General features: G+C 48.9%; 6 protein-coding genes and 1 pseudogene across 12 annotated transcripts; 4 read left to right on the top strand and 3 right to left on the bottom strand.

Annotated features, from left to right (window-relative positions):
- The first annotated feature begins 4,154 nt into the window (after positions 1-4,154).
- Positions 4,155-6,910, top strand: COPS6 (COP9 signalosome subunit 6). Its single transcript, XM_014835884.3, has 10 exons — positions 4,155-4,391; positions 4,612-4,737; positions 4,955-5,086; positions 5,359-5,447; positions 5,549-5,611; positions 5,938-5,985; positions 6,062-6,176; positions 6,270-6,362; positions 6,460-6,560; positions 6,647-6,910. Exons 1-10 carry the CDS (start codon positions 4,325-4,327, stop codon positions 6,785-6,787), a joined length of 975 nt encoding a protein of 324 aa, XP_014691370.1. The 5' UTR covers positions 4,155-4,324; the 3' UTR covers positions 6,788-6,910.
- Positions 6,911-7,846: 936 nt separating this feature from the next.
- On the bottom strand, positions 7,847-15,505 carry MCM7 (minichromosome maintenance complex component 7). Of its 3 annotated transcripts, none has more exons than XM_014835556.3 (15): positions 15,373-15,505; positions 14,087-14,166; positions 13,573-13,737; positions 13,284-13,408; positions 13,029-13,209; positions 12,615-12,752; positions 12,158-12,307; positions 11,823-11,937; positions 11,598-11,729; positions 11,267-11,350; positions 10,576-10,969; positions 10,195-10,278; positions 9,319-9,487; positions 8,431-8,540; positions 7,847-8,234 (listed from the first exon to the last, which is right to left on the bottom strand). In XM_014835556.3, the coding sequence occupies exons 1-15, from the start codon at positions 15,401-15,403 to the stop codon at positions 8,033-8,035; spliced, it is 2,160 nt and encodes a 719-aa protein (XP_014691042.1). In that variant the 5' UTR covers positions 15,404-15,505; the 3' UTR covers positions 7,847-8,032. The 3 variants fall into 3 exon arrangements, with proteins under 3 accessions (XP_014691042.1, XP_014691203.1, XP_014691110.1); XM_014835717.3 differs by lacking the exon at positions 15,373-15,505 and adding an exon at positions 14,816-14,915; XM_014835624.3 differs by lacking the exon at positions 15,373-15,505 and adding an exon at positions 14,501-14,866.
- A 234-nt stretch (positions 15,506-15,739) lies between these two features.
- AP4M1 (adaptor related protein complex 4 subunit mu 1) lies at positions 15,740-19,675 on the top strand. The gene is made up of 15 exons (XM_014835837.3): positions 15,740-15,874; positions 15,985-16,073; positions 16,459-16,565; positions 16,644-16,740; positions 16,881-16,991; positions 17,081-17,161; positions 17,362-17,424; positions 17,524-17,590; positions 17,696-17,749; positions 17,888-17,994; positions 18,096-18,190; positions 18,476-18,520; positions 18,754-18,804; positions 18,956-19,067; positions 19,255-19,675. The coding sequence occupies exons 1-15, from the start codon at positions 15,817-15,819 to the stop codon at positions 19,477-19,479; spliced, it is 1,362 nt and encodes a 453-aa protein (XP_014691323.1). The 5' UTR covers positions 15,740-15,816; the 3' UTR covers positions 19,480-19,675.
- TAF6 (TATA-box binding protein associated factor 6) lies at positions 19,675-33,355 on the bottom strand. 4 transcript variants are annotated; one of them, XM_070484321.1, is made up of 15 exons: positions 33,069-33,355; positions 24,325-24,540; positions 24,136-24,222; positions 23,852-24,005; positions 23,578-23,634; positions 23,359-23,478; positions 22,991-23,136; positions 22,812-22,889; positions 22,585-22,686; positions 22,297-22,479; positions 21,961-22,035; positions 21,719-21,844; positions 20,986-21,159; positions 20,522-20,719; positions 19,675-20,202 (listed from the first exon to the last, which is right to left on the bottom strand). In XM_070484321.1, the coding sequence occupies exons 2-15, from the start codon at positions 24,478-24,480 to the stop codon at positions 19,822-19,824; spliced, it is 2,037 nt and encodes a 678-aa protein (XP_070340422.1). In that variant the 5' UTR covers positions 24,481-24,540; positions 33,069-33,355; the 3' UTR covers positions 19,675-19,821. The 4 variants fall into 4 exon arrangements, with proteins under 4 accessions (XP_070340422.1, XP_014691397.3, XP_070340420.1 ...); XM_014835911.3 differs by lacking the exon at positions 33,069-33,355 and adding an exon at positions 28,466-28,763; XM_070484319.1 differs by lacking the exon at positions 33,069-33,355 and adding an exon at positions 28,487-28,732.
- Positions 28,768-33,189, top strand: CNPY4 (canopy FGF signaling regulator 4). The gene is made up of 6 exons (XM_014835901.3): positions 28,768-29,021; positions 30,960-31,086; positions 31,186-31,282; positions 31,523-31,645; positions 32,161-32,278; positions 32,371-33,189. Exons 1-6 carry the CDS (start codon positions 28,907-28,909, stop codon positions 32,523-32,525), a joined length of 735 nt encoding a protein of 244 aa, XP_014691387.1. The 5' UTR covers positions 28,768-28,906; the 3' UTR covers positions 32,526-33,189.
- A 37-nt stretch (positions 33,356-33,392) lies between the features above and the next one.
- MBLAC1 (metallo-beta-lactamase domain containing 1) lies at positions 33,393-35,222 on the top strand. 2 transcript variants are annotated; one of them, XM_014835890.3, is made up of 2 exons: positions 33,393-33,519; positions 33,834-35,222. In XM_014835890.3, the coding sequence occupies exon 2, from the start codon at positions 33,851-33,853 to the stop codon at positions 34,661-34,663; it is 813 nt and encodes a 270-aa protein (XP_014691376.1). In that variant the 5' UTR covers positions 33,393-33,519; positions 33,834-33,850; the 3' UTR covers positions 34,664-35,222. The 2 variants fall into 2 exon arrangements, with proteins under 2 accessions (XP_014691376.1, XP_044602237.1); XM_044746302.2 differs by having other exon boundaries at positions 33,454-33,660.
- A 532-nt stretch (positions 35,223-35,754) lies between these two features.
- LOC139040247 (NXPE family member 3-like) lies at positions 35,755-38,517 on the bottom strand (annotated as a pseudogene).
- Between the last annotated feature and the right edge of the window lie 15,232 nt (positions 38,518-53,749).

Consider the following 53,749-nt stretch of genomic DNA (forward strand, 5'->3'; position numbering starts at 1 on the left):
CAGTGTTGCATAAACCAGTGGCCTGCATGTCCTCTGGGCTGCACTCACAACCCAGCCGCAAAACCTGATTCTTGCCACGGCTGTCAGTAAGGACAGGGTGCTGGGCACAGGGGTGGCCAAGGTGCCAAGGACTACAGGGTAAAATGAAGCAACATGCATGGGTGCAGAAAGAAAGGGTGTCCGGGGCTGGGGCATTTACAGGAGGCCAGGAGGTACCACCCCTCCCCGCGAGGGAGGAGGCAGTACTGAATTGTGGGTGCTGACTGTGGAGTGCAAGGCCAGAGAAGGGAAAAGGCTGACAGTTAAGTTTCCCCTCTGCTGCCTCCGCCATGCCCTGCAGGCTGGCTTCCCCCTCTGCCCTGCACCCTCAGCCAGGGGGATTAGAGCGGGGTCCTGAGGGTTGTTGTTGTAGCCCTTGACAAACATGAGTTAGATTTCTTGGTCCTTGTTCCTGTAGGGGAGGAGGTGCCTGAATTCAGCTGATGGGGTTGGACAAGGTTTGCAGTGGAGAAATGAAGCTAAAGGGATCTTGTGAGGAGCCCGATGTCTTTGCTGCTTCTACACCTGAATACATCACAGGAACTGATGGATTATACGCTTGCACTTTTCCAGTCCCTTAAGGGTTAGAGGGGGTTTTTCCATTCAGGGACTGCTGTATGTAGAGGGTGACAGTGGGACATGCAGATCACTCCCCAACCCACCTCTCTTTCCCCTCCCGGATGATCCAGCAGAAACAATAAAGAATATAAGGTTAAATCACAGTTTCACTTAAAAACTTGATTGCTGCCAGTGTTTGCAGAGAGGCCATTTCTCAGTGCAATAGCGCCGTCTGTCGGATGCAGACACAGGTACACCTGCTACTGAAGAACACCAGACCCAGGAGGCTTGTAACTCTCCAGCCTGGTACCCCTATTTGGGGGTGAATCAAGTCGGACCTGATGACCAACAAGATGAGAAGAGCCTAAAAGGCCTCGTTAGTCAAGTAGAAATGGTATACTAAAGAGGACGGTCAGCCTGGCCCCAGAAGGGTTTTTCATGAAAAAATGGCAGTATACTGCTTGGGGAGAAATCACCTAAAGCAAAGATGTGGATCAATGGGTCCCTCAAATCTCAGAGGTTCCCCTAAATGCCTTGGCTTTGTCTACTGATGTCTTAACTAAGTTGAAAACTTCTGTGGGCCATTGGGTGGCTGCTGCTTCCAGGCTCAGGGCCAGCTATGTAAAACTGAAAGCAGACATCACCACTGTGCTCAGGGGGCAGAGCTAAAGGCCATTCTCAACATAAGTCTGGCCAGCACTCCCCCTGATGGACCTTGTTACATTTTACTGACTTGGGCTGTTAGCCAATGGCCTGGCTGTTTGGTTTGCCGCTTGGAAGATGACAGATATGGAAAATTAAAGACACCCTTTAGGGCAGCGAACTATGCAAACACCCCTTGTCTCTATCTGACAATTGGGTCATTCATGTGGATGCTTATGGTGGGGACCTGGTCTCTGATAAGACTGACTGGCACCAAGCTGTTGATCAAACCTGCACCTTCCAGAAGCTCCGTCTCCCTTCTGGTAAACGGACACCATCGAACCTTTGACACTCTCTAGGGGCTTTCCTGGTGCCGGTGACCCTGTTCCAGTCTGATCTGCTGACTCAGGCCACATCATTACGGCCCTTGAAACTAAACTATGTCATGTTTTAGGCTTTGAAGACCCTCTACAGTCTGACAATGGTGCGCCTTTTGTCACAAAAGCCACCCAATAGGCCAATAGTCGGAGTGTTGGATGGACAATCCACGCTCCCTACCATCCTCAGCATCTGGTTGCCAAGCACTGGAACAGCCTCCTCCAAGTCATCTCTACCTCCCTGCCCTCCTCCTGGGTCCACACACCTTAGTAAGGCAGCCTGGTCACCGAATGTGACTTTCCCTGAAAAAGTTCGTCTCCTCTTGGTCAGCCATCTCTTGGGCAATGATCACGATGAAAGGAGTGGGGAGCTGTCCAGACTTATTTTGAAAATTAAAGACTCTGCCCTGACCATTCCTTGGGATGACATTTCTTTTTTTTTTCCTATCCCAGGCCAGCCTGGTTGGTAGACCCACTGGGTACAGCCTGCTGAAAAGGGAGCCTAGGGAATTCCAACCTGAATCCAGTGCAGCCACAAGGATTCTCTTGTTGGACTGACATGGTTCTAGATCATGAAGACAATGACCAGTTGATTGAAGACACTGCTCTCCAGCTCCCCTCCAGTGGCCCGCACATGCTGTGGCAGGCCAAACGATGGCCCCCAAAAGATATCCAGGTCCTTATCCTTGGAACTTGTGAATGTTACTTTATAGGGTAAAAGGGATTTTGCAGATATGATTAAGAATCTTCAGATGGGGAGATCATCCTGGATTTACAATTAAGTTAAGGATCTTCAGATGGGGAGATTAGTCTGGATTATCCCAGTGGGCACTAAATGTTATCCCAAGTGTCCTTATAGGAGGGAAATAAAGATTTGACAACAGAATGCAGTGTGACAATGGGAACAGAGGGACTTGAATTTTTTTCTGTAGTTTTAAAATACAATGCACTTTAAGAAATGCTCAATGAATTTACTTCCAAAGCACGTATAAGCAACTGATTCAATCTCAAAGGCATCTTTAAATTTCACAATAACCATTGTTTTATGAGTTGTAAATTATCTCAACAATGTTTCAAAAGCATTTTTTTTTTTTTTTTTGCAGGGGAAGATTCGCCTTAAGCAAACCTCTGTGGGCAATCTTCCTCCTTTTTTGCTTGCCCCCCCCCACTCCCCTCAAAGCCCCAGTGCATAGTTGTGTATAGTTTTAGGTGTTTCTGGTTCTTCTATGTGAGCCACCAGCACAGCATGGCTACTGACAGATGAGTGGTGTGGTTCTGCACCTGGGAACTGAACCCCGGGCTGTCGAAGCGGAAAGCGGGGAACTTTAACTGCTAGGCCATCGGGACTAGCTCTTAAAAGCATTTGAAACAACAAAAAGACAAAGGAGTTCTTTAGCATGTGAAACAGCAATGCAAATTATCAACTTTATTAACACCAGAATAATTCTTGGTTTTATTTTAGCATTCAGTCTAGCTGAAAAGCATTGTACTCCTTAGAAGCTGCCTACCATTGAAAAGAGTTACATTTTTCTGACTTCATTTTTCCTAAGTGAGGCATATATGATTTTCTTCCATAACCATCTCAATTGGCTGAGAGGTTTTCCCCTGGGGATTAGAATGAGACAAACTCTTTCTTAATTTCCCCTTGGCCAGAAGACCCCTCTCCCGCAGGATTTCTCCAGCCCCTTCCTTTGAGGATTGCTGGCCCTTCCACTTCCCTTCATCTGGGCTTCTAAATGGAGAGATTGCTTAATTCACATAAATCACCGTTATCACCAGAAAACATCTCCTGGTATCTGCTAGTTCTAGGTACCAGAATAGGCTCTGCAGGATCAAGACACAGGTCTCTACCTGCTTTCTAGAGCTTACCCTTTGGGTCAGGTACAGACATATACTAAATGAGCCAGCCAGACATGTGGGGGAAGCAGGAGGGGTAAAGGCAGTGTACATAACTCGCTTGCGTGTAGGAGTGCAGAGACGGCTGGAGTGAGTTAGGTTTGCCGAAGGTGAGCTTTGAAAGGCTGATGGCGATGGAAGATAGAGAGGGAGGTTGGGAAGGGTTAGAAAATGCCCGGGATGTTCCTAGTACTGAAGGTAATGTCACTGCTTAGGAGGAGGTAAGACAGGACGTGCAGATGGAGCCACTCAAGACCAGGCTCCACCCCAAACTATTCATTCATTCACTCGCTCAAATATTTAGGTGCCGCAGCGTCAGGTACAGTGTTGGTCACAGGAGATACAACGATGAACGACACAAGACCCTTGAAGGGGTACGTGTGAAAGAAACAGACGTGAGGGCCAGTGTGGCTGCAGGGTCGCCTGCAGGCAGGGCTGGATCATGCAGGGCCTTGCGGGCCGTGGTTGGGAGCTCGGATCTTATTCTGGGGCAATTACATGATATTTCATTCATTTCGCAACAGCCTTAGAAACTAGGCAGTCTTATCCCAATTCTACTGAACTATAAGGATGCGGTGGGGTTAAGTAACTTGTTCAAGGTCAGCCGCAGGAAAGAGGCGGGATCAACCTCCACGACCATCTGTCTGCTCCGGGGTTTTGAAGGCCTGGAGCTTTCCCGGTCGCCGGCCGCCTGCGCCGCCTGCCGCGGACCGGCGCCAGGGCAGCGTGCGCCGCGGGGGCACTGAGCATGCGCCGCCTCCGTACGGAAACCGGGAGGGGGGGCGGGGCCGAGGCTGGCGGGCGCGGGGAAAATGGCGTCGGCGGGGGTTGCGACGAACGGGACCGGAGGGAGCAGCGGGATGGAGGTGGATGCAGCAGGTAACGGGCCCCGCGGGGGCGGCTTCTGGAGACCCCCCTCGCGGGGCGTCAAGGCCTTCCTGGGCTCCGCCGAGAAGTCAGGAGGGCGGGACGGCAGCATCGCTCCTGGGATAACTTGCGGGAGGGATGTATGGCCCCGGCTCTGCTGTGCCCGCTCTCATCTCCCGGGAAGAACGTGAGGCCCGGGATCTCACCTTCCTTCCTTTTCCTCCACTCTTAGTAGTCCCAAGCGTGATGGCCTCCGGGGTGACTGGCAGTGTTTCAGTCGCTCTTCATCCCCTCGTCATTCTCAACATCTCAGACCATTGGATTCGCATGCGCTCCCAGGAGGGGCGGCCCATGCAGGGTGAGTGTTGGGCATAATTCTCCAACGTCCTGTCCTTGGTCACCTCCTTCAAATAGTGGTCTCTTCCCCTTCCTTTCCTGAAGCCAGCTCTCCCTCCCCTAAATCACTGTATCCCCAGTACTTGGTTCGGACCGACCTCACACCCTCAGGCTATAATAATTCGGAAAAAGTTTCGGGGTTTCTTACCTTCGCCGCTGTGTGTTGTTCTCTCCCCCAGTGATTGGGGCTCTGATCGGGAAGCAAGAGGGCCGAAATATCGAGGTGATGAACTCCTTTGAGCTGCTGTCCCACACCGTGGAAGAGAAGATTATCATTGACAAGGAATATTATTACACCAAGGAGGAGCAGTGTGAGAGGGGAATAGAAGTGGGGGAGACGAGTGGGAGTGGAAAAAAGCAGAGTGGGAAGATGGGGAGGGTTGGGAAGAAGCAAACAGAATAGGATGAGAACGGAGAAAAGTGAAGAGAGAGTAGCTGAAGAGATCTCAGAAAAAGAAAACATTCTAAATTGAGCCGGGATTTGAGTGGGGAGGGGAGAAACTGGTGAAAATACACCGGGAGCTTCAAATTAAGGAAGGTTGGTTTAAAGCAATACTGTGTGCTCTGGCCTCTTCCTCTCCAGTTAAACAGGTATTCAAGGAATTGGAGTTTCTGGGTTGGTATACTACAGGGGGGCCGCCTGACCCCTCCGACATCCACGTCCATAAGCAGGTATACATGTTGCCACATGTGCGTGCTGGGGGACAGAGAATAGAGGATGAGGAGAAGAAAGATGGGCATTGACACGTGTGTCCATCCTCCCCCTCTTCCAGGTGTGCGAGATCATCGAGAGCCCCCTCTTTCTTAAGCTGAACCCTATGACCAAGCACACAGATGTGAGTTATACTGACCCCACGCCCAGTTGTCATGCTTTGTCACTGTGCCTTTTATCCTCATCCCCTGCTCTCCTTTACTGTATGACATCTCTATTGAGTTGAATCTCCATTCTGCCACTTACTAGCTGTGTGACTTTGGGTTAGACATGTAACCTCTACACTGCATTTTCCTCAAGTGTAAAATGGGGTAATCCCTATTTCACTGGGTCCTTGGGAAGATTACATGAGAAAATCTAATGGGAAAGGGCCTAGCCCAGTTTTTGGCTCATAGTATAGGCTGAGGTGCATTTGATGTTAGTAAGAGCTGTTCTCCCTCCTCTTTATAGCTTCCCGTCAGCGTTTTTGAGTCTGTCATCGATATAATCAATGGAGAGGTAATGCCCTACCCTTCACTTCTCAGATCCTGCTCCTGGCATTTCTGGCTTTTGACTCTCCTTACGTGCCCTGTAGGCCACAATGCTGTTTGCTGAGCTGACCTACACTCTGGCGACAGAGGAAGCAGAACGCATTGGTGTAGACCACGTGGCCCGAATGACAGCAACAGGCAGTGGAGAGAACTCCACTGGTAATGGAGGCTGGAGGGGCTTCCTTGGAAGTGGGGGTGGGAGGTGTGGCCACACACCTTCTCACCCTTGGTCTGTCCCCCATCCCCCTGCAGTAGCTGAACACCTGATAGCACAGCACAGCGCCATCAAGATGCTGCATAGCCGTGTCAAGCTCATCTTGGAGTACGTCAAGGCCTCTGAAGCGGGTAGGATAGGTGTCTGCCTGGCACTTTATACCACTTTTCCTCTCTCCTGGGGAAGTGACAGCATCTACATTAACACAACCTCTTTTTGTGCCTTTAGGAGAGGTCCCCTTTAATCATGAGATCCTGCGGGAGGCCTATGCGCTGTGTCACTGCCTCCCAGTGCTCAGCACAGACAAGTTCAAGACAGACTTTTACGATGTGAGTGTAAAACCCAGGATGGGAAGGTGGGGCTTATCAGACTGTTGTTCTTCTCCAGGCAGCTGGTTTTTTCTGTTCCCTCTCAGCAATGCAATGACGTGGGGCTCATGGCCTACCTTGGTACCATCACCAAAACGTGCAACACCATGAACCAGTTTGTGAACAAATTTAACGTCCTCTATGATCGACAAGGCATCGGCAGGCGGATGCGGGGACTCTTCTTCTGATGGGGTACTTGAAGGAATGATGCACAGGGGTCAGACAGTAGCTGTCCGGGAGGGGAGGGGTGCTGTACTTCCTTCACAGAAACCTGTCATTAATAAAAGGGGGAGCAGCCCCTCAGCACCCCTTCCAGTGGCTCTGTCCTCTCTGTTAGGCACCACACAGGTTTCTCAAGTTGGATCTTAGAGGCTGTTGGTTCCAGACCTGCTCAGGGGCACGAGCCCCATCTTCAACTCTTCTTGACACCCTCCAGTGATTGGGAGCTCACTGCCACTTGAAGTGGCCCCACGTCCAGTCAGGTGGACTGTCTTTATATTGAGCCAAAGGCTGGCAGCTTCCATCCAAGAGAGCTGTCAGCCTATGACATCAACTTACAAAGACCAACCCTGTAAATAAGACAGATGACTACTTGCCCAAGCTAAATTGTTTTTCACACACAAAAAGGGGAGTGGGAGGAAGCGGGATATTAAGCACATCTGTATAAGGGACTATGGGCACCACGTATTGCCAAGAGGCAGGCGTTTCTCAATTACTGCTAACATTTATTGAGTGTGCCTGACCCATAGGGCCCCTCAACCCTAGCAGGCAGCAGCTTGTACTTCAGAGGTCAGGAGATGGTCTCAATACAGGGAGTGTTACATAGTTACTTATGCCAAGTACCATATTTCCATGTGCCACCCTCCAGGTCCCCAATTTTCATCACCCCCTAAATAAGGCTTCAGAGTGGGAGTTGGGACTAGGGAAGTATGAAAAATGAGATGTCTGATGTCAAGACATAGAAATGAAGGAGAGTTGGCTCGGAGAGGCTCTGGATCCCCAGAACCTGAGGGACACACAGAAGTAGGCCCAGTAAATACTTGAGACGGCAGGAGGGGGGATCAGAGTGGAGCTCCATCACCCACATAATCTGCAAACAGGAGGCTTCTCCTTCCTGTTTGTATCCCTGGGTCCCCATTGGTATCTGGCAGGTAGAACAGGTACTTTATTCAGTAAATTTGCTGAGTGGATGGAATAAGACAAGCATAAGGGGAACAAGGTATGGATCTAGAAAACTCACAATATCATTTTAACAGAAGGCAGCAATCTACAAACACTTTATTAGCAAAAGAAATGAATAAAACAAGTGCAGCTCTGGAAAAACAAGCGCAGCGCCTTTCTGGTTCCATTAGACCTCCAGGGCACCGTTAGACCTTTGAAGAGGGTTAAGCATGGTGTGCAGCGTAGACCCCACTGTCTCAAGCAGGTTGGAGTCAGACGAAAGTGATCCGTGTCCGGGCAGTATTGACCTGCCAGACGTTTAGCTCCTCATACTCATCTAGAGCCGCCTGGAATTGGGCAGGTGTGAAGCCACGAGATATACAGCGCTGCTCCGCCTCAGAAAACCGGACACTCCGGCCCTCTGAGACCAACTCACGGACAGTGGCAAATATCACATCTGCTGGTCTCTGAGTCCTGAAGGAAACAGGCGTGGTGTGAAAGGTCAGGTACAAACAAGAATACCCAACGTGAGCAAAGAACAGTGGTCAGTGTTAGAATTCTGAGGCCAAGATCATACACGTGTGGATACAGAAGCCACAAGGATAAGTGGTCTGTCTGCTCAAGGAAAGTCAAGGTGACTCCTGATTTCATCCTTCATTAAACCACTCACCTAGCTGTTTGCCCCTTGTCACCCAGAAGTGAGTCCTTTGACATCTCCATTAGCCTTATGGCTTCATTTACATCTTCCTTCTCCACTGTGTCCACCATTCGCAGACGCGCCTAAGGGGAAGGTGGGGAGAGATGGGAACGGGAGGAGGGGAGTGGAACAAAGTCAGGGAACCCCCTTGCTCCAGCTTTAAGGTTGGCCAACCCATGTGTTGCCTACTCACAAAACGAGTGGAGGCCCCTCCCGTCCCCCCAAACATCCGCCGTGTGGGGCCGGCACTGTCAGACCGAGACAAGTGCAATGCCCGGGGCAGCGTCCAGCAATTGCCCAAGTCTCCGCCTCTCAACACTGGCCAGTCCCGGTGTTCAGCTGTCCTGTGAGGGAGACCAGACTCTTCTGAACTCCACTGGGCTCCCCACCATGACAGATGGAGGTTGGGGAGCTCAGCCAAGAAGGCGATTGGCAGAGAGGCTGTGTCCCTGGGGCTCGGGAAGTGCTAGCTCAGCAGTAGGTCAGGTAATCACACTACCTGCACGAACAGCACTTTGGAGCCCCCAGGACTAAGGTCCAAGATGTGAGGACAGAAATGAAGGTTTCTAGCACAGGATCTAGGACATAGGGAGTGAAATTAACCCCATCCATCCCCTTGGTGAGGTCTGAGAAGCAGGGAGGCGGCCTTTCCCTCCAGGGACGCTGTGCGTGCCCTACTGGAGCAGCAAGTACCCACAGTGCGGTAGCATGGAGAGGACCACTATCTGCACTGTCAGCACTTTAGCCCCGGCAGGGCCTGAGTGGGAGGGAGGAGGCAATGAGTGAGGACATTATCAAGGCAGGCTGCCCAGAGAGGGTCCAAACAGACCACCCTCCAACAGAACGGGGCCTGGCACTCACCAGAGCAGTGGACAGTCGCAGAATGGCCAGCAGAGTCCGGGCAGAAGTGTAGGTGGCGTCTTTACTAGCCCAAGCCTCTCGCCTCATCTCCACATACGCTGCTGTGATATAGTCAGCCAGAGACTCTGGCACTGTGGGCTGCTTCTCCCGGCACATGGCTATGTACCGTCTGTGGGAGAAAAGGTTTGTGGGAAAGCAGAAAAGGGAGATGGGGAGAGTGTGTGTTTTTCATGCATGAGTTTTCAGTTTGAGGAAACTCTTGGCGGGGGGGGGGGGGGGGGGGGGGGGAGATGGGGGGGCTTTTAAGTAAGAAAAACTAGTGGATGATTATTTGCTTGGCTTGAATATCACTGATGGGTTCTCCACATGGTGCATTTCAAATTATTTCCAACTTTTCAGGAAAATGGCCTTTGCATGAATAAGACAAAGCTGCCTGTCTTAAGAGATGGTCAAGTCCTCTCCCCTGATTCTATGACATGGCTAAAAGGAGCAGAAATATATTTTAAGAGATAGGTAAAAGAAAAACTTGAGAGATGACCGGAAGGCCTCGCACAGACCCCGTGGAGAAAACAGTGATATCAAGTAACCGCGGGACAGGATCCAGCTTTGCCTAAAATCTGAACCTGCCTCAACCCTGAGACAGGCAGGTGGCAGAGGTGGTGTGAAAGCAGGTTCTGATGCCATGTTCTTCTCGTGTGGCTGGGCTGGGGGTGGGCCCAAACTCACTGTTCTCAGATCCAGGACACAGCAGGAGGGGGAGGGGTGAAAAATACACACCCTAAGGCTGAAAGCTTTTCAGGAGATGCACGCATGGCCCAAGACACTGCCACATGTGGTGACTGGTGAAGTATACTGGTCCTTACCCAGCTCTCCTACCTCATAAGCTTCATGTCCAAAGGTTCAAACTGGGCGGGGGGCTGTCGGCTGTGCTGGTGCACATATGTAATGTGCTGCGCCAACCTGGCAGAGTGGAGGTAAGCAGTTAACAGTCGTTCTGGTGCCACACACCCTGTGCCCCAACTCTATATCTTCTTCCCTTAGCTCCACCATCTCCTCACAGCGTGGCAGGGACACTTTTTCCCAAGAAATGCTCAGCGTTTCAGCCCTGACTCCCCTCCTAAGAACTGTGGATGAGCCCCTGCTATAAGAGGAAGGCTCTCGACTCTCGAGTTTCCACAGCAGAGAATTTAAGAGGTTTTCTAATCCCCCCCAAATCATTACTAAAGGATGTCTCCTTGAGTGTTGAGCTTCATTCACCGTAGGTCATTGTCTCGGTCAGGCCGGTCCTGGATCAGCCAGAGGAGGTCAAATCGGGAGAGCAGCGCAGCAGGAAGCTGTATGTTCTGCTCCAGGCTGCGGCGAGGGTTGTAGCGTCCGTAGGCAGGGTTGGCAGCAGCTAAGATGGAGCAGCGGGCGTTGAGTGTTGTGAGAATGCCCGCCTTGGCAATGGAGATGGTTTGCTGCTCCATGACCTCATGGATGGCTGTGCGGTCAGCCTCAGCCATCTTGTCAAACTCATCAATGCAGCACACACCCTGGTCAGCCAGCACGAGGGCCCCGCCCTCTAAGGTCAGTTCTCCACTCACAGAGTCTCTCAGCACAGCGGCTGTAAGCCCCACTCCGGAGGAGCCCCGGCCTGTTGTGTACTGGCCTGAACGGCAGGGTCGGGAAGAGAGAAAATAAGCAGACGTGTTTAGGAAGAGGGAAAGGAACAAGGAAGGGAACAAGCATAGGGCAAAGAACACAAGAAATGGGGACAGTGAGGTGAGGCCTGCACTGAACTGCTCTGCCTACCTGTCCAGGCCTTCTCCAGGCAGGTGAAGATCTGTGGGGTCTTGGCACGGGCAACACCTCCCCTCCCCACCTTCCCAAGCCTCAAGGAAGAGAATAAACATGGTGGCCCTACCCCTGTCTTCTACGCTCACCTCTCCCAGGTCCGATTACTCACTGCGGGGGGCCAGGCGATCGATGTAGGACAAAAGCTGAGACTTGGCCACACCAGGATCCCCCATCAGGCAGATGTTGATGTTGCCTGAGGAAGGGAAGGAAGCCCCTAGGTGACTATTCTTTCAAGGCACGTTGTTCAACAACAGAGAAAAATACCTCTCAGGTCTGCTTCCCCACCATACTCAGCACTATTTCTTCTGATCCCACCCTGTGTCCATGAAGCCAAGATGCTGACTTTTATTTTCTGACCTACAGGACACTAGTCCTTGTTATCCTTTCTTCTACCCAAATGCCTTCACTCACCCAAGCCTCTCCCTTATTTTTCCTCTTACCCCTGATTTTCATGCCTCGAGGAGACTGGTCCACACCCCCCACTAGCAGAAGCAGCAGCGCCTTCTTCACGTCTTCGTGCCCATATATCTCTGGGGCAATGGAAGCTGCCAACTTTTCATAGAAATCCTCCTCTGTGAGAAAGTGAAGATTAATGAGTATTTTTTTGGGCGGGGGGAGAGCTCTAGAAGAAACTCACACGCCCAGTGTTCCCCCTGGCCTCTCACCTGCAATCTGCCTCAGCTCCTCCCTGCTCAGCTCTCCAGCACCAGCCTCATCATCCTCACTCTTATTCATCTTCACAATCCGATGGGCTTCCAGGTATGTTTCTGAGAGCAAACCCTTGGGCAGGAAAATGCCAGGAGACTAATGAAGTCCCTTTAACTTGCCCATCCATTTGAGTCCCTCATCCACCTGAGACCCCCCAGGAGTGCCTGACAGAACCCTTTGTTCTATTTTGTTTGGTGGTTTGCTGTTGATTGTTCTCTGTGGGGCTGCTGAGAGTGTTCGGGTGAAGAGGAAAGGGGAACATCTCCCCCTCATCAGAAACTCCTTTTCTTACCTGTACCACCTGTCGGAACCCAGTGCGCAGGATCGGCAAGAAGATACCAGTGACGCTGACGTGGTCCCCAGGCTGGGCGATCCTTGTGTTCTCTCCTTCTACTAGCACCGTGATACTACGAGGGATGTTTCCCACGGGCACTTGGTCACTCTATGGGGGAGGAGGGTACATGAGGCTAGGAGACAGGAACACGAGGCCTACGAGGGTCTGACCTTCCCTGTCTAGGCCTACCACTCTTCTACTTCTTGGCCTGCCCAGGTGGAGGGAAGCTGAGATCTCCTTGACTTCTTCCCAGCTTAATCAGAAAGTTCCAGTTAAACCTTCCTCCTGCCCTTGGCGATTTCTCTGCCTCAGCTCTTCCCGCTTCTGTTCTCCTTTCTCCCACTCCATGAGTGACTGCAGGATTTCAGTGGACTCCCAAGCTCGACCTTCCCTGGGCCACATACCACAAACTCACATGTTCCTGCATCTTCATTTCCTGGAACTTGATGAATTTGGAGCCACGTGTCTGCAGATATAGCCGCCCTCCTGAGCGGTTGGTCTGGCACTCCTGGCTCGGGCACATGATCAGAGGCATGAAAGTGGGAGACTGAATCTATGATGTAAGAAAGGAAGTAATGAGGAAATCAGAAGGAAATGAGCCCCTTAGGATCAGTCACTCAAACCCCATTTCTTCTTCAATATCAACAGGCACCAAGAACACAGAATGAATGGAAACACCACCACATACCAGAAAAAGAATAAAAAGTGAACACACAGGCATGTTTTATAATGAACAGTGAACATGACAGATAAACACCAGCAGACAAGATTACTTCTTTCAAAATCCACTAAGAGTTAAGCATGTTCCTGTTCCTTGCTCTACACATACCGGCTGGTAGGTCTCTGCCCCACACTGGTCACAAGTGTAAGTGGCCACCACCATTCTGGGTTTGACTTCAGAGACGCGAGTGACAATTCCACGCACTGTTACCAATTTCCCCACAGAGTCAGCCCGTACTTCCCTGATGACACGAGGCTTGTTACTGGTTGGGCCTTGAAAGTACAGCTCACTAAGAGAGAAGATAATAATCAGCAAGGTCCTGGAGGATAAATTCCCATACCCTTGCCCACTGACATCACTTACAATCTGCGCATGAGTTCAGGAGGGTACTGGTTCTGGGGACTTCGGGCTGCCCCAGGGTCCCGGTTCCGCTGTTCCATCATCAGCCGGTGTTCAATGTAAACGTCCAGGACATCTTTATTTACTACCTAAAAGTGGGAGAAAGATAGGAAAAATGAGCGGCAGAATGGGGAAAAGACAGAGCCAGGCAGAAATCATTGCCTCTCTTTCTGCTAACGCAGAAAACACTCTCTGAGGAGCCTCTTGACAGAAACCCAAGTTCCTTGCCCTGTATTTTTCTGCAACCACTCACCTCCCTCTCCTTGTACTGAGGGAGCAGCTCCTGGACAGCATCAGCAAAGAGCCTCACATAGCGCTTGGCGTTCTCACAAATCGAGTCCACCAACTCAGGGTCATCCTCAGCTATATCATCTAGGTCTATGTACATTGCCACTTGTTCCCGGTGAGCCAGTCGAACCTGCAGCGGGGAAGAGACAACAACAGAGCCAAGTTTACTGTGCTCACCAGTATTCACGTGCAAGGACCCACCACTGCAAGCTGAGCACACAGGTTCCAGGCCTCCACAGAGGAGAAAGAGTGATGTGACACAGAGCAATACTCACTTCTCAGCCCCCAAAACACAGCCTCCCAACTCCTAAAAACACCTTAGTTATCACGAACGTAGTGTTCTATTCACTTACCAGGTATCAGGTATGGTGCTAAATGCATGTCACTTACAGACAAACATAACTGCTGAAATAAGCCGGGCCACCTCTTAGAGCTCCTTAATCAACCACCCCCCTCCCTCTACCTAGTCTTAGACTTACCAACTGGTTCCCATACTTGAACTGCTTCTTGGCAAATTCCTCATCCTGGTAAAACTCTTGTAGGAACTTCTTCACCTTTTCTGTAACATATATGTAAAATCATGAGGATCAAGCTTTCCTTCTTTCACATCCCTTACTGTAAACTCCTCTGACAGAAATCTAAGAAACCCCCTTTTATTTAAAACAAGAAATGTGAACTAGTTAATTATGTGAACACTTAAATAAGCCTAGGAAATTCTCCCCCGACTGGGCAGAACTCCTTTTCACAAGTCTGTTTTCACCCGGGGAAGAATCAGGCGCCCCTGGCACTTAAGAGTATTACCCAACGCCCTCCTCCCCGGGGAATTCCAGTCTCTGCCTTAGTTAGAAATCTTTGTAGCCTTTCCCAAGGGTCTCTCCCACCCAGCAACATACTCAGCTCTCAAGGTTCTCAGCTATTTTTCCACGCGTACGACACTCCCTTTTCTTTCGGTCCCCTCAACCTCCGCTCTCATTACGATCGCGGCCACTAGGCCCTTCCTCCACCCGCTCTCCCGCCACTGCTTCCGCTCTTAGTAAACAAAGAAGCACATGGGCCCCGATGCCGCCGCCTCACAGCCCGGGATTCCTCCGCCCAGGGCGGGAGCCCGTCTGGCTACTGGCCGGCTAGTCCAAGGCCACTCTATCCCCCCACTACTATTGCCCTTCTCGGCCTCTCGCTAAACCCCCCAATTCGAGGCACGCCCCCACCCTCGGTAGCTCTCTCCGAGGCCGCCGCGCGGAAGAACACTGTTTACACACGACACTCCCTCCAGCCTCGTCGCGCAACTTCCGCCCGCCTTCACTTCCGCTCGGAGGTTGGCCTAAAATGGCCAATCCTGGCGCGCAGAGGCCCGAGACTGCCCGCCCCCGGGGCTTCGGCGCGTCTCGGGAGGACGCGGGCACTCGGAATGCCTAAGGACGCGGGGGGAAGGGGCCGGGGGCTGCCTGAGTCTCAGCCAACGTCCCCTGATGTCCCGGCCTCTCCTGGGCGCGAATCTCCCCTCTGGAGCCCCAGCCAGGCTGCCTGCCCCCGATCAGGATCCCCCACTGTTTTCCTGGACACGTCTATAGCTCTTCTCGCCCTCGGTGCCCCGCGAGCCTCCCAGGCACCATCTGCCGCAGCCCGCCGCCTCCCGATCCCGCCTCTGGTCTCGCGCGCCCAGAGCCCGCCGGCCCCGGACCCCCAGGACCCCAGGTCGCACCAACAGGTGTTGGCCGGGAGGCTTCCCGCGCAGGACGCCCCTCCCAGGCTTGTACACCCTTACCTTTCTCGAGCGCGTAGTCCTTAAGCGCCATCACTGCTGAGGGCCGTGCCGCAGCAGTTGGCGGGCTCAAGGATCTCACTCCCCGGATAGCAGAGAACGCCCGCGCGGCGGACTGCGGCCGACCAACCGAAATTGGCGCGAAACGTCGCCCCTCACGTGACCGGCGCCACTGCGTGAGGGCCAATCAGAGAAGAGATCTTCCACCCCTCCCATTCGCCTCAGGCCCCGCCTCGGCCAATCACCGGGCGAGTCTGGGCTGAGTGACGGGGAAGCTGCGCGGGTGTCGGGAGGCGAAGACTGGGCGAGGAGGGGCGGGCGCCGGGTTTCCCGCGGTCGGAGGAGAATCGCTCTTAAAGGGCCAGTACGCGCGTCCTTTTGTTCCGGGGCCGCCGGGTGGGGCAGGCCTGCATTTCGCTGTCTCCTTGTCTGCTCTTCCGAAGGGCCATGATTTCCCAGTTCTTCATTCTGTCCTCCAAAGGGGACCCGCTCATCTACAAGGACTGTATCCTTGACCCGCGAGGCGGGGGACGGGGGTTGGAGAGCCTGGGTGGGAGCAGTGCCCCAGAGCTAGCCTGTGTTACCCGCTCCTTAGCTGTCCTGCCACTCGGTCAGTCCGCGGGGACAGTGGCGGCCGGGATGTGGCCGAGCTCTTCTACCGGAAGCTGACGGGACTGCCTGGAGACGAGTCCCCGGTTGTCATGGTAACCACTTGCGGGTCGGGGGAGGGGCACTAGGGGGTGCGCCTGAAGGGTCGGGGTAGGGGGGCCGCCTCCTCCCGGGGCTGTTTCCCTAAGAGCTTCCACCTGGGGTAGTACGTTCCTCCAAATAATATTAACGTAAGTTTATTTAGCGCTGGCAATGTACCAGGCGCAGCTCCTCACGCGTCTTGATCCTCAGCAATTCTGGGGTAGGTACTATCATTAACTCCCTTTACACATTAGGAAGCTGGGCCCTAGGGAAGTTTCCTATCTTGCCCGAAGTCACACGGATAGTCAGTAGGGGAATCAGAAAAGGAGCCCCAGGCTTATGGGCCCTAAAGCACGGCAACTCTCTTTTCCTAACGCTGTTTCCCCGCCTCTGCCTCAGCACCACGATGACCGTCATTTTATTCACATCAGACACAGCGGCCTCTATTTGGTGGCCACGACTTCAGAAAACATCTCTCCCTTCAGCCTCCTAGAGCTGCTCTCCCGGTGAGGAGGGCAGGGCTGGGTACCTGGGCGTGGGGGTCTCAGAGGAGGGGCATATGCACACTGTCCTGTCTCCTTCAGCTTAGCCACTCTCCTGGGCGATTACTGTGGTTCCCTGGGTGAGGGCACCATCTCCCGCAACGTGGCTCTTGTCTATGAACTCCTGGATGAAGTGCTGGTAAGGCCCCAGGATTTCCCTCACTGTCCTATGATCCCTGAAGATATATCGTGTGGTTGCAAGGCTAAGTCCACTCATTTCCACCCCTTCCCTCCACTGACCACCCAAAGACTGTCCTTCCTCCCTTCCTCTGCCCATAGGACTATGGCTATGTACAGACCACATCCACAGAGATGCTGAGGAACTTCATTCAGACAGAGGCCGTGGTCAGCAAGCCCTTCAGCCTCTTTGACCTCAGCAGCGTTGGCTTGGTCAGTAGAAGGAAAGAAGAGGACGAGGAGGGAGGAGGGTTGGCAGGGAGTATCAAACCTGAGGATTGATTGCTTTGGGTGCTTTACAGTTTGGGGCTGAGACACAACAGAGCAAAGTGGCCCCCAGCAGTGCAGCCAGCCGCCCTGTCCTGTCCAGCCGCACTGACCAGGTGAGGGAGGGATTGAGGGGTTCAGACCCTCTTTTTTTTCTGGGACCCCAGAGTCCAGGGTCTCGGTGTATCTTTCCACCTTCCTTACCCCCGTGTCCCCACCCCGGGCCCTGGCCTCCACTGCCCTGTCCTTTCTGCCTGTCCACTTTAGAACACAGGCCATTCAGCCTCCAACCACGTAAATCCCTTTTCTTCCTCAGAGCCAAAAGAATGAAGTGTTTTTGGATGTGGTGGAGAGATTGTCCGTACTCATAGCATCTAACGTAAGTTTAGGTCCCCAGCCCTGGAGCTGAGGACAGATGGTATTTGGGAACCGTGTCGGGGCGGTCACCTCTGGACGTGAACCTCCCTGCCACTCTCAGGGCTCACTGCTGAAGGTGGACGTGCAGGGAGAGATCCGGCTGAAGAGTTTTCTTCCCAGCGGCTCTGGTGAGGAGTTTGCAGGCGGGAGCCAGGGTGGGGTTTGGGACAGGCTCCTTGCTGGTGTGTATGGCAGTATTTGGTGGCTTTCTCTGATGTTCTTTTCTCTGACAGAGATGCGCATTGGCTTGACCGAAGAATTTTGTGTGGGGAAGTCAGAACTGAGAGGTGAGGAGAAAGTGGTCTTTCTCTAAGTGTATATAGGTCAGTGCCAGAGGTTTCATGGAGCGAAGTTAGAGACAGATTATCCCCGACTTCCCGCTCTTCTCCCCCAAGATATGGAGAGGAGTCTCTCTCTCTTTCCAGGTTATGGGCCAGGAATTCGGGTGGATGAAGTCTCATTTCACAGCTCGGTGCATCTGGATGAGTTTGAGTCTCATCGAATCCTCCGCTTGCAGCCACCTCAGGGCGAGGTCAGGATCAGGGTGGCCTAGCATATTACCTCTACCGTGGGGAAGGGAGGCAGTTCAAATGTGAGGAGACCAGACTGACCTCCGTTCCTCTCTGGTCTCAGCTGACTGTGATGCGGTACCAACTCTCAGATGACCTCCCCTCCCCGCTGCCTTTCCGGCTCTTTCCCTCTGTGCAGTGGGACCGAGGCTCAGGCAGGTGAGACCATTTCCCCTGTACCAGAACTTCTCTGGAGCCCAAGCTAATACCTGCATTTTCCCAAGACTTATGGGTGAGTGGTGGTGGTCAAGGTAATAGGGTGCAAATTGGAAAAAGGCACTCTCCTCCAAAGTGGACTCAGCCTTGTGAACGCTAGTGGCTAGTGGAGCCCTTCTCTCGCCTTCTTAGGGCACCAACACAGCCACAGATGAGGGCCCTGGGTGGGGGATGGTAAGATGCCGTGAGGGTATGGCCCGAGTAACCGTATTGTACCCTCTCACCCAGGCTCCAGGTTTATCTGAAGTTACGATGTGACCTGCCCCCAAAGAGGTACAAGTGGGGGTGCCCAAGCCTAGTTCAGCTATGTAGGGTGGGAGACCAGGCCCACTCACTGTTGCTTCCGCCTTCAGATGCATCACCAGCCTCGGAATCCAGTTTAGTTAGACGCTCTAGAGTTTGGGAAGGGGTTGGGGTGGTCCTTGTGCAGATGTCCAGTTGTGACATAAATGAAGAATATGAACAAATCACTACCTTCCTGGGGCTGACTGTTCCTTTCTTTGCAGCCAGGCTCTTAACGTCAGGCTGCATCTTCCCCTACCGCGAGGGGTGGTCAGGTTAGTTGTATGCACCATGGGGGCTTGGGTGGTTTTACCAGCTTCCCGGGACAATAGGATGGCACTGAGGAGGAGTAAGCTTGGGGTGGGACTGGCCTGCTCCCGAGGAAGGCAGGGGCTGAGTCCAGCACCTTTCCTCTCCAAACTCCAGCCTGTCTCAGGAGCTGAGCAGCCCAGAGCAGAAGGCAGAGCTGGGCGAGGGCGCCCTTCGCTGGGACCTTCCTCGGGTGCAAGGAGGCTCTCAGCTCTCAGCCCTTTTCCAGGTACCAGCTACCGATTCTGTAAGGCCCTCTCCTTCCACCTCCATTTCCAGCCCCCCCGGCCCACCCCTCCTAATGCAGTTGCTGCATTGTTCCCGCCAGCGTGGTCAGCTTCCTGGTCCCTTGGCTTCCCTGCCCCCTTTCTTCTCTGTGCCTTCAGCACCGCTCCCCCTGCCTCTGCCCCTCACAGATGGACGTCCCAGGCCTCCCAGGGCCTCCTGGCCAAGGGCCCTCCACCTCGGCCCCTCCTTTGGGGCTGGGCCCCGCGAGCCTCTCCTTTGAACTTCCTCGGCACACGTGCTCTGGCCTCCAGGTTCGCTTCCTCAGGCTGGCGTTCAGACCCTGCGGCAGTGCCAACCCCCACAAGTGGGTGCGACACCTAAGCCACAGTGATGCCTATGTCATTCGGATCTGAGGCTCCCCCCACGAGGACACGAGCAGCAAAGGCAGTGGTCTGTGGATCGGCAGAAGGACAATACGTCTTTTCCAGCCTTCTGGCCTGTGGCTATGGATCTGGCTGGAAGAGTCCTGAGTCCTAGAGACCAGGTGGACTTGTAGAGTTTGACCCTCCTGTGGATCTGACACAGGAAGGACTGAGGTGGATCAGAACTTACAAATCAAACTTTTATTTTGAGGAACTGGCTATACAATATCTAAAAAGAAAGTAATGTGGTGGAAGCAGAGTACTACTTCCTTCCACCCAGCGTGTGTGTGTGTGTGAATCGGGGGAGAGAAGGTCAGCAGATGTGTGACAGCATCAAGGCGCAGGCTGAGGGGAGCCAGATCCGGGGGGCTGTGAGCCATTAGCCTTTGGAGTCCCTGGAGCTGGAGGGGGGCTATCCCCAGCTTCCTGTTTCCCCCCACAGAGAGCGCTGCTCCCAAGTGGGGAAGGGGCTGAGGATGGAGGAGGGGCTGGAGAAGGATGGGAGGTGGGGCCTCCTTTGCCCTCTCCTGTCGGGGGAAGAGAGACCACGATGTACTTCTGGACACTGCCAGGACCAGAGGGAGCAGTGCTGGGTGGGGTGGTGGTGGCGGTGGAGACCAGCTTAACAATGGGCTGCACGCTGGGGACCGTGGTGGTGACGGGAGAGGTAGTGGTGGAGCCTGAGCCAGGGGCTGAGGTGCTGAGGGACAGGACCTGGGGGCAGAAAGGAAAGGTAGTCCGGTTGCCTTGTGCCCTCCCCACTCCCCAGGCGTGGGGGAATACTTGTGCCAACCAAATAATTAGTTCCCACCCTCTGAGCCTGTAGGCTGCTGCCAGCTCGAGAGCCTTGCTCAGGATAAGCAGCTATGGCCTCACAGGCCCCTGGGAAGTGCCCTTTCCAGCTCCTGTCCTTGAGCCCAGTAGTGACTGGGTTCTACTCGGGCCACCCAGGGTTCTCTGAGGTAACCTGGCCCCTTGGGGCAGCATGGTGACACGCTCCCCCTCATCCCTGGTCCCCCACGGCTCCACATACCTGTTGGGTGGATGAGGCACTGGAGGACGATGACATTACAATAAACTTGGTGGGAGGAGGGGAAGGCTGAGGTGGGGCAGCAGCTCGTGCAGACACCAGTGTCTGGACAGGAAGTGCGATGGAGCCAGGGACCTTCAGCAAGCCAGGGGTCCGAGGGCCAGGCTGAGGGGCCTGCGAGAGGGTCAGCGTGGGCCGAGGCTATAGGAAGAAAAGGCAAGAAGAAGATGTCAGTGTCTAAGAAAAGAAGGGCTCCTCTGGCTCCTCCTCAGTGGATCTCCCTGGGGTCGGGGCTTCATTCACTAAGAGGGCCTGGACTCCCGCAAGACTGCTGAGGCAGGGTACTGTGCTTTACAAGTGAGTACGTGTGCATGTTTGTGAGTTCCTGCCCCGAGGGGAACCCCGGCCCTGTCCCAGCCCTGAGTTCTTCATTTCACCTTACCCCTCCTCTCCACTGGGTCACTGACCTGAGTGATGGTTAGAGTGGTCCTGTTGACCTGCTGAGCCTGCAGAGCAGCCTGGGCCCGGGCCTTGACCACGTGGGAGCAGAGGAGGGGTCCGAGGGACCCAAATTCTGCACGATAGGCATCCTGATTGTCAGGCGGTGGGCGCAGCTTTGCCAGAACAGGGGCACAGTGTTTCTGCAGAGAGAAGGCAAAGAAAAGGCAGGTAGAGAGGGCTGGGACTCTCAGTAGTGAGAAGGGGTGAAAAAGATTACTCATTCTTTCAGGTATGTTCCTCTTAGAGGCCAAACTGTGCTGGGACAGCAGTGTGTGTAAGGAATGCTGTTGTTTTTCTTCCTAAGAAGATGCGGGCATCCACTGGTGTGAGTGGAGAACTTGCTGAATACACTGGTGACTCAAGGCTGGTTGGTCCAGAGGGCTGTGCCTTGCACAGAGCGGGCCACAGAGTGATGCAGAAGCCCCGGGGGCAGTGCAGTCTAGAAGTCACAGGCTGAGAGTTAAGACCTCTGACCTCTTACTAACCCCTGGGTGCCTCAGTCTTTCCATCTGCAAAACAGTATCGGACTCCGAGGCACGCTCTGAACATATGAGGCAAAGATGGGATAAGTGAATAAAAGACACCATGTGCTGGCTGAACGTTGTACCCGTGTTGTGTGTGGTCGGGGTGGTGGGGGTGGGGGAGGGGCGTTTGGTGGGAAGAAGTTGGGCAAAGGCAGGAACAGGGGGCTTTGGTCACCAGGAGGAGGCTCTGCACATGGTCAGCTCCGATGCGGTCGATGTTGCTCAGCACGGGGCCATCCAGGACACCGCGGATCCGCTCCCCCTCCTGCTGGAGCCGTGGCAGAATCAGAGTCTTAATCACCTGTTGGAAAGGAAGGGGAGAACCAGCGTCCTGGGGTCAACACAGGGTCTCCTGGGTTGGGGGCTGTTGCCGGCTGTGACCTCATGATGCCTCCCCTTCCCCCCCCGGGGCCTCACATCGTGTCCCAGCTCTGCCAGGCCTGCAATGGAGCCGTAACGTGTTGTCCACGGAGTCTTTTCATCCACCCAGCTCTGTAAGGGGACAGAAAATAGACCCAGATAACGGGGTCTGAAAGGCTAATTGGTAAGGCCCTAAGTCTCTGACAAACACACTTCCCTTGTAGATCATTAAGACACTACAGATGCGGCTCAAGTCTCAGTCCCTCTGCCCTCGGCCCCTTGTTTTCAGTGTCATTTCCCCCAGCCACAGCTGACCCCACTGGTTTGGGTGAAGCTCGCATTGTTCTGGTGACAACCCTGAAACAGCTTACACTCCTCGTTCTCCTGGCTCACCTTGGTGAAGGTCTTGGTGATCCGGGACTGGATGTTGTTAGTGGTTGTGCTGAAATGCTTGCAGATCTGGGCCACCAGGCGGGCAGCAAAGTCTCGGAGCGCCCAGTGATTGTCCACATCTGGCCGCAGACACAGCTGCCTGCTGACGATGCAGGTCATCACAGCCGGAATCAACTCATGCACCTAAGGAGAAGTGGCGAGTCAGCTAATTCTGACACATGGCTTGCTGTTGGTGGCAGCGAGGTCCCCAGCCCCTGGGATGAGAGGTGGGTGTGCAGGACCACTCACGTATTTTTCTAGATACAGTGTAGGGTTATCCATCAGGGCCTTCACCATGCGCATCAGATAGATGAGCAGGGCCAGGTTGTTCTGCACCACATTCACACGGACCTGTGGGAAGGAGAAGTAAGTGACGGGGTGGTGAGACCCCTCAGATGAGCTCCCTCTGCCACGTCCTCACGCCTCCTCACCCCCGGAACCTCATCCCAGCTCCTGGCCTTCCCAAATCCTCTTACCCCCTCTGAGATGAAGGTGCTGAATCGTGGCAGCATCTGGTAGAGCCCTGGGTCTGTTGCAATGCTCTGCAGAGCTTCCTGTGGGAGAAGGGCAGCGAGTGAAATGGGGCCAGATTCTGTGGGGAGGAACTGGAGTAAAAGAGGAGTCTTGGAGTAGAGGCAGGACAGGGGGCCCTCACCGCTCTCTTGGCCTCACACGACCCCACGCAAGCTTCGGTGATCTCTTTGTAGTATAGCTGCTGCTCCACAGACAACTCGTGGATACTCCGGGGCTTTAGTCGCAAAGGGGCCCCCTCCAGCAGGGGTGGTGCCTTCTTCTCTTTCCCTGATGGGTTTGAAAAAGAAAGCTCCAGAAGAGGCATCAGTACCAGACAAACCTTGACCCTCCACTCCCCCACCGAGGGAGTCCCCTTCCCTTATGTTTCTTGATCCTTCCTGGGGACCTCTGGCCTGAGGTCTCGTCCCTGGCCCTGACCTCCCCCACTTCACAAATGACCATCTGGCTTTGGGGCAAGAGCCAGGAGAGGCCTGGCCTAGCAGGACTGACCTTTGCCATCGGCTGGAGTGGCCCCCTGACCTTTGCCCTTCAAGGGTCCGTCTTCCTCCTGGCCTGGCTTTGTTGACTTCAGGGGTTCTGTGGCCTCAGCCTTCTGCTGCTCTTTGGGAGCTGGTGGGAAAGCAGTCACAGCTGGAGTGATGAGAGCAGCAGATGTAAAGGAAGAAGGGAGAGAGGGAGGGGGCGGGCTCTGGGCGCAGAGAGGGTTACCTGGGGGTGGATTCTCCGGTATAGCTGGCTGGCAGCCTTCAATGCTCAACCAGTGAGCTGCAAGGAAGGGAGGTGTCAAGGTGAATTGCTGGACCTGGACACTAGGGAGTCACTCCACACTAAGGAATGTATATTTTCATTTCTGTCCCCATCTCCTGCAACGCACTCACCAGGGATCTCACACTGAGTTGCTTCACTGGTGAGCTTCCTCAGACCCATATGCATGGCTCCTCCTTCCCCTCCTCCCTGCCACCCTGCTCTCCCTTCCGCCAACCTTTGAGGCAGACATCCAGGGGCACCCGGGGCAGAGGGGTATTGATGATGTCGCTCAGATCAACCTCCTTCTCCTCGTAGAAGTAAAGCTCCCGGCCCCCACCAGAGGCGAAACGGAAGGGAATGAACTCCTGAGCGTGGAAGCCATAGAGTGGCTGTATCAGAAGAGAGAGACACTGGGATGAGAAGGTAGCCTGTGGGGGTGTTGCTGAAGGCAGATGCAATGTCTGGGAGGACAGTGTCTCACCACCCTGTCCCCGTCTCAGTCCTGTGCATCCCAATCACCTCGACATTCTTTAGCTTCAGCGCGTAGTCAATGTCACTGGTGGTGAGCTTCTGCCGCTTCCCCATGTGCATGAACTTCAAGGCGTCCTGGGGGTGGGAGAACAGACATTAGCTGGAGACCCTGAGGAAGAAGGTGGCCCAGGCAGCATCCTCCATACAACGCAGGGCTGGGCAGAGGGGCCAGGTTACCTGTGCAATCTCCTTGATGCGGTAGCTGACCTCATCTGTCAGCAGCTGGCAGGTCTCCTCCTGAATCTGAGCGATGCCCATTGACTCAGCCACCACCTTCATCGACTCCGAGGGTAGCACAGTGTTGCTGAGCTTCAGCTTCTTCTCCTCAGCCATTCTGGAGCCCCTCCTCCCCTCCCCGGAAGGATGATGCCCCAGGGTGGAGAGATGGAGTCCCTGGCAGGGGGATAGGGCAGGCAGAAGAGAGAAAACGTGAGACCCCAAGAAGAGGGGCTGTTGGGTCAGGAGAGGAAACAACAGAAGGAGGACAATGAGATGTGAGGGGGGGAAGGGACTCAGGGGTGCCTTCTGTCCATCCCCACGTGAGTCAGCACTGGGTGTAACAGGAGGTAGCAATCCAATCAAATTCAACACCATTTATTGAGCTCTGATTCTCCTGAGCTCAATAGAACATTGAGCTCTGATTCTACTGTAGAATCTCTAGATTCTATCCTAGGCACTGGACAAGGGAGGCACAGCAGAATGATCTCGGCCTTCAGTCTACATCCCAGCCCTAGTACTACCAAGCTGTGTTACCTGGGCAAGTTACTTAAATTCTCCCAGCTCTGGGTTTCTTCTTTGCAAATGTGGAAAATGTCTTTTTTCCTATGATTGTTAATGTGCATACCTTCATCTCTCTTGCCCCTTCTTGCACCATTATTCATGCTTGACGAAAACACAATATTGATTAACTACAACTCTCTCGCTCTACAGACCCGTACAATTGAACATGAGAAAACACACAACCATCTCGACCAATTCCCACTTTAAATTCATGGCCACAAACTTCAAAGGGGCCCTTAATGCTGCCAGACAATCATACTACACCTCAGTGCACTCAGTCTCCCTTTGTTTGTTTTTTTTTTTTTGAGGAAGATTGGCCCTGAGATAACATCTGCTGCCAATCCTCCTCTTTTTGCTGAGGAAGACTGGCCCTGAGCTAACATCCATGCCCATCTTCCTCTACTTTATATGTGGGACGCCTACCACAGCATGGCTTGCCAAGCGGTGCCATGTCTGCACCTGGGATCCAAACGGGTGAACCCCAGGCGGCCGAAGTGGAACGTGTGAACTTAACCACTGTGCCACTGGTCTGGCCCTCTTTTTTTTTAAAAAAAAAAGATTTTATTTCTCCTTTTTCTCCCCAAAGCCCCCTGGTACATAGTTGTATATTTTTAGTTGTGAGTCCTTCTAGTTGTGGCACATGGGATGCCGCCTCAGCATGGCCTGATGAGCAGCGCCATGTCCCTGCCCAGGATTCGAACTGGTGAAACCCTGGACCGCCGAAGTGGAGCGTGCAAACTTAACCACTCAGCCACGGGGCTGGCCCCAGTCTCCCTTTGTCTTATCTGACACCTCTTCTCCCTCATTTTGGCCATCAGAAGAGACCTCCAGACTCCCACCACCACATCTACCCAGTGAGCAGCACCAGTGTCCACACACTCCTCCTTCCCACCCATAACTGCAGAGAAACTGCTCATGCCCCTCACCAACTCAAGCCTTGCTCCAGCCTTTCTCCCATCTCCTTGTATCATTATCAGTTTCTCAACCTGCCGGATCATTCCCATCAGCCTACAAAATGCAGTTATTTTTCCCATGTAAAACAACAAAACAGTGGCCTATCCAGACAATGGGACATTATTCAGCCTTAAAAAGGAAGGCGATTCTGAAACACGCTCCAACATGGATGAACCTTAGAAACATTATGCTGAGTGAAATAAGCCAGTCACAAAAAGACAAATACCATATGATTCCACTTATATGAGGTTCTTAGAGTAGACAAATGCAGAGTCAGAAAGCAGAAAGGGTGGTTACCAAAGACTAGGAAAAGGGGAGAAGGGGATGTTAACTGTTTGACAGATACAGAGTTTCAGTTTCACAATGTGAAAAAGTTCTGGAGATGGATGGTGGTGTTGGTTGCACAACAATATGAATGTTCTTAAACACTTCTGAACTGTACACTTAAAAATGGTTAAGATGGTAAGTTTTATGTTACGTGTATTTCACTAAAATTAAAAACTGAAAAAAAAATCTTTTCTTTATTCCACTTTCTCTAAAAGCTATACCGTTTTTCGGCTCCTCCTTGCAACCAAACTCCCTGAAAGAGTTGTCTTAACTGTTTCTGATTCCTGTCCTCTCCTTCTCTCTTGAACCTACTCCAATCAGGCTTCTGACTCCACTTGGTGCCTGAAACTGCTCATCAAGGTCACCGATGACTCCACATTGCCAAAGCCAAGGGCCATTCTCCTTCCTCATCTTACTTGACTTCTCAGCAGCATATAGCATAGCTGACTAGTCCTTTCTGAGAACACTTTCTTTACTCCACTGCCACACCACCTTCTCTTGGTTTTCCTCCTAGAGGCCTCACTGACCACTCCCTCTGTTTCCTTTACCGGTTCATCATCTTCTCATCTGCGTAATGCTGGCGTGTCCTAGGCTCAGTCCTCGGTCTTCTTCTGTAGTGACATTTACTCCCTTGGTGACCTGAACCACTCTCACAGCTTTCAATATAGCTTATAGGCCGATGATGGCCAAATTTATATCCCTAGCCCAGGGTGTTCTTCCTAACTCTAGACTCATAGAGCAAACTGTCTACATAAAATCTCTTCTGAACCTGAACTCCTGATCCCCCACTCCCCACCTGCTCCAGCCTCGGCTTTCCTCATCTTCACAATAAGGGGCTCATTTTTTATGTGAGTCCTCACATCAAACCCACAGGTAATCCAACCTGATTCTCTTACTCTCATTCTCTATCATCTGGGTACCTTCTGACAAGGTCTGTCTGCTCCACCCCTGCCCCCTACATCTATTCCCAAAACAGCAGCCAGAGTGAGTCTGTCAAAATGTCGATCAGATTGGGTCACTTCTCTGCTCCCCAGCTGCCATAGAGTAAAACCCCAAATCCTTACTATGGTCTACAAGGCCCTTCGTGATTTGCCCTCTCCCCATTACATCCTCGACCCCCTTTCCTTCCTTATTACACCTTGATCCAGCCCCACTGTCCTCCTCGCTGTCCCAACCTGACAGGCAGACTCTTGCTTTATGGCTTCTGCTCTGTTCCTTCTGCTTGGAATGCTCTTTCCCAGATGTCAGCTTGGCTGCCCACTCCTACCACCCTATTTAATACCGCACCCCACCCTCACTCTGCCCTCTTATTCCCCACAGCATTTAACATCTGCTAATGTATACTGTATCATTTCTTGCTGTTTATCACCACCACAGCTCCCCTTCCCACACTCTGTGGACAGAGATCTTTGTTATGTGGACTGATGTATTCCAAGACCCCAGACTGGTGCCTGAGACACTGGAGATACTCAATATTTGTTGAGTAAATGAATGAATTGTAAGGCCTACAGACGGAGATACTCAATAAATACTAGGTACCACTATTATCAAAATGAACAAGATAAAGGCCAAGCTTGGAATCTACTTTGCCGCCAAAAGGAAAGTGGTCTGCCTGAGGACGGCATTACTAAGACTAATGTCAAAGTGTTTAGGACTGACTGCGGGTGTAGGTGGGGGACAGGTGGGGCGTGCTGGAGGGGTGGGAAGATGGAAGCGAAAGAGAATCTGGTTTTCTCATACCATCCCAGGTCTCCTCCCCCACGTTTATAAGTCTTATCTGCAGGGAACACATTTATTCAACACATACTCTGTGCCTGAAGCCGGGTATACAAGAAGCAGTCGTGTCGCAGTTCCCTGGCGAACTCCTACTAATCCTTCAATATCCTGCGGTACCCTCTGCCAGCAAACGCTCATAAAACACTCTACCACCTCAGGGACCCCTCAGGCCAGTGGAGTGGGCAGGAAGGCTTCACAGAGGAGGGGGAACTTGAACTACATCTGTATAGGAGCCTCCTCAGCAGGGATGCGGGTCGGAGGTCCCCAGGCAATGGGTCCAGCGCGAAAGGAGGCGCAGAGCCCAGCTCATCCCCCCAGCATCCCTCCTATGCAAACACACACACGGAGTCCCCACGCGCACGGACACACAACCAACCGTCCTCCTCCTGGTGCCCACACGGGCCCTTCAAAGGGTCTAGCCCCGGGTACCACTCAGACCCGCCCCGCCAGCCCAGCGTCCCGGGCAGGAAAAGTCTCTCACCGCCGCCAAAGCGCCGCTCACCCGGCGCTCGGCGCCATGTTGGCCCCGCCCCCTCCCGGGAGCAGGTCCTGGCAGGGAAGGAGAGCAAGTCAGTGTCCCTTCCTCGAGCCGGAGTAAGTCCTCGAGGCCCACGGCTTGAAATGCTATAAAAGACTCTGTTTCTGTGTCCACGTGTAAGGAGCACACCCTCCTTCTGCAATTACTTCAGTTTATTCCTTTACCACCCAGCGGCCAGGACCTTCCGGAGGCGCCACCAAACCCGGGCGGGGAAGCCTGGAGCGCAGTGAGACTCCACCCCCTTTCGGGCCGGCACTGCGCGTGCGCCGCCCCTGCCAAGCTGGATTTAAGTTGCCGCCGAACGCCTCGGGATTTAAAGGGCCCGCTGCCTTTCCGAAGTTGGTCTGAAGACAAGGGGTGGTTGGTTGTGGACAGCACTTTGTCATGGGACCTGTGCGGCTGGGAATATTGCTTTTCATTTTGGCTGTGTACGGTGCTTGGGCTGGGACGCCGAAGGAGGAGGACGATGACACAGAACGCTTGCCCAGCAAATGCGAAGGTATCTAAAGGGAGTAGCCTCTATTCGCCTCCCTCTGTCCCACCTCCTTCGTCTAGGCCGAGCCAGATGGACTGTGATGGCTGGGTTATTCGATCTCCTTGAAGGCCTGAGAGACATTCTGGTGGAGCTTGGTGGAATCCCTATGGGGTCAAGGGAAGGAATGCATAGCCCTACCCGAAAACTATGGCACTACAATTCCCATGAGACATCCAGAGGGAGCCCGCTTTTTCTTGTTGGCTTGGGCCCCAACAGTTTGTGGGAATTGTAGTTAAGGGACTATCTGCTCAGGACCGCCCACTCTACACAGCATCTTTAGTGCCTCTGTGTGTTCGTATTTCCCCCATGCCGCTAGACCTAAATCTGGAGAGCCTGCTGGAACAGCCTGTAAGGCTCGTACCTTGTAAATACCCTCTGCTCCACCCTGGCAGAGACGCTCCCAAATTACAGGCCCCACGCCCTCCAGAGGGGGTTTGGAGTGAGTAAATCAGCCCTTGACGCTCATAAATGAAAGAAGAGGCCACACAACTGGGAGAGGTTCCCCATACGTGTGAGGCTTTGCAAAGGGTGGGTACTGTATGGATTTTACAGCGAGCAGCATCTTCTGGGCTGCATCAGTGTTGGGCCCAGCTGGGAGAACGCACTTCAGAGCTGGGCCATTCAGTGTCCTGGCTCCCCAGTTTATTGCCTTCCTGACTTTAATTTCTTCCCTGGATTCTTTTTCCCTTCACCTCAGTCCACAGTGCATTTCACTATCAGTATCCTCCATGACTTGGTCCTAATCTCTCCTCTCCTTTCACTTGTGTCCCCACTCTTCTCCCCCTACCTCTGCCAGTGTTTCTAAAGGGACCCAGTTGAGTCCTAACACCTCTGCAGGCCTCCTGCTGTGATCAGCATACAGCCAACATTTTTGGCATAGTGTCAGTCTCTTTGTTGTATGGCCCCCATCTTTCTTACATTTGCATATCCCACCTCCCATCTCCAAAAAGCCCAGGCCTCAGCCACACTGAACTTCTCAGAGTCACCGAGCCTGACCTACCCCCTCATACGTCTCTGCCTTTACAGGTTGCTCTTCTCTTTGCCTGGAATGACCATCTCCCTTCTGTATTTGGTTCTTTAAGAGATAGTTTAAATGTCACCTCCTTTGGAAGCCTTCTTCCTTTTCTGTCACCTCCCACTATACTGTAAGGTCTTGGAGGGAAGGAAAGTACCTGTGTCTCCCAGGTCCTAGCCTAGTGCCTGGCATGTTTTAGACACTTTTGTTACCTGCCCCTGTGTTTAGTTTGTTTGGCTCTTCTGTATAGGCCACTCCTTGTCTTGGGACCCACTATGTGCCAGGACATGTGCTGGGGGTGCTGGAAAGACAGTGGTGGAACAGATGCACTGCTCACCCTTAAGGAAATCGCAGGCTAGTAGGAAGTCAATAAATGACCACTGAATGAATTTTGTGTTTCCTAGTGAGACTAAGTCTCTTGTTCTTAACCCCTAGCGTAGGGTCCCTCATACCATATTGTCATCATCTTTTTAGCTGTCCCCAACTACATGGCAGTGTCCTGTGGATAAGGATCATGGGTCTTACTGCTCTCTGTATTGTTACTGTGCATCCAGAAGGAGCTCAATAAATAGCTGCAGAACAGCAGCACACACTTGTACACTGCTCACTAGGTGCCAGGTACTATGATAGGAGTTTTATATAGATTGACTGATTTAATTCTCACCACACCCCTGAGAAGGAGGTACTATTATTATCTCCATTTTAGAGGTGAAGAAACCAAAGCCCAGCAGGATTGTCAGCTACTAAGTGGCTGACTCAGGATTCCAACCCAGTCATGCTGGCTGCAGAGTCTGCACTTATGACCATCATGCTCTGCTGCCTTTGCTCATCTGCAGAATGAGTTGTTGGTATGTTTGTTTGTCTTTCACATCCTCTTGGACATCTAGTGTGTAAGCTGCTGAGCCTGGAGCTACAGGAAGAGCTGAGTCGCACTGGCCGATCTCGCGAGGTGCTGGAGCTGGGGCAGGTGCTGGACACAGGCAAGAGGAAGAGACACGTCCCCTACAGCGTTTCGTGAGTCCTTCTTGGTGCTTCTCCACCTTCCAACCCCTGAAGGAGCCCTGGGAGCTCCCACAGCATCCAAAGGTGTCTTTGTTTCCCCTCTTCCTACAGAGAGACAAGGCTAGAAGAGGCCTTGGAGAATTTATGTGAGCGGATCCTGGATTACAGTGTTCATGCTGAGCGCAAGGGCTCACTGAGATATGCTAAGGTCAGACTCTTCCCCACGGCAGGATCCCACTTCTCAGAAACAACAACCTCTATCCCCTCACGCCTATTCCCCCCGACCCCGGCCCCAGCTCTGGAGTATCCTCTCCCTATTGTAGACTCCCTCATGTCACCTTCATGCAACTCGCCTGAGTCTCCAGTAGTTGACAAAACTGATCTGGCAGAATGGGGAAGGAGGAGGTGGGGCAGTGGGCTGGGCTGATCCCAAATTCCCATCTCTCAGGGGCAGAGTCAGACCATGGCAACGCTGAAGGGCCTGGTGCAGAAGGGGGTGAAGGTGGATCTGGGGATCCCTCTGGAGCTGTGGGACGAACCCAGCGTGGAGGTCACGTTCCTTAAGAAGCAGGTAGGAAGGATACTGCACTGCTTAGGGAGGAGAGAAGGGAACCTGAGCAGGGAGCTAGATCCTAGGGAGGTCCACCTCTGAGCAGGGAGAGGGGGCAGAGTGAAGACTGCCATCGATTAAAGTGAGCCCAGGAGCCTATTAAGAACTAATTACAGAGGCTAATAATATGGACTGTCACTTACTGAACAGCTACTATGTGCTAGATTTAGGGCCACATACTTTCCAGCTGCTGCCTCATTTTACCCTCACAACAACCTGACGTGGTAGGTACTATTACCATTTTTCATTTTACAGGCAAGGAGCTGAGACTCAGAGTTTAATAACCTACTTGGCACAGTAGGTGCTAGTAAATGTTTGTTGAATGAATGAGGATCACACATCTAGTAAGCCAAGTTTAACCTCCTGGTTTACCTGCCTCTTCAGGGTGGGGTGGGGAGACAGGGAGTGAAGAGCAGAGAGGAGGGTTTCCAAAACCCAGCAAAGCAGATACCCTTCTGACCCTTCCACTTGACCAGTGTGAGACGATGCTGGAGGAGTTTGAAGATGTCGTGGGAGACTGGTATTTCCACCATCAGGAGAAGCCCCTACAGCATTTTCTCTGTGAAGGTCATGTGCTCCCAGCTGCTGAAACTGGTAAGTGTGTGAGCTGGTCCCTTTCCTGCCAGACCACACCCTCCCCTACCCCCAGGACCAATGGCTAAATTGTTTTCTATCATCCAACTTAGCATGTCTCCGGGAAACTTGGACTGGAAAGGAGAAGATCACAGATGGGCAAGAGAAGACAGAAGAGGAGGAAGAGCAAGATCAGGAGGAGGAGGAGGAAGAGGAGAACCTGACCAACACACCAAGCTACCCCAAGCACGACCCAGAGGATCTTTGACCCTTGCCTTTGAGCCCCCACGGGGGCAGCAGTCATAGAGAAGCCTCTGAAGTCTGAGCTCTCCCTGCCCCACAGCTTTAAGAGTGTGTGTGTACGTGTGAGTGACCGCAGAGCTTGTAGCTGTTCTCTCCCATCTGGTCTCAGGCAGGATCCGGGGGTACAGCATGGCATGGCTATGGGGACAAAGGAGGGAGCAGCAGGTGGAAGCCCTGCCCCAACAGATGAGCCCTCTGCCTGCCATCTAGCCCCTTAATTGTCAGGTGTGTGTGGTGACAGTATTGAAGCCTTTCCCCTTTAAATATCTCTACTACTTCCCCCCCCCCCCCCCACCCCCCGGGGGTCAGCGATGGCACAGGAGTTGTAGGCCTTGGGAAAGTCACTTTGCCCCTCGGGGGTCTGTTTTTCAGACTTTTACAAGGGAAAAAGCCAGAAAGGACATTCTCTATGACTTAGACACACCGCCTGCGTCCAGGAGGCTATATGCCCACAAACTGTGAACAAGAAGGGACAGTGGATGGGGACAGGGCGATGTTGATAACTTACGTGGCGTAGATACTTGGTCTACTTCATATTAATTTCACCGAGGGCCCACCACATAATTTCGCAGGTGCCAAATTTTCTATATCGCTAGTAAATTTTTTTTTAAATCAGTTGGGCCCAAAGTATGAAGTGTCGTGCATTCATCATAGCAGGCCGATATGGCAGCGCCCTGAGAATAGGGCCGTTGGCCGCCGTCCTATAAGAAGCCAATTTTGCAGTCTAAGGAGGCTGGCAGGGCCCAGCGGGCTGAGAACCGCGGTCTTCAGGTTGGGGTCAGACAGCCCGTCTGCGCATGCCACAAAGTGCGTCGGAATTAAAACTCAGCGTCTGGCGCCTCCTCAGCCGCCATACTTGAGCTTACGGGAACTCGCAGAGGACAAAATCGCGCGCGCTTTTCCGATTTTTATTTTTTCCGGAGTGAGGCAAGACCTAAGGCGATAAAGCTAGGTCCAAGGTAAAGAGCAGCTTCTGTTAGAGTGAGGTATAAGCAAAACCGATAGCTTCTGGAGGGTGACGGGTGAGGACGCACCACCCGAGACGAGCGAGGCGGGGACCACAGACGCCTAGGGCCCCGTGCGTTCACGCTGGAGGGAAGGTTGGGCGATACCATCTTCGGAAGGGGGGTGAGGGCGATACCACCGTAAGGAGGCGGGAGGGGTGGGGTGGCCGAGAACTGAGATTTGGAAGGTGCCGCTGGGCCGAGGCTGGGCCTGTGTGGGAATCCAGAGGGAGTGCACAGTCGCCCACAGCCCCATTTCTTTTCCCCAGCCCGTCCCTCCCCTGCCATGAGCAGTCTAGTGCAGACCAAGCCGCTGCGTGGGGAGACCCCTCTATTGGTGCCCGGCGGCCCATACTCCGTGGTGGTTCTGCTGCAGGGCTACGCGGAGCCCGAGGAGGGCGACGCCGTGCGTGCCGACGGCTCCGTGACTCTTGTCCTGCCCCAGGCCTGGGGCCCTGCCTCCAGCCACGAAGAGCCCCCGCCCAAGGGTGGCGAGGCGAAGAGCGCCCTGGAGGAGGCGGCCCGTGGCCCCATCCTCGTGGACACCGGGGGCCCCTGGGCTCGCGAGGCGCTTCTGGGGGCCCTGGCGGGGCAGGGCGTGGCCCCTGGAGATGTGACTTTGGTGGTGGGGACCCACGGGCACTCGGATCACATCGGGAACCTGGGGCTGTTTCCCGCGGCGTCTCTGCTGGTCTCGCACGACTTCTGCCTCCCCGGGGGCCGCTATCTCCTCCACGGGCTGGGGGAGGAGCGGCCCCTGCGTCTGGGGCCCGGGCTCGAGGTGTGGGCCACGCCGGGCCACGGGGGCCAGCGGGACGTCAGCGTTGTGGTGGCGGACACAGCCCTGGGCACCGTGATGGTGGTGGGCGATGTGTTTGAACGCGAAGGGGACGAGGACTCCTGGCAGGCGCTGAGCGAGGACCCGGTGGCCCAGGAGCGGAGCCGGAAGAGGGTCCTAGACACTGCCGATGTGGTTGTGCCTGGTCACGGAGCCCCCTTTAGGGTGGTCAGGGAAGCCTCGCAGCCAGAGACAAAGGATCCAGGGAACAGCCGGCAGGATTCCGTGGTTGGAGACAAGGAGCCCACAATGCACGGATAAGCCCTGGGAGAGACTGGACTCCTGTCAGGGAAGCCACTCAGCCAAGGACCTGACGTCCCGGAGACGGAGAGGACCCGGACAGCCAATCAGAGGACTCAAGGTGGTCACTTCCAGCTCCTCTAGGAGGCCAGCTTTGCAGCGAGGATACAGTGCTCTTGCCAGTGCTGTCGCCAATGTCACTGTTTCTGCAACCAAACTGACCCCAAGGACTGGCTCAGCTGTGTGCCCCGTCTCGGGGCTTCATTAGTAAAAGTGAGAGAATGTTCTTGGGAGGGTCGTCTAAAATAAAAACAGGAAACTGCATGGAAAATCGTACTGCCCTAATGTAAATATGAAGTATTAATAGCGATAATCATGCAAATGTAATCAGCAGCTGCAACACTTCAACGGGTCGCTTTGGCCGATTGTCTGTTTCTCCTAGGATGCTGTTGCTGAGAAAAGGTTAACACCTAAGGCATCTGACTTTAATTTATTCATACATTCCTTCATTCAATGGGTATTTGACACTTGTAATGTCTCAAGCACTGCTCTAGGTCATGGAGATAAAAGAGTGAGCAAGCTGGAGAAACTCCTGTCCCTCATGGAGATTATGTTCTACTGAGATGTACAAGTAAACAACAACAGTAACAGTAGTAAACCATATAATTACAGGTTGTGGTTAGAGATATGAAAAAAGAAAGCAGGGTGAGAAGGGGAGAGTGTGCTGGGGTGGAAGGGTGGTCAGGAAAAGCAGAGTCGAGGTTTGATAAGAACTGAACGAGAAGAAAGCAGGCCATACAAGGATCTGGAAGATAGGCCTTCCAGGCACAGAAATAGCAGGTATAAAGGCCCTGAGGCAGGACAGCTTGGCCTGCTTGAGCAGCGAGAAGACGGTGGGTTTCAACTGCAGAGTGCCAGGGAAGAGTGGCAATAGGTGAGGCTGCAGAGTTAGGCAGGGCCTTGTGGACCATGGGGAGGGGTTTCCATTTATATTGAGAAGCCTTTGACTTTTGAGCAGGCTAATGACCTAATCTCACATGTTTTAAAATTACCATTTGTTCTGAGTGGAAAAGTGGTTGGAATGGGGCAAGAGTAGAATTGGCTGTACTAGATGGGAAGCTATTGCACTCCTCCAGGTGAGAGAAGTTGATGGCACCTCCCCTTATTCCAGAAGTCCTGTTATGGCTGTGGCCTCTTCACAACTGTGTCCCAGTCCCCAGGCCCTCCAAACACACCTGCAGAAGCACTCAGGTGGGGCAGACAAAGGAGAGGAGGAAGTCCACCTTATTGTGGATGATGAACCGCCCTGGGTGGATGTTGGGCAGGGCCAGACTGCCAGCGTTTCCCAGGCATCCACAAAGGCCACACGGAGATCAGCAAAGGCAGCTTGGAGGGGCTGGTTCACCTGGAGGGTGAACCAGTCACTGCTGTACATGGACTGGTCGCTGATATTGGCCAGTTTGATGACCACAGGAGTGTCGGTTCCTGGGCCAGAAGCACAGCCACGGCTGCCTGGATCCTTGCCAGTCATTGCACAAAGATGGATGGAGGGGAAGTGGTGAAGTGGGTGCACTGTCATGGAGTGGAGGCCTCTGGCCAGGCCCCCAAGCTCCTGGGCCATGGTGTGCAGGGAGGCTACTGGGGTGTGGAGGGGCCAGCTAGTGCAGCAGTATGCCCTGAGTGGTCTTCACGGCTGTCAGGGGCCTCAGCTGATATGTGGCATGTGGATCCACCAGGTTCAGGGCTGTGGGGAGGCTGAGAGAAGAGGAGATCGGTTATTTAGAGCTATGCACTCTCAACATGTACAAACAAAAATTCCAGTTTTGACTTACTTCCCAGAACATAGGTATTCTGCCCATGACTCAGGCCTTGTCGTCTGGAACAATACATCCCTTTGGCCACACTGATTGTCTCCCGGATGGACAGGTCGTCTAAGTTAGTCCAGTTTTGGTAATCTTAGGGTTTTTGCTGGAGCTAGTGGAAAAAAGCATAGTTCTTTCCTGCAAGACTGACATGGGATGATGGGTCATATTGCCACCTTGGAAGAGCCACTGCTACTGGGGCCACCAAATGGAGACCAGGAATGAAGCTAAACAGAAGGGGGCAGAAGTGAGTAGTTGAGAGAAACAGACCTGATGACCAGATTGGGCACTGAAAGCCAGATCCACTCCTTAACTCTTTAGTGACTTGGGCCAATTAACTCCTTTCCTGCCTAAGCTGCTTTGACAGTCACTTAGAACAAGAGGAGTTGAATGGATGCAAACACTGGAGGAAATGATCCATTACAAGGAGGCAGTGAGGATGCTGTGGAGAAGGGTTGATAACAGGGAAAGCAGTGCTTAAGATATTAGGAGACTGGGCTCAGAGCGACTGTCCTCTTAGAAGTTCCTTTCAAGCTTCTTTTTTGGAAAACTCTTAGGGAAACTTGAGCTGTATGATTAGATTCCTCTACTCACAAATATTCAATGGCTCCACGTGGCCTGTAGAATAACCCAAACTCTCACCCAGTCCTCTTCAAGGCAGACTCTCCACTCCAGTTTGGCTGGACTGCCTGCTGCCTTCCAGACACGCCTGCATCCTCCTTCAGATACTCCCACCACTGCCAAAGTGTGGAGTTCCCCACCATGTGGATCTGAGCAGCCAGCCAGGCAGCCCAGGATGCTGTCAACAGTGGAGGAGGAGCATCTGGAGCAGGACAGTGAGCACCACAGATTTCAGTGATAGAAGCCGGAGAGTTTTGAGACCAGCTCAGAGCTGCATGGGAGCCATGGGGACAGGGCTATAGGAAAGGGAAAAATGGAACAGCTAAATTAATAAAAAGAACTAACATTTTTTGAGTGTTTACTCTGTGCCAGGTGCATGTACTTTAACCATCCTCTTATATTAGATGGGGAAATTAAGTGAGGTGAGCTGATAAATGTCAGAGCATGCATGTGAATGCAGGCTTCCAGACTCCACTGCCCATCCCTTAACCACTGCAGGGAGAGGCTAATCTCAGTTATGGACAGAACCCTCCAGGTGGGCTAACCTCCACCCCTAACTATCCCAGATGCACTCACTCAAGTTGCTGCTTCTCTTGGCTGCCATCTGGCTGTGGATCAGAGAAAGGCTCTGAAGGAGAGCTTTGTCACATTCCTGAAGAGACAAGTGTCTGTGACAAGAATGAAGATGATGAGGGCTGGTGGTCAGTGTGCTCTGCTTCAGTGGTGTGGGTTCAGGGGCTTAGTGGTGTGGGTTCAGGGGTTCAGATCCTGGGCATGGACCTACACCACTTGTCAGCCATACTGTGGTGGTGACCCCCATGTAAAGTGGAGGAAGATTGGCACAGATGTTAGTTCAGGGTTAATCATTGTTATGCAAAAAAAAAAAAGAGGAAGATTGACAACTGATGTTAGCTCAGGGCTAAGCTTCCTCAGCAAAAAAAAAAAAAAGTCAATGAATGAATGGTGTATCAATTAGCTTTTATTGTGTTACAAACCACTGCAAATCCTAGTGGCTTAAAAACACAAATATTTATTATTTATTACAATTCTGTGGTTCATCTGGATTGTCTTGGTGAGAGCTGAATGGTCCATAACAGCCTCACCCATGCATCAGGTGCCTCAGCTGGAATTGGTGGAATGGCTGGGGCCGCTCTCCACATGGTTTCTCAACCTCCAGTAGGCCAGCTTGGGCTTGTTCACATGGTGGCAGAAGTGCTCCCAGTGTTAGAGCAGGAGCTACAAAGCCACTTGAGGTCTAGGCTCAGAAATTGCACAATATCCCTTACCTCACATTCTGTTGGTCAGAGGAAGTCGTAAGGCCAGCCCAGACTCAGGGATAAGGAAACGGCCTCTACCTCTTGACAGAAGGAGCTCCAAAAGATCTGTGGCCATTTTCGTTGTTGCAATCTACCATAATGGCTGTTCATGAGTTGGTGATGCTGAAAGTTCACCATCTCCAATTTTAGGTAGGTCTTAAATGCAATCTTTTTATGCCTTCTCCCATGTCCCAAAGCAGTCCTGTCAATCACACCACACCATTCCCTCCTCAGCCCCAGAAGAGAGCAGCACTTCTGACTTCACAGAGAAAGCAAAGACCATTGTCTCAGCCTTCTCTGCTTAAGACACCTTACCAGAAAACTCATCAGTATCTGCACCCAGGCTGTACTCCAGAAGAGGAGCAGTCCCCCACTCTCCTACCAGACATTTTCTTTATATCCTCACTGATTCCTTTTCAGCATTTTCCATTCTCTGGCTCGCTCAGTCTGGCTCCGACCCTGACCACTCCACTGAAAGGGCTCTGGACGAAGTTGCTCATGAACGTCATAATTGCCAACTCCACAGGACACTTAGTGCTCATTTTACTTCACTGCCCAGCAGACTTGACATTCCGTCTTGAAACTTACATGCCCCCTTGGCTTCCTTGACCATACCCTACTCTGTTCTGCACTTACTGCCCACTTCCCTCTCAGTCCATACTGGGGGCTCTTCTTTCTCCTCATGCACCTTAAATAAAAATTTTTGTTGTTGATTGGTCATAAGAACATCTATAAAATAAAATGTATGGAGAACCATAATGCAACAGACCACCCAATTTAAGAAAAATATATTGTCATTACTTTGAAGTCTCCTTACTTTTTTCTCCAATCCTATTCCTTTCCTGGTCCCTCAGAAGCAACCAGTATCTTGACTGGGATGTTTATCATTTTCTTGAATTTTTTTGTGGTCTTACCATATGCATTTGCATTTCTACACAAGGATTGTTTTTGTATGTTTTTGAACTTAAAATAAATGAAATCGTATTGTAAATATTCTTCTACAACTTGCTTTTTTTCACTCAATATTATGTTCCTGAGGTTTGTTCATTTATTATTTTCGCATGCATAGTATTCACTTTCATGAGTAATGACAGTGTTGGGAAAACTGGATATCCACATGCAAAAGAGTGAAATTGGACTCATCTTACCATACACAAAAATTAACTTGAAATGGATTAAAGACTTAAATGTAAGACCTGAAACTGTAAAACTCCTAGAAGTAAGCATAGGGAAAAAGTTCCTTGACACTGGTCTTGGTCGTGATTTTTTGGATATGACACCAAAAGCAAAGGCAACAAAAGCAGAAATAAATAAGTTAGACTACATCAAACTAGAAAGCTTCTGTACAGCAGATGAATCAATCAACAAAATGAAAAGGTAACCTGTGGAATGGGTGAAAACATTTGCAAGCCATGTATCTCATGAGCACTTAATATCCCAAATTTATAAAGAACTCATACAACTCAATAGCGAAAAGTCCAAAAAACGCAATTTAAAAATTGGCAAAGGACATGAATAGACGTTTTTCCAAAGAAAACATACAAATGGCCCAGGTTCATGGAAAGTTGCTCAACATCACTAATCATCATGGAAATGCAATCAAAACCACAATGAGATATCCCTTCACACCTGTTAGGATGGTTATTATCAAAAAGACGAGAGGTAACTAGTGTTGGAGAGAATATGGAGAAAAGGGAACACTTGTACACTGCTTGTGGGAATGTAAATTGGTACACCCATTATGGAAACAGTATGAAGTTTCCTCAAAAAGTTAAAAATAGAGCTACCATATGATCCAGTAATCCCACTTATGGGTATATATCCAAAGGAAATGAAATCGGTATCTCAAGGAGATATCTGCACTCCCATGTTCATTTCAGCATTATTCATAGTAGCCAAGATGTGGAAACAACCTAAGTGTTCATTGACAGATGAGTGGATAATGAACATGTGAGATGTATGTGTGTTTGTTTATGTGTGTGTATGTACACGCACACATGAATATTACTCAGCCTTAAAAAGAAAATCCTGCCGTCTGTGACAACGTGGGTGAACCCGGAGGACATTATGCTAAGTGAAATAAGCCAGACACAGAAAGACAAATACTGTATGATCTCATTTCTATGTGGAATCTGAAAAGTCGAATTCATAGAACCAGAGAGTAAAATGGTTACTTCCAGGGGCCGAGGAATGGAGGAAATGAGGAGATGTTAGTGAAAGGGTACAAATTTTCAGTTATGAGTAATTTATGGGGATCTAATGTACAGCATGGTGATTATAGTTAATAATACTTTATCCAGACTTGAAATTTGCTAAGAGAGTAGATCTTTGTTCTTGCCGCACACACAAAAATGTAACTATGTGGGGTGATGAATAGGATAATTAGCTTGATTGTGGTAATCATTTCACAATGCATACATACATTAAGTCATTATGTTGTACACCTTAAGAAGTCACGTTGGGGGCTGGCCCCATGCCCAAGTGGTTACATTCGCGTGCTCCACTTTGGGGGCCCAGGGTTTCGCTGGTTTGTATCCCGAGTGCGGACATGGCACCACTCATCAAGCCATGCTGAAGCAGCATCCCACATAGCACAACTAGAAGGACCCACACTAAAGATATACAACTATGTACCAGGGGTGCTTTGGGGAGAAAAAGGAAAAATAAAAAAAAATCTTAAAAAAAAAGAAATCATGTTGTACAACCCAAATATACACAACTTTCATTTGTCAATCATGCCTGGGGGAAAAAAGAATAAAAAAACAAACACAAGTCAGAGTTTATTTAATATTAGGTATTGAAATGACAAATTCAACTCAAAGCTGCTAACAAGAGCAAAAGACTAAAAGAAGAAATTGGAAAGAAGAAGGCCAAACAGTAACCTATGGGAAAGATGGTTGTAAGGCCCCAAAGAATGTAAAGAACAGATAATGGATCTAAGTCATAAACATGTTTTGTTCTGGGTAAGTTACCTCTATTAACACTAACACCTTATGGTTAATCTAAATGTGACACAAACGAGATCCCTTGTTCATTAATTTGGTATTGAATTTTCTATTAATTTGGTACTGGATTCAGAGGTTACCAAACTGGCATGAAAGAATCCCAGGCAATAGTGGGATTCTCCAAGGAAAATTAGTATTTGCTTCTGCCAAAAATCTAGGCCAATAAGTTCCTAGACCCTGTTAAACTAACACAGCCTGAGATTTTCCAGACCACTCTGGTTTGTGAATTTGGGCTGCACATCCACCTGAGGGCTGGCTCGTGGGTATCAATTCTCTAGGAAGACATTTTTCTAACCACTCTGGACCATGGTCCGTCCACGACAGTCAGGTTCTTTGCTGTCTTCTGGTTAGGTGTAGGGTGGTGGTTTCTAGGTCACACAGTTTGAAAGAGTAGAATTTGGAGACTCTGGCTTTATGCCGGTGTGCTGTCTCCTGTAGGACTACCCACATTGTCCAAGGCTCCCCACATTGTCTCCTGCTCTTGGCTTCCTGAACACCCATCTCAAGTTTGCTGAGTTTGGTAAATGCCCCCAAGGGGAAAGCAAGCTTCAGTGGTCTATTACCACTCTGGTCTCTAGGTTCCCAGTCTCACTAAGTTTTTGCCTTGTGATAATTCCTTTAAAATTTGACAGGTTATTAATACATTTAAAGATATGAAAAATATTTTTTTCAAAAAATGTTTTTGGAGTTATAGAAGTATAATTTGCATACAGTAAAATTTACTCTTTTTAGTGTCATAACTACATATTTTGACAGTCACATGTAGTCATGTAACTGCAAATACAATCAAGGTATAAAACATTTCCATGACCCCAAAAACTTCCCTCATGATCCTTTGTAGTCATTTCTCCCCCTCCATCTCCAGCCCCCCAGCAACCACTTGATCTGTTTCCTTTTAAAAGAATTTTACCTTTTCCAGAATGTCATATAAATAGAATCATAGAAAATGTGGTCTTTTGAGTTTAGCTTCTTTTCACTTAGCACAATATGTTTAAGATTCATCCATGTTGTTACATCTAAAAGTGATCTGTTCCTTTTTATCGCTGAGTAGTTTTCCATTGTAAGGATGTATCAGTTTGTTTATATTGGGGTTGTATTTGAAGGATATTTGGGTCATTCCCAGTTTTGAGTGATTATGAATAAAGTCACTATAAACACTCATGCACAGGCTTTTATGTATGAGCATAGTTTTCATGTCTTTGGTGCAAGTACCCAGGAGTGTGATTCCTGGGTTGTATAGTAAGCGTACATTTAATTTTATAAAAACTGCCAAACTGTTTCAGAATGGCTGTACCATTTTGCATTCCCATCGACAATGTTTGAGAATTCCAGTTACTCCACATCCTCGCCAGCATTGGTTTGTCAGAAAAGTCGTTTTTACTGGGTATAGCACTCTGGGTTGGTAGCTTTCTCTTTCAGCACTTTAAAGATGTTATTCCTTTTTCTTCTAGCTTCTGACCTGAGGCTGTAATTCTGTTGTAATTCGTATCTTTGTTCCCTCCTTATGTAAGGTGTCGTATTTTTCTTATGGCTATCTTCAAGATTTTTCTCTTTCTCTTTGGTTTTCATTGGTCTAAGTATGATGTGTTCAGGTGTATATGTGTGTTTGTGTTATATGTGTTATTATTGGAGTTTACTAAGCTTCTTGGATCTGTGGGTTAATAGTTTTTATTTTTGGAAATTTTTTAGCCATTGTCTCTTCAAATACTTCTGCACTACTCTTCTCTCTCTTTTCCTTCTGGGATTCCAATTACCTGTATGTTAGACCTTTGATTATTGACCACAGCTCTTGTATGTTCTGTTCTCTCTCTCCTCTTGTATTTCAGTTATGCTACTTTTTTAGGGACCTATCTTCAATTTCCTGGAAATACTCTTTGAAATCTACTGTGGCATCCTGCTTTCATTAGATTCTCTAAAAAATCCCAACTGCCTTGTTGGAGTGGACCAGTGGCACTTGCACCTGGGCCTGACCAGCCCAGAGCTGGGAGAAGGACAACAGGTATGTGCCATTCTCCAGATCCGAGACATCCCCAGGGATCCCTGCCTGCAGGTCAGGTCCCAGCACCTGTACCCAAAACAGATCCCCACTGTGGATCTTGGGTATGTCCTGGTGGTGTCTGGTCACAAGTACGGCCTCCAGGTAGCCTCCCAGGGCATTGCTGCCCTGGGCAGGACCTCTCAGGTGTTAGGTGGAGGTCTGGGGGCTGGTGGAGGTCCGAAGTTTACCCTTATCTCCCAGAGTCAGAGGCTAGTAAAGAAGATGGGTCAAGTCTGAGAGCTCTTGGGGGAGACAATTCAAGAGAGAGGCAGGTTCTGTGGATTTGGAGAGAGATTTAGAGAAAGAGTGAGGTCCTGGGGGCTGGTGGATAGTACTGTCAGGCTAGGACAACTTGCAATAGAGGATCTGTGCATAGATAAAGAAGAATCTATCAGTGGTTTGTGTTTCCCTCACTTTTTTCTGGGAAGGAGATTTTGCCTTACCAAAGCTAGTCCCCCTACCAGGTAGGACCCAGAAGTCCTGTCCTGCCTGCACAGGCTGTCTGTCACTCATCAGCCTTGTGTCTGAGTCACCACCTCATTGATTTGAAGGTAATAGCTGTTCTTTATGGGGTTTGTTTGTTTGTCTTTGGCTGAGGAAGATTTGCCCTGAGCTAACATCCGCTGCCAATCTTCCTCTTTTTGTATGGGAGCTGCTGCCACATTATGACCACTGACAGACAAAGGGTGTAGGTCTACACTTGGGAACTGAACCCAGGCTGCTGAAGCAGAGTGAGTTGAACTAAACCACTAGGCCACTGGGACTGGCCCATAGCTGTTCTTTATGAAGGAAAAATTTATGTCCATAGGTTTTTTCTGGATAAAAGAAAGAAAAATAACAATGGTATCATCTCTGCCTTCTTATAAGAATGGCCTTCTTGCTTTCCAATATCTCCCTCTCACCTGCAAAAAACAATAACAAAAAGATAACAAGAAAAAGTCATTTGGGGAAATTGAGAAACCCAATTCTAAAAATGCGTGGATCAAAGAAGAAATACAAATGGATATTAGATAACATTATGATCACATGGTAACTTGGGGGAATGCAGTTAAAGCAGTGCTTAGAGGAAATTTTGTAGTCTTAATGCTTCTATTTGAAAAGGAGAAAGGCTGAAATGGACTGAGCTGTATATCTATTTCAAAATGTTAGGGAAAAAAGGGCAAAATAATCCACAGGAAATGGAAAGAAGTAAATAACAAATACAAAATGAGCAATTTCATAGAAAACAAACATAAAATAGAAAGGATAGACAAAGCCAAAATGTGGCTCTTTGAAAAGACTCACACAATTAACAAACTTCTGACAAGATTTATCAAGAAAAAAATAAAGAAAGCAGGAGTGGGCCAATGTCAGAAATGAGAAAGGAGACATAACTGTAGCTGGTGCAGATATAAAAAAACATAATGTCTGTGGCAATAAATTTCAATATTTAAACAAAGTAGACAAATTTCTAGATAACTGTGCCCAAACTGACTCACAATGAAGTAGAAAACCTATTATAACCAGTAAAAAAAAAAAAGAACCAGTAGTCATTTCCCACAGGAAAAACTATAGGCTCACTTGGCTTCACTGGTCAGTGCCATCTAAAATTTAAGAAACAAGTAATTCCAAAATTGCAAACATCTCCCAGAGATGAGAAAAAAGATGGGTAAACTCCCCAAGTCCTGTTATAAGGCTGGCATTGCCCTGGTGAAATCTAACAGGGATATTATGAAATAGGAAAATTACAGGATACCTTTCCTTATGATCATAGACGCACAAATTCTAAACAAAATATTAGGAAACTAAATTTAGCAATGTATAGAAAGATAGCACATCCCGACTAGGTCGAGCTTATCTCAGAAATGCAAGCTTGCTCTTATATTAGAGAAATAGCTTGGGTTGTTCATATCTTCTATAGTTATGTGGATTTTTTGTCTATTTAATTTAATAATTAAGAGAAGGATATTAAAAATAACCACTATGGTAGTGGACTTATAAATTATTCCCTGTCATTCTAAAAATTTTTTGCTTTTTAAATTTGGATGCTATTTTATTAATGCATTCTTTAGAATTGTAATATACCCTCAGTGAAGTGAATTTTTATTATTTGGTAATGACCTACACTATTCCTAGTGGTTCCTTTTGTCTTAAAGTCAATTTTTTCTTGTATTGCTATAGTTAAGTCAGATTTATTTGGTTGCAGTCTGCCTGACATATTTTTTCTTTCTTTTACTCCAGGCTTTCCCTCTTTTTATGCAGTTTGTTTGTCTCTTGTAAACAAAACATAGCTCTATTCTTTTCCAAACATTTTATTATGGAATTTTCATGATATACAAATAAAGAAAGAATAATTCAATGAGCCACCATCAACCAGTTTCAATAATTATCAATTGAGGCCAATCTCATTTCATTTATATGTCTACCCACTTCCTCTCCCTCTTCTCTATATTATTTTGAGGCAAATACCAAACATCAGATTATTTTATCCCGAAGCATGTAATATTTATATATTTTATCTGGAAGCATTTGAGTACATATACTGTGTGTACTTACATATACACGTATAACAAGCATATACTTCAGTGCGCACTAAGAAAACCTTAAAAAAACATAACCACAATACCATTATCACACTTAAAGGATTTACCAATAATTCCTTAATATCATCAAATATCTATTCACTGTTTAAATTTCTCTGATAGTTTTTTTAAAGACTGTATTTTTTAAGAGCAGTTTTAAATTTATAATAAAACTGAGAGGGAAGTACAGGGTTTCCCATATACCCCCCGCCCCCACACATGCATAGCTCCCCCTACTCATTATCAGATTCACTCACTAGAATGGTACATTTACCAAAGATGAACCCATATTGACACATCATAATCACCCAGAGACCATAGTTTACCTGAGGTTTACTCTTGGTGTTGTGCATTCCATTGGTTTGGACAAATGTATAATGATATATATCCATCATTATAATATCATATAGAGTATTGGCACTTTCCTAAAAATCCTCTGTACTCTGCCTATTCATTGCTGCTCACTGCTACCCCGTCTCCTGCAACCAGTGGTCTTTTTATTGTCTCCATAGTTTTACGTTTTCCAGAATGTCATAAAGTTGGAATCAAACAGTATATAGCCTTCTCAGACTGGCTTCTTTCACTTAGTTATATACACTTAAGGTTCTTCCATGTCTTTTCACGGCTTAATACCTCATTTCTTTTTAGTGCTGAATAATATTCCGTTGTCTGGATGTACCACAGTTTTTCTACCCATTCACCTGCTGAAGGACATCTTGCTTGCCTCCAAGTTTTGCAAATTATGAATAAAGCTGCCATAAGTATCAGTGTGCAAGTTTTTATGTAGACATAAGTTTTAAACTCCTTTGTGTAAATACTAGGAAGTGTGATAGCTGGATCTTATGGTAAGAGTATGTTTAGTTTTATAAGAACCATCAAACTGCCTTCCAAAGTGGCTGTACCATTTTGCATTCCCACCAGCAATGAATGAGAGTTCCTGTTGCTCCACATCCTTGCCAGCATTTAGTGTTATCAGTGTTCTGGATTTTGGCCATCCTAATAGGTGTGTAGTGGTGTCTCATTGCTGTTTTACTTTGCATTTCTCTGATGACCTATGATGTGGAGCATCATTTCTTATGCTTGTTTGCCATCTTTATATCTTCTTTGAGATGTCTGTTAAAGTATTTGGTCCATTTAAAAAAAATTTTATTGAGTTAATGATAGGTTATAATCTTGTGAAATTTCAGTTGTACATTATTGTTTGTCAGTCGTGTTGTAGGTACACCCCTTCACCCTTTGTGCCCACCTCCCACCCCATCTTTCCCCTGGTCGCCACTAATCTGTTCTGTTTGTCTACATTTTTAAATTCCTCATATGAGTGGAGTCATACAGAGATTGTCCTTCTCTATCTGGCTTGCTTCACTTAACATAATTCCCTCAAGGTCCATCTATGTTGTTGCAAATAGGACGATTTTGTTCTTTTTTAAGGGTGAGTGGTATTCCATTGTATATATATACCACATATTCTTTATCCACTCATCTGTTGATGGGCACTTAGGTTGCTTCCACGTCTTGGCTGTTGTGAATAATGCTGCAATAAACATTGGGGTGCATAGGACTTTTGGGATTGCTGACTTCAAGCTCTTTGGATAAATACCCAGTAGTGGGATAGCTGGGTTGTATGGTAGTTCTATTTTCAATTTTTTGAGGAATCTCCATAGTGTTTTCCATAGTGTCTGCACCAGTTTGCATTCCCACCAGCAGTGTATGAGGGTTCCTTTCTCTCCACAACCTCTCCAACATTTGTTACCATTAGTTTTAGATATTTTTGTCATTCTAATGGGTGTAAGGCGATATCTTAGTGTAGTTTTGATTTGCATTCCCCTGATGATCAGCGATGATGAACATCTTTTCATGTGCCTATTGGCCATCCGTATATCTTCTTTGGAGAAATGTCTGTTCATGTCTCCAGCCCATTTTTTGATCGGGTTGTTTGATTTTTTGTTGTTGACTTGTGTGAGTTCTTTATGTATTATGGGTATTAAGCCTTTCTCAGATGTATGACTTGCAAATATTTTTTCCCAGTTAGTGGGTTGTTTTTTTGTTTCAATCCTGTTTTCATTTGCCTTGAAGAAGCTCTTTAGTCAGATGAAGTCCCATTTGTTTATTCTTTCTATTGTTTCCCTTCTCTGAGAAGACATGGTGTCCAAAAAGATCCTTTTAATACTGATGTCAAAGAGTGTACTGCCTACATTTTCTTCTAGAAGCCTTATGGTTTTAAGTCTCACCTTTAGGTCTTTGATCCATTTTGAGTTTATTTTGGTGAATGGTGAGAAAGAATGGTCAATTTTCATTCTTTTACATGTGGCTTTCCAGTTTTCCCAGCACCATTTGTTGAAGAGACTTTCTTTTCTCCATTGTATGTCCTCAGCTCCTTTGTCGAAGATAAGCTGTACATAGATGTGTGGTTTTATTTCTGGGCTTTCAATTCTGTTCCATTGATCTGTGCACCTGTTTTTGTACCAGTACCATGCTGTTTTGATTACTGTAGCTTTGTAGTATGTTTTGAAGTCAGAGATTGTGTTGCCTCCCGTTTTGTTCTTTGTTCTCAGGATTGCTTTAGCAATCCGGGGTCTTTTGTTGCCCCATATGAATTTTAGGATTCTTTGTTCTAATTCTATAAAGAATGTCATTGGGATTCTGATTGGGATAGCGTTGAATCTGTAGATTGCTTTAGGTAGAATGGACATTTTAACTATGTTTATTCTTCCAATCCACATGCATGGAATGTCTTTCCATCTCTTTATGTCGTCATCCATTTCTTTCAGAAAGGCCTTGTAATTTTCTTTGTATAGGTCCTTCACTTCCTTAGTTAAATTCACCTCGAGGTATCTTATTCTTTTTGTAGCGATTGTGAATGGTATTGTGTTCTTGAGTTCTTTTTCTGTTAGTTCGTTATTAGAATATAGAAATGCTACTGATTTATGCAAATTGATTTTATACCCTGCAACTTTGCTGTAGTTGTTGATTGCTTCTAAAAGTTTTCCAATGGATTCTTTGGGGTTTTCTGTATATAAGATCATGTCGTCTGCAAACAGCGAGAGTTTCACTTCTTGCCTCCCTATTTGGATTCCTTTTATTCCTTTTTCTTGCCTGATTGCTTTGGCCAGGACCTCCAGTACTATGTTAAATAAGAGTGGTGATAGAGGGCATTCTTGTCTCGTTCCTGTTTTCAGAGGGATGGCGCTCAGTTTTTGCCCATTGAGTACGATGTTGGCTGTGGGTTTGTCATATATGGCCTTTATTATGTTGAGGTAGTTCCATTCTCTGCCCATTTTGTTCAGAGTTTTTATCATAAATGGCTGTTGGATCTTGTCAAATGCTGTCTCTGCCTCTATTGAGATGATCATGTGGTTTTTATTCCTCAGTTTATTGATGTGGTGTATCACGTTGATTGATTTGCAGATGTTGAACCATCCCTGTGTCCCTGATATGAATCCCACTTGATCATGATGTATGATTCTTTTGATGAATTGCTGAATTCTGGTTGCCAAAATTTTGTTTAGAATTTTTGCATCTATGTTCATCAGTGATATTGGCCTGTAGTTCTCTTTTTTCGTGGTGTCTTTGTCAGGCTTTGGTATCAGCATGATGCTGGCCTCATAGAACGTGTTAGGAAGTGTTCCATCCTCTCTAATTTTTTGGAATAGCTTGAAAAGGATAGGTATTAAATCCTTTCTGAAAGTTTGGTAGAATTCCCCAGGAAAGCCATCTGGTCCTGGGGTTTTATTCTTTGGGATGTTTTTGATTGCTGTTTCAATCTCTTTCCTTGTGATTGGTCTGTTCAAATTGTCTGCTTTTTCTTGAGTGAGCTTTGGGTGATTGTAGGAGTCCAAGAATTTATCCATTTCCTCTAGTTTATCCATTTCGTTGGCATATAGTTTTTCATAGTGTCCTCTTATAATTTGTCGTACCTCTGCAGAGTCTGTTGTTATTTCTCATCTTTCATTTCTGATTTTGTTTATTTGAGCTTTCTCCCTTTTTTTCTTTGTAAGTCTGGCTAGGCGTTTGTCAATTTTATTTATCTTCTCAAGGAACCAGCTCTTTGTTTCATTGATCCTTTCTACTGCCTTTTTCATTTCAATAGCATTTATTTCCGCTCTGATTTTTATTATTTCTCTCCTTCTGGTGACTTTGGGCTTTGTTTGTTCTTCTTTCTCTAATTCAGTTAGGTGTAGTTTAAGATTGCTTATTTGGGATTTTTCTTGTTTGTTAAGATGTGTCTGTATTGCAATGAATTTTCCTCTTAATACAGCTTTTGCTGTATCCCATATGAGTTGGTATGGCATGTTATCATTTTCATTTGTCTCCAGGTATTTTTTGATTTCTTCTTTAATTTCTTCAATAATCCATTGCTTGTTCAATAGTGTATTGTTTAGTCTCCACATCCTTGTGCCTTTCTCAGCTTTTTTCTTGTAATTAATTTCTAGCCTTATAGCATTATGATTGGAGAAGATGCTTGTTATTATTTCAATTTTTTTAAATTTGTAGAGGCTTGCCTTGTTTCCCAACATATGGTCTATCCTTGAGAATGTTCCATGCGCACTTGAGAAGAATGCGTATTCTGCTGTTTTGGGATGAATTGTTCTATATATGTCTATTAAGTCCAATTGTTTTAGCTTTTTGTTTAGCTCCACTATTTCCTTGTTGATTTTCTGTCTGGATGATCTGTCCATGGATGTGAGTGGGGTGTTGAGGTCCCCTACTATTATTGCGTTGTTTTTAACATCTTCCTTTAGGTCTGTTAATAGTTGCTTTATGAACTTTGGTGCTCCTGTGTTGGGTGCGTAGCTATTTATAAGCATTATTTCTTCTTGATGAAGTGTCCCTTTGATCATTATATATTGTCCCTCTGTGTCTCTCTTTACCTGCCTTATTTTGAAATCCGTTTTGTCTGATATAAGTATTGTGACACCTGCTTTCTTTTGTTTGCTCTTAGCTTGAAGTATTGTCTTCCATCCCTTCACTCTGAGCCTGTGTTTGTCCTTGGGGCTGAGGTGTGTTTCCTGGAGGCAACAAATTGTTGGATCACGTTCTTTAATCCATTTTGCCACTCTGTGTCTTTTTATTGGAGAGCTCAATCCGTTTACGTTGAGGGTGATTATTGATGCATGAGGGCTTAATGCTGTCATTCTGTCACTTGTTATCTGGTTTTCCTGCGTTACCTTTGTTTCTCGTCCTGTGTGTTTTAGTCTACCCATTGACTTCTGCAATTTCTTATGCTGGGTTTCTCAGATTTTCCCTTATTTATGTTTTGTGTCCCTGTTCTGTTTTTTATTTTAGTGTCTACCCTGAAGTTTGTATTCAGAATCTCGTGTATAACATAGTCCATTTTCTGGTGGTCTCTTACTTGCTTGGCCTAGACTGATTTAGTCCCTTTCCTCTTCCCCTCCTAAATTATTATTTTCATCTCTTATTCCAACTTGTGTTATGAGTTTGTGTTCAGAGTGATAAGATCATCCTCGCTTTGGTGGTTTCCTTCCCTTTATCCTAATGCTGTAGCTGAATACTTGCTATCCTATTCTGGTTCTATCTATTTGTCTCCCTACTCTGTGGTTTGTGACCCCTTTCTCCCTTTTTTTCTTTTTTCAGGTATGAGAGCCTTCTTGAGGATTTCTTGTAGTGGAGGACTTTTGGTTACAAATTCCCTTAACTTTTGTTTGTCTGGAAAAGATTTAATTTCTCCCTCATATCTGAAGGATATTTTTGCTGGATAGAGTATTCTTGGCCGAAGGTTTTTATCTTTTAAAGTTTTGAATATGTCGTTCCATTCTCTCCTAGCTTGTAAGGTTTCTGTAGAGAAATCCACTGAAAGTCCGGTAGGAGTTCCTTTGCAGGTTATTTTCTTCTGTCCTGCTGCCCTGAGTATTCTCTCTTTGTTACTCGTTTTTGCCATCTTTACTACTATATGCCTTGCAGTAGGTCTTTTTACATTGACAAATCTAGGAGATCTGAAAGCTTCCTCCACACACATTTCTCCCTCAATACCTAGGTTTGGGAAGTTCTCTTCCATAATTTCATTAAGCACACTTTCTGCTCCATTTTCCTTTTCCACACTCTCTGGGATTCCAATAATTCTTAAATTGGATTTCCTCATTGAATCTGCTATTTCACGGAGATTATTTTCATTTTTTTAAAATTCTTAGTTCTCTTTCTTCCTCTGTCTGGAGCCATTTAGCCTGTCTATCTTTGATTATGCTAATTTTCTCCTCTATGGTGTCTACACAGGCATTCAGGGAATCCGTATTCTGTTTTATCTGATCCATTGTATTTTTTATCTCTAGTATTTCTGATTGATTCTTCTTTATAGTTTCAATCTCTTTTGTGAAGTAACTCCAGAGCTCGTTGACTTGTTTCTCTATATTTCCCTTTACCTCATTGAGCTTTTTGATGATAGCTACTCTGAACTCATTTTCACTTAGTTTACCTATTTCCAAGTCCTCAGGACTTAATTATGTGTTTTTATTGTTTTCCTTCTGGTCTGGAGCTTTTATAAATTGCTGAATGGTAGAGGAAAAGTTTTTGTGCATGATGGTATTATTCGGTTGCAGTTACAGCCTGTCTCCACTAGATGGGCATCAAGAGCCACATGTTCTGAGCCCTCCGCCTTCAGCTGCAATGGCGGCGTGCAGCGCAGGTTTGGGGAGGAGGGGCACTTTCTCTCGCGTGCCAACCTGGATTCCAATCAGCTCTCGCTCTCTGGTTTCCCGGGGCCCTGGCTTGATGGGGTCCCTGCATGCAGAAGCTTTCCCTTGTTAGCAGGTTTCTGCTGCACTGGCAGTGGGAGTCCTGGACGATCCCCCGGATGCGCGACCCCTCCCCCACTCCTTCCCTCCCCCGTGGCCGCGATCCCAGTCTCTAGGGGAGGGAGCGAAGTTCTCTCTTACACCATTCCAACTCCTCTGAGGGCAGCTCCAGCCTCTCCACCCTCTGTCGTTTTGCTGCTGTGGGTCTCTGACAATCTCTGTATTTTTAGAGTTATTGGTTGAAGTTCAGTTGTTCCCGGTTTTGGTTGTAGTTTGGAAGGGAGAGAGTCCACCAGCTCACTCCACCATTTCGCTGACCTATTTGGTCCATTTTTAAAGAGTAAAAAAGAAAATTTTCCTTTTTCTCCCCAAAGCACCCCAGTACATGGTTGTATATTTTTAGTTGTAGGTCCTTCTAGTTGTGGCATGTGGGACGCTGCCTCAGCATGGCCTGATGAGTGGTGCCATGTCCATGCCCAGGAGTCGAACCAGTGAAACCCTGGGCCGCCAAAGCGGAGCATGTGAATTTAACCACTTGGCCACGAGGCCGGCCCCTGGTCCATTTTTAAATTGGATTGTTTTCTTATTGTTGAGTTTTAAGAATTATTTGTATATTTTGGATAACGGTCACTTTATCAGATGTGTCATTTGTTTTTCTTTATTTTTTCCAATTATTTTATTGTGGTCATAATGGTTTATAACATTGTGTAATTTCAGGTGTACATTATTATTTATCAGTTTCTATACTATATAGACTGCATCGTGCTTACCCCCAATAGTCTAATTTTTATCTGTCACCATATATATATATATATATATATATATATATATATATATATATATATCCCTTTGCCCCTTTTGCCCACCCCAACTCCCTTCCTCTCTGGTAACCATAATCTGTTCTCTTTATCCATGTATATGTTTATCTTCCAAATATGAGTGAAATCATGCAATGTTT

This window comes from Equus asinus, chromosome 14 (genome assembly GCF_041296235.1).
Source record: "Equus asinus isolate D_3611 breed Donkey chromosome 14, EquAss-T2T_v2, whole genome shotgun sequence".
Classification (NCBI taxonomy): Eukaryota; Metazoa; Chordata; class Mammalia; order Perissodactyla; family Equidae; genus Equus; species Equus asinus.

Excerpts from the sequence above, each read along its gene's own strand:
- AP4M1 (XM_014835837.3), top strand. The coding sequence starts at position 15,817 with ATGATTTCCCAGTTCTTCATTCTGTCCTCCAAAGGGGACCCGCTCATC. Across the intron at positions 17,425-17,523 it reads CCGTACTCATAGCATCTAAC|GGCTCACTGCTGAAGGTGGA; the intron begins GTAAGTTTAGGT and ends TGCCACTCTCAG. Across the intron at positions 17,995-18,095 it reads TGCAGCCACCTCAGGGCGAG|CTGACTGTGATGCGGTACCA; the intron begins GTCAGGATCAGG and ends CTCTGGTCTCAG.
- CNPY4 (XM_014835901.3), top strand. The coding sequence starts at position 28,907 with ATGGGACCTGTGCGGCTGGGAATATTGCTTTTCATTTTGGCTGTGTAC. Across the intron at positions 31,087-31,185 it reads CACGTCCCCTACAGCGTTTC|AGAGACAAGGCTAGAAGAGG; the intron begins GTGAGTCCTTCT and ends CTCTTCCTACAG. Across the intron at positions 31,283-31,522 it reads GCTCACTGAGATATGCTAAG|GGGCAGAGTCAGACCATGGC; the intron begins GTCAGACTCTTC and ends CCCATCTCTCAG.
- TAF6 (XM_070484321.1), bottom strand. The coding sequence starts at position 24,480 with ATGGCTGAGGAGAAGAAGCTGAAGCTCAGCAACACTGTGCTACCCTCG. Across the intron at positions 23,137-23,358 it reads CACTCCAGCCGATGGCAAAG|GGAAAGAGAAGAAGGCACCA; the intron begins GTCAGTCCTGCT and ends CAAACCCATCAG. Across the intron at positions 20,720-20,985 it reads CCACTCTAACCATCACTCAG|CCTCGGCCCACGCTGACCCT; the intron begins GTCAGTGACCCA and ends TTCTTCCTATAG.
- COPS6 (XM_014835884.3), top strand. The coding sequence starts at position 4,325 with ATGGCGTCGGCGGGGGTTGCGACGAACGGGACCGGAGGGAGCAGCGGG. Across the intron at positions 5,087-5,358 it reads TTACACCAAGGAGGAGCAGT|TTAAACAGGTATTCAAGGAA; the intron begins GTGAGAGGGGAA and ends CTTCCTCTCCAG. Across the intron at positions 6,363-6,459 it reads CGTCAAGGCCTCTGAAGCGG|GAGAGGTCCCCTTTAATCAT; the intron begins GTAGGATAGGTG and ends TTGTGCCTTTAG.
- MBLAC1 (XM_014835890.3), top strand. The coding sequence starts at position 33,851 with ATGAGCAGTCTAGTGCAGACCAAGCCGCTGCGTGGGGAGACCCCTCTA.
- MCM7 (XM_014835556.3), bottom strand. The coding sequence starts at position 15,403 with ATGGCGCTTAAGGACTACGCGCTCGAGAAAG. Across the intron at positions 12,753-13,028 it reads GGGCAGAGACCTACCAGCCG|ATTCAGTCTCCCACTTTCAT; the intron begins GTATGTGTAGAG and ends CTTACATCATAG. Across the intron at positions 8,235-8,430 it reads GACAAGGGGCAAACAGCTAG|GACTCAGAGACCAGCAGATG; the intron begins GTGAGTGGTTTA and ends TGTTTCCTTCAG.